This window comes from Hordeum vulgare, chromosome 6H, assembly GCF_904849725.1.
Source record: "Hordeum vulgare subsp. vulgare chromosome 6H, MorexV3_pseudomolecules_assembly, whole genome shotgun sequence".
In the NCBI taxonomy this organism is placed as follows: domain Eukaryota; kingdom Viridiplantae; phylum Streptophyta; class Magnoliopsida; order Poales; family Poaceae; genus Hordeum; species Hordeum vulgare.
The window spans coordinates 382,797,058-382,869,146 of record NC_058523.1 but is presented as its reverse complement, the minus strand read 5'-3'; the positions used below and the strand labels follow the sequence as shown (position 1 = coordinate 382,869,146).

At 43.4% G+C, this 72,089-nt stretch overlaps 2 protein-coding genes across 9 annotated transcripts; one reads left to right on the top strand and one right to left on the bottom strand.

The window, feature by feature from the left end:
• Positions 1 to 27,569: 27,569 nt before the first annotated feature.
• LOC123401168 lies at positions 27,570 to 33,697 on the top strand. Of its 5 annotated transcripts, none has more exons than XM_045094902.1 (10): positions 27,570 to 28,266; positions 29,198 to 29,228; positions 29,410 to 29,800; positions 30,326 to 30,425; positions 31,360 to 31,428; positions 31,639 to 31,732; positions 32,302 to 32,390; positions 32,501 to 32,562; positions 32,646 to 32,742; positions 33,187 to 33,697. In XM_045094902.1, exons 3-10 carry the CDS (start codon positions 29,499 to 29,501, stop codon positions 33,238 to 33,240), a joined length of 867 nt encoding a protein of 288 aa, XP_044950837.1. In that variant the 5' UTR covers positions 27,570 to 28,266; positions 29,198 to 29,228; positions 29,410 to 29,498; the 3' UTR covers positions 33,241 to 33,697. The 5 variants fall into 5 exon arrangements, with proteins under 5 accessions (XP_044950837.1, XP_044950836.1, XP_044950839.1 ...); XM_045094901.1 differs by having other exon boundaries at positions 29,198 to 29,262; XM_045094903.1 differs by lacking the exon at positions 27,570 to 28,266 and adding an exon at positions 28,546 to 28,754 and having other exon boundaries at positions 29,198 to 29,262.
• A 652-nt stretch (positions 33,698 to 34,349) lies between these two features.
• LOC123401170 (photosynthetic NDH subunit of lumenal location 3, chloroplastic-like) lies at positions 34,350 to 39,221 on the bottom strand. Of its 4 annotated transcripts, none has more exons than XM_045094908.1 (3): positions 39,065 to 39,221; positions 36,583 to 36,862; positions 34,350 to 34,676 (listed from the first exon to the last, which is right to left on the bottom strand). In XM_045094908.1, exons 2-3 carry the CDS (start codon positions 36,832 to 36,834, stop codon positions 34,635 to 34,637), a joined length of 294 nt encoding a protein of 97 aa, XP_044950843.1. In that variant the 5' UTR covers positions 36,835 to 36,862; positions 39,065 to 39,221; the 3' UTR covers positions 34,350 to 34,634. The 4 variants fall into 4 exon arrangements, with proteins under 4 accessions (XP_044950843.1, XP_044950840.1, XP_044950841.1 ...); XM_045094905.1 differs by lacking the exon at positions 34,350 to 34,676 and adding an exon at positions 35,311 to 35,764 and having other exon boundaries at positions 36,583 to 36,864; positions 39,065 to 39,205; XM_045094906.1 differs by lacking the exon at positions 34,350 to 34,676 and adding an exon at positions 35,311 to 35,764 and having other exon boundaries at positions 36,583 to 36,861; positions 39,065 to 39,205.
• Positions 39,222 to 72,089: the final 32,868 nt, after the last annotated feature.

Sequence of the window (72,089 nt, the reverse complement as noted above, 5' to 3'; positions counted from 1 at the left end):
AAAAATAAAATGATAGGACTTTGCTTGCCCCTAGTGAACCGGATATAGAAAAACTCGTAGAGAATCACAATGATGTTTCTATTTCTGATGCTGAGACACAATCTGGTAGTGAACATGCACCTAGAGATAAAGAAAATGAAGATGAGAATGATAGAGTGTGTGAAGATGTTCCTCCTAAAAGTAATAAAGAACATGACAATGATATAGAAACAGAACCTGCTGAGGGTCTTGATAACCCACCACTTAAGAATAAGCGCTATGATAAGAGAGACTTCGTCGCTAGAAAACATGGTAAGGAAAAAGAACCATGGGTTCAAAAACCTATGTCATTCCCTCAAAAGTCTTCTAAAAGTAGGAATGATGAAGATTTTGAACGCTTTACCGAAATGATTAGACCTATCATTTTGCACACTCGCTTGACTGATATACTGAAAATGCCTCTGTATGCCAAGTATATGAAGGATATTATCACCAACAAAAGAAAGATACCTGAAACTAAAATTGACACATGCTTGCTAATTATTCTTTTGATGGTGGAGTACCTCATAAGTTGGGAGAGCCAGGTATCCCCACTATGCCTTGCTCCATTAAGAGAAATTATGTTAAAATTACTTTATGCGATCTAGGAGCCGGTGTTAGTGTTATGTCTTTCTTTATTTACAAAAGATTTGAATTGAGTAAGCTTACACCCACAGAGATATCTTTGCAAATGGCTGATAAAGCCAATTCTGTACCTATTGGAATTTGCGAGCATGTTCCCGTTGTGGTTGCAAATGTTACTATCTTTGCAGACTTTGTTATTCTTGTTATGCCCGAGGACGAAAATATGTCGATCATCCTTGGTACACCCTTTTTAAATACTCCACGGGCTGTTATTGATTGCACCAAAAGCAAGGTTACCTTCAATGTCAATGGAAAGCAACATACTGTTCATTTTCCAAAGAAGCAAAATTTGGTGAATAATATTCATATTATTGAGCCTTGTGCCATGATCATCATCGGAGACTTTCAAATCACGATACCTACTGCTAGGAAAAAGAATAACTATAATCTTGTTGTTGGAGATATGCAAATTCCCATTGAGATAACTTAGTGTCATACGACTTTGGTTCATGTTAATCAGAATCGATTATTGATAAGACTTGATCAACCTTATTATTGGATCCTTTTTGAAAGACATGAGATTGATGAATTTAGTTCTCACATCTCTCTGTACCACAATTTTATTTAATGTTCTTTTAGTTGTATAAAAATAAGATGCCATGAATTTCCTGTTTTTTGAGTTTCATGTGCACTAGAAAAATGACCAAAAAATAAAAAGTCTCAGGTCACCACCAAATTTTCTAGAATAAATAAGAAATTTTGGAAAAAAAAGTACACCACAGAGGTGCACCTGCAGGCCAGAAGCCAACAGGCCACGACCCCACACGGGTCACGCCCTCGTAGCTTGTGGGGACCAAAGGGCCCCTACCTTATCTCTTTAGTCACTTCATGTCCAACCTCTAGAAAACAATACCTAGCAGTTTCTTTCCCGTGCTCTTCCCTTAGAAACTGAAATTTTTGATCTATTTGCTCGGGACTCTGTTTTCGAAACTGTTTTGAGGGAATTGCTCCTTGGTATGTGACTCATCCGTCCCTCCAATTAGTTTTTTCTTTAGAAGTTTAAATTTTACTTAAATTGCTTCACTTGGTGTTATAGAAAATGAGCTTGCATGTTGAAATCTTTGGGTTCCAAGTAGCATGAATACTTCATATAGCCTCTAAGTAACCATATGAGTAGTTGCTACCAATCTTGCATAGTTTTATTGACATAATTTTTGTGGCCCAAAAAATTCAGAAATTGTGTGCAGGAAAATGAATTTCCTAAGGAGATGTTCCTCAAGGAAGGTTCTTCAAGCCGGAGTCCTAAAGGAGTTGCAGGAAGAACTCTTGATAGCAACCTCAACATTGCTCGCAACACAAAAGCTAGGCCGTGTGAATGGACATATACGCGCATAATGACTGGAGCTATTTTTATTGAAGAATTCATGCAGATTATTGTGAATGTCGAACTGACCAACTTCCTCGTAGATGAGTGTGACCAATAGTACCTCCTCACTAATTCCTTCGTTCAAAACTTCTATTTCATAAATGCTCGTGATGCTCCCACCGTACGGTTTAATCTATATGCAAAAACTTATGAATTGCCTCTAGACTGATTTTGTGAAATATGTGTGCTTCCCTCTGATGGGGAAGTGCATGACCCTAAGCCTGATGAATTCAAGAATTTCCTCCTCACCTTAATCATGGGGGAAACTGAGGGAGTATCGAATGTTAGAGCCACTAGTCTGCATTTTCCTTCTGTGCATTACTTTTCTCTGTTCATAGGAAAATGCATAACTCCTATGGAGTGGGGTGGCGGTCTCAATGCCTCGACCCTTGCTATTTTGTGTCACGCACTTTATTGTGATAACACTTACAACTTAGGAGCTATTGTTGCGTGTCGTTTGTATCTTAATCGAACTAGAGGCATGGTTCATGGTGGTATTTACGCCACATGCCTAGCTAAGAGTTTTAAAGTGTTTGTACGCCCCACTCATTATTTATTACCCCAGGTTTATCTTGACCACCAATCTGTGATAGAATATCATTTTACCCATGCAACTGATATACCGCAAGGCATTCATTACAACTTAGTATTCATTGAGGTTACTCATGATATTATTGTGTTGCGTGCGTCCTCCTTGTTTAATTTCCATGCAAGGAACGGATACACCATCATGTGAGAAGACATAATTGCATACCGTAATGAGTTAGCTGCTACGGAGGCTGAGGCCCGAGATTGGGACGCTCAGGTGCCGCAGTAGAAATACTTTCCTCGACCCAGCGGCTACTACCAGTGGTGATTACCAAGCTAGGTAAAAGCCTAAGCTTGGGGAGTACGTATTTCTCACCGACATTACATCCATGTTCACACACTTCACACAAATTGTTGGTGTTTTCCCTCTTTCACTGTATATCCATGATTAGATTTATTTTCTTCTTCGTGTGTGTTTGAAAATCTTAGAAAATGCAAAAATATTTCTAGCTTCTTTGCAGTTTTTCTTTCTTGTTCAATTAGTAGTAGCCTTAAAAGAAAACCATAAAAGATTTCCTCTTGCTTGTTGGGAGCTTTCTTGCGTAAATAATTTTTCTCGTTCTTGTATTCCCGTTGTTTACCCTTCTTGCTTAAGAAAAACAAAACTTCAGAATTATTTCAGCTTGTTTCTCTAAACTTCTTTCCCATTTGTTGAGTTATAAATGGAGTAGACCACGATGAAAATGTTGTGTGGCTCGCATATGCTTTATTGTCGATCTAACGAAGCGCCAATATTACCACATCTTCTCCTTTGTTTACAACTACCTGCAGATTCTAGCTTAGTCCACGACACCATTGCACTTTTATTATTATCGCATCATTCAATCATGCAAGTGAAATGCAATAATGATGATATTCAATGGAGTGATCGTGGCAAAGGAAACGGGTATGAAATCTTCTTGTTTTTTGTTTTTATAAATATGTTGGGTCATTCGATCTTGATTCAGTATATCATGAGTGAGCATGTTTGTGATGAAAATTAGAGATCATAGCTTTTCATGTCATGCTTAAATAGCTAGGAGTTAATAATGATTTACCTTGTGTGTCAACATACATTAAAATGTTTATGATGTGATATGGCAGTATGGTACTTCCTCTAAGTAATTTGAGTGGTTTGACTTGGCCCATGTGCAAACATGTAGTTGATTCAAAATGAATGTAGCCTTCATAATGTTTAAATTCAGAGTGTTCATATCCTAATCATGCTAGTGCTCAATGTTGATTATTTTCAATGCATGTTCATGACCGTTGTTGCTCTCTAGCTGGTCACTTCCCAACGTATTTCTACCCTTCACCTGTACTAAGCGGGATTGCTGCTTGTGCATCCAATATACTGAAACCAAGTTATTCCACATGAGTCTACCATACCTACCTATATGTGGTATTACCCTGCCACCCCAAGTAAATTTTCATGTGCCACCTCTAAAACCTTCAAATAAACATCTATTTTATGCACTCGTACCGCCCATGGAGCGACAGGGTAATGGTATCTTCCATGCTAAGTAAGTGACTCTCAAGACGGGCATTTATTCGTAGTTATTGCACAAGGGTAGTTGGTAACAAGGGTGCCCAGCCCTGCTTAATCAAAACTAAATCAAAACAAAACTCCTTGGGCAAGATGATATGTTGGAGGGCACCCATGAATTCGGCTAGCGAGGATTGTGTATGGATGGTGGATAGGAGTAAAACTTTACAATTCCATTTGGGAACCACCTATAATGAGTTTAGCATGGAAGATACTAAGGACCTTTGTTGCAACGTTGATAGTAAAGAACACCATTCAAAAATTATATTTTCAATCATGTTTGTAAAATCTTGAGCTCTCGCACCTTCGTAAATCAATGCTTCCCTCTGCGAAGGGCATATATCTTTTCTTTCATGTTGAGTCATCACCCTCTTACTAAAAGCACGTGACTAGAGAGCACTATTTTCATTTTTATACATTGAACCTAGTAGATATTGGTTATGAGTATGACTAGGATCTTTTCTATTCTGAATTATAATATTTAGTCACTTCTTGAATCTTAGAGGTGCTCTACATTTATGTTTTCTGATCTCACAAAGGGCTAGCAACATAACATGCCACCGTATTATATTGTCATTGTTTTGACAAATTGTTGGCATTTGAGATATATTATTATTGCTCATTAGTTGGTTATGTATTGCCATGATTGGACATGATGCTTAAATTATTATCGTCGACACGTTTGTGTATGATTTATGTTGAAAACTTGAACACTAGCTAAGCATGTGTATAATAACAGAACAAAAGAGTTTGTAAAACTTTTCTTTATCACTTTCAGTTTATCAATTGAGTTGCTTGAGAACAAGCAATGAGTTAAGCTTGGGGGAGTTGATACGTCTCCAATGTATCTACTTTTCCAAACACTTTTGCTCTCATTTTGCCCTCTTATTGGCATGATTTGAATGGCACTAACCAGAATTGACGTTGTTTTTAGCAGAACTACCTTGGTGTTATTTTTGTGCAGAAATAAAAATTCTTGAAATCAAATGAAACTTTTTATGAATTATTTTTGGGATTCATAAGGATTTATGGAGCGAAGACCTGCCAGAGGGGAATTGTCAGGGGGGGCACAAGCTATCAGGCCGCCCACACGTAGTGGCTTGATAGCTTGTGGGGCCCTTGGGGCTCCTCCGACCCAAATTCAAGTCCTATAAATTCACATTCGTTGAGACAAAAATAGAAGAGAAGTTTTCATCATGTTCTACGAGACGGAGAAGCTGCCACCTCCTGTTCTTCCTCTGGAGGGCTGATCTGGAGTCCGTTTGGGGCTCCGAAGAGAGGGGTTCGTCGCCATGGTCATGACCAACCCTTCTCCATCAACACCACCATGATGGTCGCCACTGGGAGTGAGTAATTACTTTGTAGGCTTGCTGGAAAATTGTGGAATTGGATGAAATTGATCATGTAATCGAGTTAAGTTTGATAGGGCTTGGTCCCTAGTATCCACTATGTTGTGAGATTGATGTTACTATGACTCTGCTATGCTTAATGCTTGCCACTAGGGCCCGAGTGCCATGATTTCAGATGTGAACCTATTATGTTTTCATGAATATAAGAGTGATTTGGATCCTATCTTGCAAGTTATAGTTACCAATTACGTGTCTTGATCCTCATACCCCAAGGTGACAATAATTGGGATTCTTTCCGATGATTGCCGTAGTTTTAGGAGTTCATGTATTCACTATCTGTTAATGCATTGTTCTAGTTCTCTATCAAAAGGAGGCCTTAATAATCCTTAGTTTCCAATAGGACCCCACTGTCATGGGATGGTAGGACAAAACATGTCATGCAAACATGTATGATTATATACGAATACATGCCTACATTATATTGATGAATTGGAGCTAGTTTTTTATCGCCCTAGTGTGTAACTTTTATATGATCAATGTCATCTAAATCATTATTCACTGTAGATCCATGTGCCTACGTGTTACATATATTGAATCTTGCTAAGTTACTACTGTTGCTGCTACTATCACACCTATCACTGAATTGCTATTGCTATTACTGTTACTAAAATTGTTGCTATCACTGTTACTGTTACTACTATCACTTGATGTGCTACTAAATATTTGCTGCAGACGAATATCCCAAGTGCGGTTGAATTGACAACTCAACTATTATGGTCAATAAATATTCTTTGGCTCCCCTTGTGCCGAATCAATAAATTAGGGTGAAATACTACCCGTGAAGACTGTCGCGATTCCCTACACTTGTTGGTTATCAGGGCCATATGGTAATTCATACACAAGGCGCTGGGACCCGACTAGGAGGCCTAGGACCTCGCAGAGTTTCTCCAAACCACGGCCTATCACACTGGGCGGCGTCGACGCCTATTCTGCCTCATCTTTGCCGATATGGTGTTGACCCTTTGGACGACTCGCAATAAGATGGCGATAGTGAAAAGGATCGAGATGGACCTAGAGGGGGGGTGAATAGGTACAGTTCCAAATTTTAATAATTACTTAGCAATTTTAGGCAAAAGTGCGGAATATGAGTGTAGGCCTAATAATTGCTACGACAAGGAGTAAGCTATTTAGAGTGAAGTAAGACAAGCGGTAAAAAATAATCAAATACAAGTACGTAATAAGAATTAACACAAGTAGAGAGTTAGGATTAGGAATAACCGAAACTCCAAGAGAGACAAGGATGTATCTCGATGTTCACTTCCTTGGAGGGAAGCTACGTCACCGTTAGAGGGGAGGATGTTACCACGAAGGCACACCAACGCCACGAAGGCTCACCCTATTCTCCCTTTGAGATAACTCCACGAAGGCGTTTCTCAACCACTACTGGTAAGCCTTGAGGTGGCTTCCAAACCTTCACAAACTTTTTGGGGGAAATCACAATGGTTTGATTCCTCTCCGAAGACTCCTACCGCCTAGGAGTCTCCAACCTCCAAGAGTAACAAGATCACGGGTATTGCTCAAAACTTGTCCAAATCACAAATCACTTTGGTGGGAAGGAGGAGAGGGAGACGATCTATCTTTTGATTGGAACAACACTCAAAGGGACTCACAAATGCTCTTGGGATCTAAGATTTGGTGTAAACAAGAGTGAGTGAGAAGAAAGGTGTTCTTGGATGTATTCTAGATGTGTTGAACACCCTCTCACGAGGTGGGAGAGGGGTATATATAGTGGGGAGTGTAAAACAGCCGTTGGGGACACTTTAAGTCACACAGGGTCCGGACGTCCGGTAGTTTCCGGATGTCCGGGCGTCCGCAAGGGGCCGGACATCCGACAGGGGTCGGTCGTCCGAGGGCTGTAGATATGACTGGAAACACTATGAATTGAACAGCGACTGGACGTCCGGAGAAGACCGGAAATCCAAGTTATTCGACTCAACTTCTTCTGGTGGGAGGTTCCGGATTTCCGAAAGGGGACGGACGTCCGGCCCTCGGACGTCCGGAGGGAGCCGGAAATCCGAGTTATAGAGCTCATGTTCTTCTGGTGCAGGGCTCCGAATTTCCGAAGCAGGTCGGACGTCCGGCCCTCGGATGTCCGGAGGGAGCCGGGAATCTGAGTTATATGACTCAAATTCTTCTGGTGGAGGGCTCCGGATTTCCGAAGCCTGCCGGTCGTCCGGCCGTCGGACGTCTGGAGGGAGCCGAAAGTCCGAGGCAATAGACCTATTTTGAGATAGGAGCAGAGTAGAGAATATGTGGTATTGGGTAGGATAGTGAAGATGTGGTATGAGCAAGTTCATCGCAAAACCTGTGATCCCCTCTTAATAGTGCGGGACCCCTGTACTCAATAATAGTAAACGCAAAAGGATAGTCTACATCATCTTTTCTTAATCCCGAGCCTTCTTGAAATATAAATCCCGATCTTCTCAGACCACCTTTGACACATAATTCTCAATCTACTAAAGTACTTGCCATCCTGAGATACACTCAACAAATAGGATTAGTTTCCTATGTATGTGTTGTCATTAACACCAAAAGTCGATTAGGGGCATAGCATGCACTTTCAGTCTCCCCCTTTTTGGTAGTTGATGACAACATATACATAGGTCTCAAAAAGATTTAACATACATTATAGCCTAGGAGATATTTAGTACAAAGCTCCCCCTTAGTATGTGCATGATAAAATATCGGAGCTCCCATTTAATGTAGTGTATCAAACATATAATGAATCATCATGTAAGGATAATAAATCATCATAGAAAGACAATAGATCATCATAGAAGTAGTGGAGCAAAACATAATAGTCTATGATGATATCATAGCAATCCATAGCAATCACAATCATTCATAAGTAGCCATACATGAGTTTATCCATTACATTAAATCTCCAAAGACTAAAAGCTACGATACATTACTCCCCCTTTGGCACCAAGTACCAAAAAGGGAGGCACCAACAGCATCAACCATGCTCGGAGATCATCAGCATCATCCTCATCGTCCGGCAAGCCACTGCCACCTGCCTCGTCAAGGAAATCAGCCCACTCAGGAACAGATGGGAAGCCAAAGTCAGAAGGAGGAGCAGCAGGAGGGGCCTCATCATCACTCACATCAAGAGTGCCCGAGGCTCTCAGACGAGCCTTGAGGGCATTCTTGGAGGAGACTAAGCAAGAAACCACATCATGGGTTTGACCACAATGGAAAGAGAAGGCGTTCATCATAGCAGAATGTGCCTTGCCAAGGAATTTGGCAATGCGACCGAGAGGAGTGGAGCTAGATGAGGGGGTGGCTGACCGGGCAGCAGTGCGGCGAGTGGATGTGGAGGATGGGGCTTTCTTGGGAGCATAGTTATCCGCCATGTGAGCGGGAATGACCCACTTGCGATGTGTGTGAGTGAGAGCAACAGAGAAATCAGCAACATGATTAATAAGAGCCTGGATGAAGGGGGCATGAGGAAAGGCTCGCTTGTATTGAAAGCTAGCAAGCCGAATCTCATGCCATAGAAAGTGAGGCACATTAATTTTGCTCCTGGGGTGCTCGTATAAGTGAGACATGATGTCAATACAGTAGCCACTGCAAGAGCCCTTATCACCCATCTTGGGATAGAGGGTGCAGATAAGACACTGAAAGATGATGAAGTAAGGTGAGCGCCAGATGGATACCTGGTTAAGATCCTTCATGCGTTCATCCGCATCAAGCTCACTTAGTGGTTTGAGAAGATACCCACACGCCTCAATGGACTTAGGCGCATGGTTAGGATCGTCCCTATGTATTTTGAAACCGGAGTTGGGGAAACCAAGTGCGGCAACAAATGTATCATAAGAAGCTGTGAAGCGAACGTCAGAGGTGATCCAGCTAACAGTGTGGTTTGGAGCAAAGAAGCATGTGGCATAGAACTGGTGAATGGCAGCAGCATTAAAATCGCAATGAAAGGCAAACGGGGCGGCAAGCCCCGATGCCTCAATAAGCTCAATGGCACCCGGGTATTTCGCCGGGTGCATGCGAATATGCTCAAGATCTATATAGAGATGAACAGATAAACCCTTAGGAACTATGACTATAGTAAAAATGTCCGTCTGGACGTGTGTGCGGAAACGTGGGTCCGTAGAGTCACGTATGACAGCGTATTGATCAATGTCGCGGTGGAAAGTGAGGTATGACGACTTGGCAAGTGTGGTGAAATTCATGATTGCACGACCTAAGGTAGCACGGGGTTCTAGTGAGATGCGACGAGCTTCACTTGCAGGCTGAGCAGGAGGAGGTGGTGGCATGTAGGACGCCCTGCGAGTCCAGGGCTTTGGCTTGGACCTCCGATCGGCAGGCTCGTCAGCAAGGTCCTCGGCAGCAAGTTCATCCTCGAAGTCGGAGTCATCACCCTCAGACAACGAGGGGAGCTGTGGAGACGGAGAACGCCGGGCAGTCCGTTTGAAGGGACGACGTGGCCCGTCCGAGTCCGACACCGTTCTAGTAGGGGCGCGAGAGGATGAGCCAGCAACGTTCTTCCGAGCGGCGTGCTTGGTCTTGGGCATGGTGCACAACCTACACGGATGGAAATCCCAAATAAGGAACGAACATGGTCAAACCATAGGAACGAACATGTGGACTTGGGAGAGAGGGAACCAAATGCGAGGGGAACGGAGGAGCTACCTGTAGACGGATCCCGCGGAGTAAGAAGAGGAAGAAGAGAAGGATCCGCGGAGGAGATCGGGCAGATCTCGAGAGTGGCGGCGCTGACGAGTGCTCCTGGAGCTGGCGGCGGCGGCAGGCAGGGGAAAAAGGGGGCGCGTGAGGGCTAGGGCAAAGCCCAGCCCCGTGGCAGCTATTTATAGGCCCCGATGCATCGGACGTTCGGAGAGGATTGTGCCGTCGGACGACCAACACTGGTCGGACGACCGGAAGGAGATTTTCTGCCGGATGTCCGAGACACGTCGGACGATCGAGAAAGAGGAGGAGGCAGAGGCTGATTCTGGAATTTTTGATGATGAGATGATGATTTTCATGGTTTCTCACAAAAAGTACGAGCATAGTTTCCTACAAGCATTACATATACTACTTGTGGACATAAATTGATTTATGCGTACTTTGTAAGCTCAAAAACAGAAAATTAAGACTCACTCCCCCTAAATGCATGCCCACATCAAGACACAAACATAATGTGAGTGTGTGTATGTGTGCAAGGTTTCAAGTTATGTTGTCAAGCTCCAAGATACCAAGTTCACGCCTAAGTTGACAGAACCTAGCTATGCTAAGTGGCTTGGTGAAAATGTCGGCTAGTGCATGTCGGTACCCACATGGGTAATATCAACGTCACCCTTTTGCACATGGTCTCCCAAGAAATGATACCTAATATCAATATGTTTTGTGCGAGGGTGATCAATGGGGTTCTCGGAGATCTTTATGGCACTTTCATTATCACAGAGAAGAGGAACGTGTCGATACGTGATACCATAATCCTTTAGTGTTTGCCTCATCCATAGCAGTTGGGTTGCACAGCTTGCGGCTGCAATATATTCGGCCTCGGCCGTGGAGAGAGAAACACAGTTCTGCTTTTTCGAGGACCAACTTACCAAGGAGCGTCCAAGAAACTGACATGCACCGGAAGTGGATTTCCGTCCCACTTTGTCACCGGCCCAATCCGCATCGGAGTACCCAATAAGATCGAACTTTGCATCCTTAGGGTACCATAAGCCTAACTTTGGGGTGTGAACAAGGTATCTAAGAATATGCTTAACCACCATATGATGGCTTTCCCTAGGGGAATCTTGAAATCTAGCACATATGCCTACACTTAACATGATGTCCGGTCTAGATGCGCAAAGATAAAGTAGCGAACCAATCATGGAGCGGTAAGTAGATGGGTCCAAAGGAATACCGTTTGTGTCTTCATTTAGAACTACATCTGTGGCCATGGGTGTCTTCATTGGTTTAGCATTTGTCATATCAAATTTTTCAAGAATGTCCTTGAGGTACTTAGTTTGAGACAAGAAAATCCCTTCTTGAAATTGTTGTATTTGAAAACCAAGAAAGAACTTCAAGTCCGTGTTGAGTGACATCTCAAAGGTCTTGGTCATGGAAGCCGCAAACTTCTTGCATAAATGGATGTTAGGAGAACCAAAGATGATGTCATCTACATAGATTTGGCATAAGATCAAATCACCATTTTCCCTCTTAGTAAAAAGAGTGGGATCGATCACCCCCACCACAAATCTATCATCGAGTAGGAACTTCTTAAGATGATCGTATCAAGCACGGGGTGCTTGTTTGAGGCCATACAGAGCCTTGTGAAGTTTGTATACATGGTATTTGTGGTGAGGGTCAACGAACCCAGGTGGTTGTGATACATATACCTCTTCTTGTAGAGGACCGTTAAGAAAAGCACTTTTCACATCCATTTGATGCAAAGTAAAACCATTGAAAGCAGCATAGGCCAATAAAATGCGAATGGACTCAAGACGAGCAACAGGGGCGAAAGTTTCACCACAGTCCAAACCTTCAACTTGGGAGTACCCCTGTGCTACTAACCTTGCCTTGTTGCGTAGGACAGTCCCATTCTCATCTTCCTTGTTCTTGAAAATCCGTTTAGTTCCAATGACATTATGTTCCTCAGTTGGTCGTTCTACCAATGACCATACTTCGTTGCGTGTAAAACTGTTTAACTCCTCTTGCATAGCAAGGAGCCAGTCATTGTCACACAATGCATCCTGAACCCTGTGTGGCACGATACTAGAGACAAACGAGAAGTGAGCACAAAAGTTTGTTAATTGTTTACGAGTCACTCTACCTTCCGACACGCCGGTGAGGATTTGATCAATATCAACACGACCGGCCACATGTGGCATGATGGAGGTCAGGGTTTCACGAGGTTCGACTTTGTTTCCATCATCAACGTCCTCAACATATGGATCATTTATGTGCGGAGGAAGATATTCCTCTTCGTTGCACCTGTTGAGGTTCATCATCAAACATACCCATACTTTGGTCTAGCTCTTGAAGATCAACTTGTTCTTGAGTGTGATCAGAGTGAGAGACATGTTCTCCCACTTGATCCTCAACAACTGGCATGATGTGTGTGCTAGTATCTTGTGGAGGTACGGGAAGTGAACTGTCTTGAGGATGAGAAATACTCTCATCATCTTCATCATCATCATGGGGTCTTTGTTCCATGGGAAGAAGTGCACCTACACCCAGGTTTAAGATATCTTGTGGGGAGTCTTCTTCACCTGTATCATTTAGATCAACTTGCTCCCCATGGGAGCGGTTAAATTCATCAAACGTCACGTCACAGGTTTCTATAACACATCCCGTGGATTTGTTGTAGACTCTGTAGGCGTGAGAGTTTGACCCATAGCCAACAAAAATCCCTTCAGTTGTTTTGGATTGAAATTTTCCTAACCGTTCCCGTTTGTTGAGGATGAAACACTTGCATCCAAACACACGAAAGTACTTAACATTGGGCTTGTTCCCAGTTAGGAGCTCATATGGAGTCTTCTCCAATATTGATCGAAGGAAGAGCCGGTTTGATGCATGACATGCTGTGTTGACGGCCTCAGTCCAAAAACTATGTGGTGACTTGTATTCGTCTAACATGGACCTTGCCATTTCCACAAGTGTCCGGTTCTTCCTCTCTGCCACACCATTTTGCTGAGGGGTGTAAGGTGCGGAGTACTGATGTTCAATTCCCTCATCACTAAGAAATTCTTCTAGGGTGTAGTTCTTGAACTCAGAGCCATTATCACTTCTTACTGCCTTGATGTCCTTGTCAAACTTCCGTTGGGCTTGTTTGGCAAAATCAATGAAGGTGATCTTCGTCTCGTCCTTGGACTTGAGAAAGAACACCCATGTATATCTTGAGTAATCATCAACAATGACTAGGCCATATTTTTTCCCTCCAAGACATGCCCATGAAGGAGGCCCAAACAGATCCACATGAAGGAGCTCTAACGGCCTCGAAATGGATACAATGTTCTTGGGTGGATGTTTTGATTGATGTTGTTTCCCAGCTATGCATGCACTGCACACACGATCTTTCTTAAAAGATACATTTGTTAGTCCAAGGATGTGATTGCCGTTTAAGAGATTTTGAAGATTTTTCATGCCAACATGGGCGAGCCGGCGATTCCACAGCCATCCCATGTCGGCCTTGGCCATTAGACAAGTTGTATGGAAGGTGCTCTCTTTCGAGAAATCAACCGTGTAAAGGTTTCCATCCAACTCTCCAACAAAGGACACTTCGAGAGTGTCTCTCTTAAAGACTTCCACATCTGTTAGTCCAAATAATGTGTCATAACCGACGGAAGTCAATTGGCGAACTGAAAGTAAATGATATTGAAGAGATTGGACAAGCATGACATTTGCAATAGACATGTCATTAGTGATTGCCACCTTGCCCAACCCAATTACCTGCCCTTTCGACCCTCCACCAAATACAATGCTCATGTATGGTCGAATGGCTTGCATGAAGTCATAGAGCAAGTTACTATCTCCGGTCATATGATTGGTGCATCCACTGTCGATCACCCATTTGGCTCCTCCGAAGAAAACAGCCTGTAACGAATTAAGACTTGGTTTGAGGTACCCATTTCGTCATGGGGCCTTTCGCATTAGTTACAAGAGTCTTAGGGACCCAAATAGCATAGAATCGGAATGCATTACGGGGACCAACGAATTTAGCATAAACCTCTCCTTCCTTTGATTTGCATAGTACATAGGATGGAGGCATGAATTCGGTTGTCTTGTTGTGAGTAGGCGAACCCCTAGTGGCCGACCCACTCACAACCTTACCTTTCTCCTTGTGTTCCTCTCGTACAAATATTTGTTTAAGCGGAGTGGTACACTTGAGAGGAGATGCACTTTTCTTGGCGGTGCTTGGGTTGAACCCAAGCCCTTCCTTGGCAAGGCCTCCATTGTGTCGACTTAAGATCTCATTGAGAGTCTTTTGTCCTTGTGCACATGCCATGAGACCTCTGTCTAGCTGTGCCTTTAGCGAACAGTTTTCCTCAAGGATAGATGTCTGTTCACTACTAGAGTTAGTAGTGCAGGTATCAACATTAATAATAGGTGAGGAGTAGGCCTTAGCTAAAGTGTCAAGATAAGTAACCTTGAGTGCCTCAAAGCTCTTTGTAAGAACAGTGAGTTTCTCTTCCTTGTCTTTGAGAGACAAGGATAGACGCTCACAGTCCTTAGAAAGGGAAGCATGAGAGTTCACTAGTCGGTTTTTATCATTTAGTAACTCTTTGCACACAGATTCAGCCTTTTTCAAGGAGGCAAGATCATTCGCATGTTTATCAAGGTTTTCACCTACTTTTGAGCATAATGCATCATTTTGTGCTTCCTCATACAGGACTTTCTGCTCAAGGATTTCATTTCTTTCCTTCTCCTCAGTGACGAGGGTTTCGAGTTCCTTGATGGTATTGGTGTGCTTACTCACCATTTCCATAAGTATGCGAAACATAGTGAGCTTCTTTCCTTTAAGAGAGCACATAAATTTGTTTATTTTAGCAAACATGGGATGATCTAAGTCATTATCCTCATAGTGATCTTCCGCATCAAGATACTCATCAGATGGGGTAGAAGCTAGACTGAAGGAGTTTAACCGTGGAGTTACCTAAACCTTATCATGGGAGCTTTGGTCTTCCTCATTTCCCATGGCGGTCTTTGCCATCAAACACTTGTGAGCGTTGCCCTTTTAGTCCTTCATATAGTTGTAGTGAACAACATCACCACTTTTGTTGACTAGCCTCAAGGTGTTTTGTGTATCCTGAGCTACTCCGGCAACCCCACCTACATCTTCTGGATCTGATTCTTCTTGTGCAACCATTGCTCTTCCATCTGTCCTCTTGAGCTTGGAGTTCATAGGGTTTGGCAACTTCTTCTTTACAAAGGTCTTTGGAAACCTTGGTTTGTCTTCTCTCTTCTCATAAGGGCAGTCATTGGAGAAGTGGTTGGTTTCCTCACAGTTGTAGCATTTCCTTACCTTCTTCTTTGGGAATCTTCCCTTGAATTTTCCTGCACTGAACTTCTTTACAAAGAGAGCAATGTCCTCATAATATGGGCTTTCATGAGAGTCAACATCATCACCATCTTCGCAGTCATCATCACCCTCTTCTTCTTCACTTTCTTCTTCGTCACATTCATGCTTGGCTTTCAAAGCAAGATTGATCTTTGATGTTGAAGTGCCATGCATGGCAAGGTGCTTTGTTGCATTTGCCTTTGACTCTTCAAATAATTGGAAAGTGGATATGATGTCATCTGGAGTCATTTCTTTGAACCCATGGTGCTGCCTCATGTCCCATACCATTTGATGGTGATATGGAGCAAGAGCATGAAGTAACTTGTCCACGAGAAATCTCTTGGTCAGATTGAAACCATCTTGCGTCTTGTCACAGTCACATGACTCAATGTCTGCGGCGAGAGTCATGAGCCGTTCTAGTAGTTGCTTGGGAGATTCACCCTTTTCCATACAAAAATTCTGTAATTGCCCCTTGGCAATTTCATATTGAGCAAGCCGAAGAGTGGAGGTACCGGTCTTGGTCCTTATAATGCTATCCCACAGTTCCTTGGCACTTGTGATGTGAATGTAAGGTCTCCGTTGCTTGTCATTCATTCCTTTTCTTATGCACATGATCGCGGTGTCATTGAGATGCTTGTCATAAGTTTCTCTGGGAGTGAGGCACCTTGGATTTACAGGATTGTACCCATGCTCGAGGATGTCCAACATCTCATCATTGGCGTACCTAAGATGATCCTGCATACCAACTCTCCACAAAGCAAAATCGGAATTGTCATCAAGCAAGGGAGGTTTTCCTCCAGGATTGTACTTAGGTTTCTCAATTTGAGATCTAGCATAAAGCCATGGAACACTGGTTTGGTTCCTTTCCGAAGGTTGTTGGCCAAATGAAGAACCGTGCACATGTGGCCCTGAAGCCCTCGGGGACGTGGTTGTCCCCGTGGTCAGTGATGCCAGTCTCATTTGGACCATGGCCTCAAGAGAAGCATCATGCTCCTCTTTTTGCTTGGCAAGGGCCCGTTCCAAGTCCTCAGAGGTGAAATACTTGACTTCCTTGGAAGTCACGTCCCTCTGCATTGGAGCTACCGTAGCTGGAACCCCGTCCATCTCGCTCTAGGGCGGTTAAGCCACAAGAATAGAGCACGAGGTTCTGATACCAATTGAAAAGGATCGAGATGGACCTACACGGGGGTGAATAGGTACAGTTCCAAATTTTAATAATTACTTAGCAATTTTAGGCAAAAGTGCGGAATATGAGTGTAGGCCTAATAATTGCTACGACAAGGAGTAAGCTATTTAGAGTGAAGTAAGACAAGGGGTAAACAATAATCAAATACAAGTACGTAATAAGGATTAACAAAAGTAGAGAGTTAGGGTTAGGAATAACCGAAACTCCAAGAAAGACAAGGATGTATCCCGATGTTCACTTCCTTGGAGGGAAGCTACGTCACCGTTAGAGGGGCGGATGTTACCACGAAGGCACACCAACGCCACGAAGTCTCACCCTATTCTCCCTTTGAGATAACTCCAAGAAGGCGTTTCTCAACCACTAGTGGTAAGCCTTGAGGTGGCTTCCAAACCTTCACAAACTTTCCAAGGGAAATCACAATGGTTTGATTCCTCTCCAAAGACTCCTACCGCCTAGGAGTCTCCAACCTCCAAGAGTAACAACATCACGGGGATTGCTCAAAACTTGTCCAAATCACAAATCACTTTGGTGGGAAGGAGGAGAGGGAGACGATCTATCTTTTGATTGGAACAACACTCAAAGGGACTCACAAATGCTCTTGGGATCTAAGATTTGGTGTAAACAAGAGTGAGTGAGAAGAAAGGTGTTCTTGGATGTATTCTAGCTGTGTTGAACACCCTCTCACGAGGTGGGAGAGGGGTATATATAGTGGGGTGTGTAAAACAGTCGTTGGGGACACTTTAAGTCACACAGGGTCCGGACGTCCGGCAGTTTCCGGATGTCCGGGCGTCCGCAAGGGGTCGAACGTCCGACAGGGGTCGGTCGTCCGAGGGTTGTAGATATGACTGGAAACACTGTGAATTGAACAGCGACCGGACGCCCGGAGAAGACCGGAAATCCGAGTTATTCGACTCAACTTCTTCTGGTGGGAGGTTCCGGATTTCCGAAAGGGGACGGACGTCGGCCCTCGGACGTCCGGAGGGAGCCGGAAATCCGAGTTATAGAGCTCATGTTCTTCTGGTGCAGGGCTCCGAATTTCCGAAGCAGGTCGGACGTCCAGCCCTCGGATGTCCGGAGGGAGCCGGGAATCCGAGTTATATGACTCAAATTCTTCTGGTGGAGGGCTCCGGATTTCCGAAGCCTGCCGGTCGTCCGGCCCTCGGACGTCCGGAGGGAGCCGGAAGTCCGAGGCAATAGACCTGTTTTGAGATAGGAGCAGAGTAGAGAATATGTGGTATTGGGTAGGATAGTGAAGATGTGGTATGAGCAAGTTCATCGCGAAACCTGTGACCCCCTCTTAATAGTGCGGGATCCCTATACTCAATAATAGTAAACTCAAAAGGATAGTCTACATCATCTTTTCTTAATCCCGAGCCTTCTTGAAATATAAATCCCGATCTTCTCAGACCACCTTTGACACATAATTCTCAATCTACTAAAGTACTTGTCATCCTGAGATACACTCAACAAATAGGATTAGTTTCCTATGTATGTGTTGTCATTAACACCAAAAGTCGATTAGGGGCATCTTACTCCTTCAAATTTCTTGCTTTTATGCAGCATTGGCACCCCCTCTCTAGGCAGCGAGACCGGAATCGTCTAGATGGGAAGCTGGATGCGCTACATGGTACGACGCGACAACTTGTCGCCCTGTAGTACCGATGCTCTCCCACCGCTTGGTGAATTTTTTCTTATTTCTCTTATTTTCTTGCTAGGATGTGTCGTTGCCCCGGCTGCTATAGCTGACTAATTTTGTATGTGACCGTTGTTTTATCTATAAAGCGGGGCGAGAGCCTATTTCAAATGACATTAACCTGAATTCCAAAGTAACCTGTATTCCATTGCCCCTGGTGCAAAAATAGATATATCATGAATTATTTACATGCACAACTGAAAATTTGCATTACATGTAAAGCAACTAACAAATAGAAAGGACCAAGTACAATGTTAAAGAGTACATAATGTACAGGAAAATTGATACCGTTGGATAGTGCTAGCATCAAGAAAATAAGAGGTACTCCAATAGATAATTTCAGGATGACATCATAATTTTGACTGCATATTTTTTTCTTTAACATGCAAATCTGATAAAAACAAAGATTACCCTGAAACCAATAGAAGATTTACCTAAAGTGAAGCTAAATATGTCCGTACCAATCAATCACCCAACTTGTCTATTGTAAAATAATCCAAACATCCAACTTGTCTATTGTAAAATAATCCGAGCACCTATTCCTTTTTTATCAACCAAGCACCTAACTTGCCAATTAAAAATGAGCATGTGTATACTAAATAACATAATACACAAGGACACTAACCGTGTAATTAATCATGATCCAACGAATCACCATTGGCTGCCCCCACCTTTGCCCCCTAATTTATATTTATCATCTACAGTTTTTTGGGTTAATCATTTGTATTTTTCAATTAGAGTCCTTTATTTCCCTAATTTCTTTCTCTTTTACTCTTTTTTCTCTTCTCCTCAAGCGTTGATCGCACTTGCAGTTAGACCTAGTTTTGACCCAATGGAGACAAGCAAGATGTTTATTTACGTTATCCTTCCACCCAATCGAAGGAACAAACCTTGTGCCCGGCGATGGAGGTTGGCTGGAGGAGGAGGACGAAGGTGTCGCGAGCTGTTGTAGTTGCGGTAGGAGGATACACGGGCCGACGGAGCCGGGGAAGAAAGACGAAGGTGCCGCGGGCTACTGTAGCTGAGGCAGGCGGAGGCACGGGTCCGATGGAGGAGGCACCAGTGGAGGTTGGCCGAAAGAGGACAAGCGAGTCACGGGCTAGTCGGAGGGAACGTCGATGGAGATTGATCGGGGCAGGAGGAGAAGCACCGAGCTTGACTAATGCGGTCGAGGCGCTGAGTCCACCTGGTCGAGCGACACTAAGTCCAGCCGAGTGAACTTAGCACGGACGGAAGCAGTCGTCGCACCTTGTGCGCCAGCTACCCGGGTGGGGCCAACAAAACAAGGCACGTGTGTGAGCTGCCTACCCGTTTGTCGCGACTAGCCGAGACCGACACACGACAAGGACGTCGTTAGGCGGCTCAGACAAACCCATTTGTGTGTGCGGTAATGCGCGGGGCCTCGCTCGTGGGCACGTCCGACATCGTCCACTGAAGAAGGCCCCAGGAGCGTCCCGCAGTCCACCCGGCATGGACCCTCGAGCCGGGTCGCCCAAATCCAAGCCGGTCGGACTGATCGGACGACGATAGGCTCCCGCGACACGGCATGTGACAATGGACGGCTAGGGAGCTCTCTTCGTCGCGAGGCGTCCTGAAGGGTACTCAAACATTCTTCTAGGTATATAATGTAATTATTGAGTACTAAAACGTACCTTACCATTTTTATCCTAATACAATATTTGTTGGACATCTTTAAGCAGAAACATATAGGTATCATAGGCTTAAAAATATACAGGCAACTTGATAGATATTGCTATTTGTCTAATGAATTAGAAATACTTTGAGTATATTTTAAAAATTATTTCATGTTTGTTGTTTATTGTGTAGCATCGTGAAAGATTTTAAAAGATTTATTAATGCCGAATGTGTGTGTAAGAGGTGATTTTTCCTGCCGTTGCCATGCATGGCATGTTTGCTTCTCTTTTTTTTTTTTGAGAAAGCATGTTTTTGCTTAAAAAAGAGACAAGGATACAGTCCGTACGTTTAATCGCTCATGGTTCTCCTTTCGGCCTATCTTTTTCGTTAAGTTATTAAAACTTACTCCCTCCGTTTTTAAATATATGACCTTATAGAAATTTTATTATAAACTACATACGGAATAAAATAAGTAAATCTACACTTTAAATTATGTCTATATACATCCGTATGTAGTTTATAGTGCATTTAGAAATGAAGGGAGTAGGATATGAGTCGTTGAGTCGACTGCCCATGCATATGTTTGTGCCGGTAAACAATTAATTCTTCCGTACCTTGACCGACAAAATGCTGGTAAACGGGTTGCCTGCTTGACATCTTGCATGGGCGACGCGTGGGCTGTGCGCGTCAGCGGGACAGCGATTGAGCCAGCCCGCGGACTGGACCCATTCCTCGCTGGCGCTAGCAATAGCAGTCGTCCGGACCTAAGCTTCGGCGACATTTGAAATCTCCGTTAATAGCACAGTTGATAACTATACGATGTAGACACGTTATTTATAGAATTGTTAAAAAAAAAGACACGTTATTTATAGACAAGTTTATAGCCGATAAGTGTTATAATTAGATCTAAATTAGTACTTCATTCGTTTTTATTTACTTCACATATTATCTAGGCTTGTATAAAATCAAACCTTAAATACTTTCAATAAATTTGTAGGAAAGTACATTGACATATACATCACCAAATTAATATTATTGGATTTATCATTGCATATATTTTCACATCATATAAATTTATTACTATAAATGTTTATATTATTTCTTATAAACTTGGTTAAATTTTAAAAGTTTGAGTTCAGTCAAAGCTAATATGAGGAGTAAATAAAAACCGATGATACTTAAGTTATTGATGCATAGTCCATTTTTTTTGTTAAAAAAGTGTCTAAGAGCACGTGTTATAATTGGTTGTTACTTTGTAGCCCGTTCCACTTCTCTCTCATCTTCTCTCTCTTTTAACGCAATAAAATATACTTCCTTCGTTTGGTAATGTAGTGCATATAGATTTTAAAAAATCAAATGTCACAAACTTTAATCAAGATTAAGGAAAAATATTTACGTCTAAAATGCCACTAGTATATCATTAGATTCCTTATAAAATATAGTTTCATATTTTGTGTATTTAATATTGTAGATATAAATAATTTTATATATAAATTTGGTCAAAATTTATAAAGTTTGATTTTTCAAAAAATATGCAAAAGAGAGTACTATTTTAAGTCATATAGCCTGTTTACATCATTCTATTGTACAAGAAAACTACTTGAAATTTTCATGAGAATCTCACGTGATTCTTCAAACACAATTTACATAAATAGGTGCGTGTGATCTCCCCTTCATGTACCCATTATTGCTTGCTTAGTAGAACTGACCTTTTCAGTATTAGACTATTAGTGCCAGATAGGTACAAGATTTATGTCCTCCTAAAAAAGTTGAGATTTATGTCCTCGTAAAAAAAGTTGAAGATTTGTGATAATTTAAAATTCCAACGTCAAATTTTAAAGCATAACAAATCAAAAGTTTCTATGATAAAATTCTGTTGTCATGAGGATGGTAATTTTTTCAGGAAAACTTCTTACGCTGACGACCGCTTGGTCTTCGGTCGGCCGCGCGCTGCGCGTTCGATCTTAACAGATCCTAGGGCGTTGGACCCAATCGAGTGAAACGCTCCCCCATGTTCCTAGGCTTGTCCCCTTCTCCTTCCTTCTGCTCACATCTTTCTATCTTCTCGCGCTCCGGCTGGAAGCACCTCGTGTGCTCCGCTCCCATGGTTCCATGCCCAACAAGCCAACCGCGTCACCACACGATCGCCTTTTTTTACTCTCACTCCATGGACAAACGGTGGCTGGAAAAATGCTTCAATCAACCATCATGGTGCTGGGAATGGGACGCCGCACGACCGTGTCTGCATTGACGCAGCGAGCACGTTGTCAGCAAGTGAAGATGGGGGAGGGGGCCACAATGGCCACATAAATGTTGCAAACTGTGCAGAGATTTGTTGAAACCAACTTGTCCAGGAGCTACGACGCATATGTGGTGGTGCTGCGGCGGGAGACCGGAGGTGCCGTGAAAATGCTGGAACTGGCATCAAGATTTGATGGAATTGATCTCGAATTACTAGAACCGGCAATCATGTTTGCTGGAACTGTTGCCGCAAGTCCGACATTTGTTGCAGCTAGCTGTGGTATTTGCTAGAACAAGTATGTTGGAACGACTTCTCTTCTTCCTTTCGATGGTGACCATGGTGAAACGGGGGTCACATCGTTTCCTATTTTTTCGTGCAACCAGTCGTGGTGATTGCTGGAACGAATGATCATAATTGCTAGAACAACTTTCTTCTTCCTTTCGACGGTGACCATGAGGAGGGTCGTCACAACATTTATTTTGCTGCGACCACACAACACAAAGTTGCAACCGTTGTTTTGCCGTGTTGTAACGGTGGTATGTAGCAAAGATCTGTGCTACAAGTTTCCATGAAGCAAGAGTGAGGGAAGGAGGTTCTGTGAGCGGCAGCAAATCTCTACGGTGTGTCGGGGGCTTCGAGCTTGGTCGTTTCTAGTGCACGAGGCGGAGGACGGAGCATGCTGCGGGGGTGCTGCAATTTGTGAGGAAAGGGGAATGAGCGAAGGAAGAAGCCCTCATATCGTGCGCTCGCGCGGCAATTTCGGCCGGTTGATTGACGCCTATCACAGGCCTTTGCTTTAGTAAAAGCATGGGAAATCCTGACAAAAATTAAACATGACAAGAATTTGTTATGCTTGCTAAGAGCATCTTCAACGGCAGTGCAAAAAATCCGCGCCCAATATTTTTTTTAGCGTGCCACTGTAGCAGTTTTGCAGCGCGGGGACCGAAGCATCTCCAACAGACGCGCGCTAGTGCGGCGCCCAATCCACGCCGATCCAGCGGTCCCATATGCAGCAGCTCAGAGTTTGGTGCGCGCGCAAGCCGGCGCACCAAATATGCTGCGCGCGATAGCGTTTTTAAGCGCGCGCCCAGAAATTTTTAGCACGCGCAGCGTTTTGCAGCTTCTGCTGGAGCAGCCCGGCGCCCAAAAAACGAATATTTTAGCGCGCGAAGCAGTTTTTAGGCGCCTGTTGGAGATGCTCTAAGAGCATCTCCAACAGGTGCCGGAAAAAACGCGTGCGCGCCGTAAACACGACTTTTAGAGCGCGCGGGACGAAATCACGCGCTCCAACGGACCCCGTAAAAAAGTGCGCGCGCAGGGCGGCCGCGTCAGATTTGACGCAACGCTTTCAGCGCGCTATAAAATGCCGCGCCGCCACGCGGCTGTCCATAGCCACACGCCTCTTCCTGTGCCTCTCCCTCGTTGCTCCCTCTGCCACCATGCCGCCGCGCCGCCGTGCATCCGCGAGCGCCCCTCCGGCACCTACTACGCGGAGATCCGGTCCGGCGACGTCCGCGTCGGCCTCGGCACGTACGAGACCATGCACGAGGCCGCCCGCGCGTACGACGCGGCGGCGTGGCGACTAGAAAGGCCTTGCGCGCAGATGAACTTTCACGACGTCTACACACGCGAGCAGGCGCAGGACCTCGCCCCTCCCCCTCGTCTGATCACGAAGCAAGACCGTGCAGAGCACCGTCAGCAGCAGCGCTGCCTGCTCGTCGTCGAGGAGGACGAGCGAGCCATGACGGAGTGGCGCCGATGCCACCCGGAGGACGTCGCCGCCGAGAACGCCTTCTGGGCGGAGAGGACGGCAAGGCATCGCGAGGAGCGGCAGGACAGGCGTCGACGCAAGTTACTCGCTACATCGCAGTGTGTGGCCGTCAACAACGATTTGCCGTCCATCTTCACTTCTGACGATGAACGTTGGGAGGACGCATGGCTATCTACCTCGGACAGCATCCACAGTGACGACTCGGAGTAATTATATATATATGCTAGTTTTATTATCTATGTGTTGGACTAGTTTATATTATCTATGTGTTGAAGTAGTTTTATTATCTATATGTAATATATTATATTTATTATCTATGTTTTATTATTTATATGTAATATATTATCTATATGTTTTATCTATACGACAACAATGCACTATATATAGCGTGTTGGACAAGTTTTGGGTGTTATTTGCAGCGGCTGCTGAAGCGCCACGCGCTAAGTATGTTAGGACCGCTGGAGCCGACGCTCGTGGACGTCCTAAAAAAAGCTAACCGCGCGCTGTAAATCCGTTTTTTAAGCGCCGAAACGCGTCTGTTGAAGATGCTCTAAGAAAATTGCCATGCTCGAAAATAAATATACGGCGTCTTAACTAGGTGATTACAGAAACAACATGGACAGAGCGTACGTGCCGTGCCGTCATGGCTGGCGGCAAAATTAACATGAGAATAGTTTGTTGCGTACTTACAAGTACTCCTAGTAACGGAATGGTCAAGAGCTGAACGATGGAGCCAATAGAAGGACTTGCACGTTTCTACCAGAATTATACTATGAAGCCTTGTGGTTCATGAGCTTGCTATTTTATGTACTTGAGCACATCCAGGTGTTCGAGGGAGCACCAGTACGTACTGCATCCAATACGTAGGCAACCAAGCATATACACATGGTCAACACGGTTTGGTTTATATATTATATCAAGGGAAGAGAAGCCAATGTCGTTGCCGTTTTCCCGTACATATAAAAAATGCTGTTGCCGTTTACATCAAAATCTTGTGTCCGAAGGCATGGTGAAGTGTTTTCCCGGCTAGTTACTCCAATAATCTAGCCTGTCGATTTCCCTTGGTTTTAACAATGGCGGCCATACTACTTCAGTTGTACTCTATATTGTTTACTCTGCATATTAGTTTTGACCTAAGTCAAATCTTACAAAGTTTGACTAAGTTTATCAAAAACAATCTAAACTTTCATAATAAAAATACTCCTAGTTAATTTGGTGTTGTGGATGTTAAAAAATAAAATACTCCGAGGGAGTATATATGATATAAAAATATATTAAATGAGGATTCTAATAACATTAATTTGGTGTTGTGGATGTTAATTTTGTTTTTGTGTAAACTTGGTCAAAGTTAGGAAGTTTGACCCAAGACAAAGCTAATATACGAAGTAAATGAAAAAAAATGGAGGGAGTAGTTTTAGAGGCCACTTATAATGTATAGTTTTATGTATTAGCATCATATGGTATGTAATATCATGCTAATTTTGTTACTACTTTTGTTTTTTTTACTTACTTTGCATATTAGCTTTGTTTTAAGTCGAACTCTTATCAAGTTTATAAAACTATTAATAGTATCTACAATATCAACTCAATACTAATAGATTCATCACTGAATATATTTTTACAACATATATTTTTCTATTATAAATGTTCATATTATTTTCTATCAATCTAGTCAAACTTTCTACAGCTTGGCTTAGGACAAAACTAATATGTGCAAAAAAATAAAAACATATATAGTATATCAACGTTACTACTCCCTCCGTTTCTAAATATAAGACCTTGTAGAGATTGCACTATAGACTACATACGGATGTATATAGACATATTTTAAAGTGTAGATTCATTCATTTTACTCCGTATCTAGTCTATAGTGAAATCTCTACAAGGTCTTATATTTAAGAACGGAGGGAGTACATAATATCATAAACTATTAGTATGATTTTACTTCATTTATTTATAATACTACAGTCGAAGTTAATGATGAATCATGGAGGGGTACACAATAATGTTGGTTGGGTGTCGGTCAATTGATGAGAAATCATGGCATCTCAAGACACGCTTGCTGAAACGTAATTGGTTAAGAACAAGTCTCCTTATTTAAAGCCGACATTGCTCTAGCTTAAAACTAGCAATGTACTATCTCCGTCCTGATTTACTAGTCCATTCATATTTTATGTCATATTTTAATTATGATTTTAGCTAAAAATATATAAGTTATACCTAGCAAAAATTATATTATTGAACACTACATTCCAATACAAATTAAATAATATAATTTTTATAACATGCATTAACATTTTACTAGTTAAATATATAATTGAATTTAAACCAAAATTACAATAAAGACTAATAAACGTTGAATGGAGGTAGTAGCAGTTAACCGTCTTAGTCAGGAAATATCACAGCATATTAGTAGCACCACTTCACAACGTCGACACGTACGGAACTACACGCCCACGTCTCCATGTAGGACCGGCGATGCACCAACCCACTAGGATGCATGTGGATAAGGATCAAGGAGGGAGAGAAGAAGAAACATTTTTTACCGGCCAGGCCACAAGAGTTGACTAGTCACCAGAGGAAGAAAAAATACTCCAGATATTAGTTCATTGTATTTTGGGTCAAAGTTTAATCATATATTTAAGTATCAATTTTAATATATGTTACAAAAAATTACACTGTTGGATTCATATTTAAATGTAGTTTCTAATACTTTCTTCATTTTTTATACAAAGCCACAAACTCATATTGCACGTACCAATGTAAAAGTTAATGTCTTTTAAGTCAATGTTGTAAGACAATTTGTTTCCTTATTTGCCGTGTAAATTAATGTCTATTTTTCTTTCTCATGCACATCAAGTCAATGATCTTACTCCCACATGCTTGTAAGGGATAATTAATTTCCTTCTTTTTTAATACTACGAGGCAAATATCATTAATATTATATCGGTTAATGTTAGTAGCCTTGTATTTATGTAAATTATAATTTTAATAATGGCCTTGTATATAAAAAAGGAGGGAGTAATATTATGTTTGCTATGCAGGAGTGCAACGTATACTCCAATTTTATATATTAGTTAAAATCATGATTAAAATATAACTTAAAATACAAGAAAGACTAGTAAACGGGACAAAAGTAATGCTTTACGGGTAATACTTTATGGGTTACTACCTTCCTGATATATTTTAGCGTAAAAATGAATGTATTTAGATATATTTTAGTTTTAGATATATTCATTTGTATCTATTTTTGCGACAAGTAATTTCGGATCGAGGAAGTATATTTCAGGTCATATTTTAATTATGATTTTAACTAATAAAATATGATTAATACGTATAAAAAAATACTATCTTTGTAAACTATTCAAATACGAATCCAACATATTTTGCTAGGTAAATACGTGATCAACCTTTAATCGAAACTAAATAAACGAGGAGCGAAGTAGCACTGCCAAATGCATGCGTACGATTGGCACAAGTAAGTAAGGCAGCGACCACTGACCAGCAAAGAAAGGAAAAGCAAAGCAAAGCAAAGCAGACGCCAGATTCTTTCTTTCCTCGCGAGGAAAAGCGAAGAGAGAAAAAAAAAAAGCAGAGAGAGAGAGAGGCCCAAAGGGAGGAGGGGAAGACAGAAGAAGAAGCCTCAATAATTGTTTGGGCATCGGGAATCCCAGCTCCGCATCATCATTTGTCCATCTCCTAGCGCTGAATTCCAAGAGATCTCGCCCTTCTCTCTCTCCCTCGTCCTTCCTCCTCCTCTCTCCGTTTTGGTGGTGCAAGTTGTTGGTCGCAGTGGAGTTGGCACAGGGCGTTGCCTTTTTGGGCGCACAACAAAGGCATAGGCTGATAGGCAGAAGGAGGAGGAGGCTTGTGCTTCTCTCGCCTTTGCGGGGCCGCCGCTTTTGGGCCTCCTCCTTCCCATTGGAGCGTACAAAGCTGGGCGGCACCATTTAAAGGAAGAACACCAGGAGGAGGAGGAGATCAAGCCAAACCCCAAAGAAAGGAACAAGAGTGAGAGCGCACCAACACCCCCAAACACCATCCATCGCTAGTGCTGCTACACTGCGCTCCGTCCCAGCGAGAGGGGGATCGCGCCGCTGTTGCTTCTGCCCTGCAGCCCTGCCCTTTCTCAGCCTGCCTATCGGCGGCTCCTTCCCGACCGCGAGGACCGACGGACGGACGGAGGTGCGTTTCTTGACTCCCTTGCCCGCCTGCTCACCTCACGCTCCGTTGGTTCGGTATACAGGATCGGATCGCGGGTGGTTTCTTTCTTTCTTGATCTGGCTACGTCGCGCGTCAGTGGAAAACTTTGACGGCCAGGAAGGAGGAGGGATCCTGACTTGTGATGGGAGGAGGTTCGGCCGGCGTGCCCTTCGATGTGGAAAGCGAGTCCTCGGTTGGGTTGGGTTGGGTGGGTGGGTGCTCCGCACGTTTCTGCGTGGCCGCCGCCTTTCTTGCAATCATCGTTGCTTGATTTGCTTTCTTCCTTTTCAAACAAGTCTTTCTCTCTCTATTGCTGCTGCTTCTCTTCTCCATTGCCAGAGCAGATTGGCGTTCGCGACTCTATCCTCCATTCCTTCCTTCCTTCAGTAGTGCCACCTGGCTGGAAGCCGGCTTCTTTTTTTCCTGGACTCTGTTTCTCTGGTATTTCGGGAATTCAACTCCTCAATTAGGTACCAAACATGAGTAAGGCCTGCCAGATCATGTAGCTGTATAATCGTCTATGCTGCGCTAGTAGATTATTATCTCCACCATGAGGTGCTGTTTCGTCACTGGTTTTAGATATCTGTCCTCACGTTTTGTATCAAAAAATTGAACTTTGGTCATGTATTCCTTATCATCGTCACATCAAAGTTTTCTACATGCTGCTAAATATATTAAGAGAATAATAATTGAGTTGAGCTTTAATTCAAAATAGATGACTGATTCCACTCAAAAAAAGTATAGATGGTCCTTTTTTTTTTGTGCGGTTAGCAGCTGCAGTTTTGTTTTTCTTGTTGTACTAACCACCAAACACAAAGTTTTTTATTGCATTAGTTTAACTTTCATGTAGTTTTGTGTATTATTATGTTTAGAAGCAATATTAACAAGAATGATCCCTTCATGTTTTCTGCAGAAAGTGTAATCTGCAAGCTTCTCAAATCTGGGTACTGTTTGTAAAAGAGGAGTGGCCTTTTTTCAGTAAAGCTTTGGACATTATCTTGTACTAGTTTGGATGGCATCCATGGTTACTCTGATGTGTTCGTGGAGCCCTGGATGCCAAGTTCACCATTGATTCGCCAATGTGGAGATGTAACTTGTGCTACACCATTTGTCCCCTCATTGCAGAAGAAAGTTGGGTAGCAAAATCAAGCGTTCTTCCGTAGCTTGGTTAAGTGTTCGTGAGGCTCAAGCCGGAGCATCAAATTTTGTCTGGCATGCAGATGTCAACAGATCCTAACCACTACGGCGTATTTCCGCATTCATTCTTTGGCCAACATGTTGTTTCATTTCAAACAAGTGCAATTACCAATGGGCCGGGAGCCATGCCGGTCTGCCTGGACACTTCTAGTGGGATAAATGGTAATCTGGCAATGTTGAACACTACACCTTCGACGATTGTATCCACTGCTTCACCCAACATGATTCCTGATTCTAGCCAGAGCCTAAAGTATGGAGGTCCAATGGCTGTGGAGTGGTCATACCGAGAGTTACAGATGCTTAATGACGGCCTCCATAAGTATGTTTTCTGCCACTATGTATAATTACTGACTATTATCACAAGTGAGAAAGAGAGCATTTATCACATGTATATATGCCGAGTTAATTCATATTCCCTCCGTCCCAAAATAACTGTCTCAACTTTGTATAAGCTCTAGTACAAATTTGTACTAAGCTTAAGACACTTATTTTGAGACGGAGGGAGTATGATTTAACATAAGATAGAATACACCTGGCAATTGATACCAAGTACGAAATAATTATTCTACCTATATTGGATCAGAATAACAAGTGTTTATTATGTTAGTGCATCAAGATAAATATTTGTTTATTTCATGATTAAGATGGATAATTCATTTCTGCTGGAGAATAATGGCACGGGTGTTTTCAGAAGCATATCACTTTCTTTTATCTTTCAGACAAAGGAGTGCACTTTCTTTATGATCTTGTTGCAATAAGTTGTGTTTTTGCACTTCATTTTTTCTAGTAAATAGTGACTTTGCCAATTATGTACAATTGTGTTGACTGGTGATGAAATTGTCAGGTATGCAAGTGAACCGGGAATCATGAAGTATATCAAGATAGCAGCTATGTTGCCAGAGAAGACAGTAAGAGATGTGGCCATGAGATGCCAGTGGATGGCGGTTAGTTACCCGATTCGTCTAATCTATTTTGAGCATCTAGATCACACTTTTTCCTTCAGATCCACCTAATGTCGGCAGATCCTTATTTAAAACTTTCAAATGCAAAAAGTATGCAAGATGTTTATCCATTCTCTACATTATATTTTCGAGGTAAAGGAATATGTGCTCCTGTAACAACTTATGGATGGGGACTAACAGTGGCTTATACTTTAATGGCTGTCAGAATGATGTCACTATAATTCCACTCACCCAGTGCCGCATATATGAAAGTAGATCATGGATAGATACACTCATTTGTCGACATCGGTATACATACTATAGTGGTCTATTATGGACGATAAAGTTAGTGTGCTCTGAGCTGGTCCTCCCAAGTATCCTTTTGTGCTGTTGTCCCGCAGATTTACATTTGTATTTATCTAGTAGTGTGTACTAGAAAATATTAGTAGGGATGCAAAGGCTCTGCTTTTGACACTGTTAGCAATGGTTGTGTCTCTACTAATATCGTCAAAAGGATATCCAATGAAAAGTTGATCACCTCGTGTTTCCTGGCAAAAGCATGTATATCTATTAGAAGTGTAATATACTTGGTCAGTTAGTACAACCGATACAGTTTCTCCTAAGCTCAGTTGATCAATGACCAGTATTGAGCCATGGCAAGCTGAGAACAGTTTGCACGAAAAAAATGATCGCTGGCTTATCTTTTTTTAAAATTATATAAACAAATTGTAGATCACTCAAGAAATCGTTTAAATAGTGTTGAAAAGAGGTAGCAGAAGCAGAACATTGGGGTTGAGCTTTGTCTTCAATAATTATGTGCCTATAAAACAAGTATATTTTTCAGAGTGAACATGTAATCATGTATAGCAAATGATATTTCCCTTTTCCACTCTTCATAATATCGGGTCTGTCCTTATTAATAACGTGCTGCTTACAGGAAAAGCAAAGTACAAGACGACGGAGGACTGAAGAACACAATGTTGGAAGGAAGACTAAAGACAGAAAGGTATTAATGCTTTGCCTTTTCATATGATATTTGCCTCCTCGCCACCTTCAGAATAGTCTTTCTAGGAAGCAACTTCTATTCTGACTCAGAAGCATGCACTAAATTTGGAATTGTTTGTGACAATCATGGTTCTGTTTGTCAAATATATTTCCCTTGCAAAAATGAAGTTGAGAAGTGTTTTTTGTCTCTTTTTGCCTGATGCTCGTCAAGGGTGTATCTCAGGACAAAATGGTGGAGTCGTCATCGTGGGCTAACAATCGTTCTGTTCCAACAGACACCAGAGGTTCTTCTTCTGTTACGGCAGGTAATAACAGTCGATAATTGGTTTCTATCTGGAGGTTGGTAGGTCACTTGTGTAGATAATCTGTGATTGATTATATCATCATTTTATCCTTGTGATTATCATGTTTCATTATCCATGGGTCATAAACAGTTTGAAGCATTCCAATTAACTTAGAGACTTGGGAGAAATAACCCATCCATATTTTGCAAAGAACGAATGATCCAAGACATTTTGAATGGTTTCTGGTATTCCTATCATCCTATGCTTTGTGAGTCAGGTGTTTCCTAGCTTATAATAATGGGTAACAATAATATCCTTTTACTAAAGCTCTGATGCAATTCCTAGCTTGGACTCCTTCGATGGTTACTCTGTTGCTGAACTTTTGCTGGAACTACTTAATGCCATTAACACACAGACTCGAGCACTTTTCTCCCTGCGTATATGAAAACTGTACATATGTTTAAATGAACTAGAACTTTACCAGTTCTCAATACAAGCATATGCAGTTTTGCACAAGTCCTATTTCTTAATGACCACGTTTCTACGTTTTGCTCTGCAGCCTCTGACATTTTTTTTTTGCGGGAATGCAGCCTCTGACATCGACCGTGCAATGCTTAATGTATTGGAAGAAAATGCTCGACTTCTCAATCAAATAGAAGCAAATATTTTGACATCACAGGTTGGCATTGTGTATGTATGGTTGGAGTATATTGTGATCTCCCTTTGACTTCTTGTGCACGGGAGCTTTGGTTGTGCACGAGTTAAATTCATTTTAATAATTCCTTTCAGGCTCAGAACAACATTGATCTTTTCCATCGCACAAGAAGTAACATCAATAATCTTCTACAAAGGTACAAGTCAATATAAAAGTTACAGATTTAGAGCTATGTCATTGGTAGCCATGCTCTTCTAATATGATCCCCTCAATGGACAGCATGAGCCAAATGCCTGGAATCATGAGCAAGATGCCTAGGTTGCCTGTTTCAGTGGATGATAAGCTTGCCGGTTATCTGCTCCCTGGTGTTAATTTGGTAAATGTTCTTCTGCTTTGACCTGCATGGTGGGAACGATAGTATTCTAGTGCTGTTCAGATTGTTAAGTTTGAATAATCAAGTATCTCAGCTTCCGGTGTAGGATCATGGATCTAAATACCTATGTCAAAAATCTAGTGTATTGTTAGATTAAAATACTTATCCGAAGTTGCCAATTGACACTGGCCTCAAATACACTAGAAAAAGATCGAAGTGCTTGCTACTGAGAATAATTTGCTTGGCTGCTGATAGTAGGGCTGTTACCAGTCCCTTAGTCCAAACTAATTCATGTAGAGTACAAAGTTAATTAAAGTGTCCTTTGATGAAGAACATGATAAATAAAGGATTAACCTTATTTTTTACATTTTTACTATTCTCTTGACTAGCACCAGATTGTATACTGGAATGACCACTCTTGATGTCCTTATCATGTGCATTTTGAAGGCCCAAGTTCTTAGCAGCAGCTATCTGAAAGAAGAGCCAAGAGGAACTTGGTGAGCCAATGCAAAGGTGGCTCCTCGTTTTTCAGCAATAGATGAAAGGTTTGGCGAGCTCTTTGCCTCGTGTCTGCGTCGAGAAGCAAGAGAGGCAAGAAACGTCCTTCTTTTCGTACCTAATATCCGGAGAGCCGCACTGTGGTGTGTGCCTTCAAACACGGCGTCAAGTGTGCTCTCTCTGCAAGTCTATATATGATATTAGTCATTGAAAATAGGGAGGGTTTTCGCGATTGCAGTTTTCCTCATCTTGTTGCACATATTTATTTTTACGGTTTTCTCCCCTGGTGTCCAGCTCTTGCTCCAGTCCAAGTGATCATCTTAACAAGTAGTGCAGCATAGAAACTTGATACAAATAATTAGGCATCTTTGTCACTTGCAAGGCAACCCTTCTGTGTGTAATGCAAAGCTCTCACTTCATTGTAATCTCTTTCCACTGAATGAGCCGGATATGATCAACACAGCATAAATCTCATCAGATACTCAAAAACTAGAGTAGATAAAGCAGGTCATCAATGTCGCTAGATTTCTGAAATACTTGTACGGGCTCATTGAGTGACCATTCTCCATGTCATGACTAGAAGAGGGCTCAAAACTCTTGGGTTTTTTCATTGTTGGAGTTCGACACGGTTGCTATTTTATCACTGAACTTCACTGAAAGTGAATTTAGTCGCATGCCATTTCAGTTCAAAAACTTAGAAGACATGTATACAGCCGAACTGCTGTGGTGCAGATCTGGAGACTGGGGTTTTGCCTCTCCTTTCTTTGTTCCTTATTTTGCTGTTTGTCTAAGCTGATTTAAGGCATTGTATACTGGCTTCCGAAAAATGAACATGATATCTGATACTCCCTCCTTTCTGGTTTAGAGGGCTTATCCCAAAAATCGGAAATTTCCAATTTGTAAGACTCGTTGTCTTCGGAACATGCAAATATAGCTATATCCACATTAAATTTTATCAAAATTTTGTTCCCAGTGTAAAACAAACCAATGCATGAAGGAGTGAGAGGGCCATGCATGTAGCATCGATATACTGCCTAGCACCTTGGTTGTGATTTGCAAGATGAGCCCAATAAACCACATACAATATGACACAAAACACGACCAGTACAAGATAAAAAAACCATATTGATCGTTTTCTTCTTTTGATTATACACCTTTAGAAAATACACTAAACCAAGTGTATTGACCTTTGAAAAATACACTGAACCAAGCGTATTGATCTTTGAAAAATACACCAAACCAAGCGTATTGGAAAGGGAAGCCTGCGAACGCCCTCGTCATGCAATGCTTTAAGGACCGCAATAGGCACTCGCCACTGGTAACGAGATTTAGAACTTGCTGAAAGAACATCGGTTGTGGCACCACTTCATGCACTGCAAGCTTATAATCCATCATCATCAATCCAGAGGGTTGAAGAAACGGGCCTTGTCATAGAACAACTGAAAGAAGAAGAAACGGGCCTTGTCATACAACAACTGAAAGAAGAGATCAAAGTCGCGTTGAAAGAACATCGGTTGGGGCATCACTCCATGCAGTGCAGGTTTACAGTCCATCATTATCAATCAAGAGGGTTGAAGAAACGGGCCTTGTCATACAACAAATTGAAAGAAGAGATCAAAGTCGCCAGACGAAGAGCCAGTCAGCCGCTCACATTGAGTAACACACCTACTGCCAAAGTGCCAAGAGCCAAAGAGGGCCAACAAAACTAGCAGCACCTACCCTCCAGGCCCTTCGCCGATGCGGAACACACTCCACCAAGGTACGGAGAGGCCAAAAAGATCTTATTTCAATCTGTCATCTCCATCACCATCCCGCCGGGAGACAAAAGGCCTACTAAAACCAAGAACAAAAAAAGTGCAGGTCTCCACTCCTCTTCTAGCCTCCTACAATGCCGTCGACAAAACAGAGGACCAGGAGGCGGGAGGGGGGGGGGGGGGGGGTCAGCGGCTGCGTGTTGGAACCCTAAGTGCTAGTGCGTAGCGAGGTATCTAATAGCTTTTCAACTAGAGAAAACCTGCTATGATCAAATGATTATCCCTGGTACTGGCTAAATTCCATGAAATTTGGTAACGATTACCGCCAGGCAAACGCAGACTTATAACTTAAATGAGAAATAAAACAGAAATTTTTTGCTGGAGATAACCACACGCTAGGTATTATTTCTCTCGCTCTGCTTCAAATGCAGAGATATTCGGACCATGTATGTACACAGGTGCTCTAGCCAGTGCTCATCTGGAAACTGCCCATGTGAGTTTCAGGCACATACGTTCCTTACATAAAGACTCGTCTCTCTGCAAGAGTTTTCTGGCACGACTCCATCCTTTCCTTGCTATCCAGAAGATGCAAATGCTGTGTCTGTTTGGTCCAGCCCCACAGCATCGCATTGCAGTACAGGGCCACATGGCATGAGCCCGACATGCTACTGTGGCGGTGCAAGGGCCGCGAGCAACTCACGGAGAGCCTGAGCGGTGTCGTTGTAGCACATCTTCATCGCAGGGACACTTTGGCTCGTCACCGCATCGCCTAGCTGCCATTTGTGCAGGAGCAGTTTTATGTCAAAGCATCAAACACGCCCACAAGGTAAACAAACAAACTGAACAGACCACTTCTGTGTCGTTCTACAACTTAATTCTCACACAAGGACTCAACTACGGAAGTTTGAGATTTTTTATGTTTTGACCATGACCAGTTTGCCGCATTGCTAGTCGAGTGATCAGAACTATTTATTGTGTGATCTAAGTCAGAGAACCATACAAACTTGGGAAAGGGGCAGAAGCATTGATCTGCAACTCAGAGACGTCTTGAAGATCTAATTGGTACCTCGTAATATGGGAAATCGAGGCTGAGAAGGTTCTCTAACTCTCAAGAGTCAAGAGTACTATTCCCATGTACTTTTACTCACAGTTAGAACTTACTAACAGTGGAACGAGTGGTCCGTAAATATGACATGAACATGCCAAAACAAGGGTGGTTTGAAGTAGTTTAGCTTCGCATGGACACTGGTTATCAGAGTTCAGAAAAAGCATCCACATTGAAAGATTATTACTGAATTTGCTACATGACATATAAGAAGGAAGTCCTTGAACAACTAGGACCACTATACAATGGTTGCCAAAAGAGAAGGACCACTACCATGTGTGTGGTGAGAAACAGATTGTATTTCTTTCTAAGATTGACTCATAGGTGTGTCTAATATAATAAATTTTAAGTGCACACCTGGCAGGTGCCTCAATAAGAATTTTGTAAAATAATTGACGTGCACTGTATTTTTGTACAAGTAAATCATCTTGGTTTGCTTGCAAGAAAATCTACCAAAATTTAAGGGGGAAGACAACAAGCAATCACCTCATCCGTGCAGTAGAAGAATTTGTTGGCGAGAAGGGTGAGCGCCTTCCGGCGCTCATCGTTCTCACTTCGGGAGATCACACGGCTCAGATCAATGTACAAGAAGGTGGCCTTCAGCCGGAGGTCCCTCCAGACCAAGTCCCATGAGTCGTCGTCCAGATCAGTCACCAGATCCTCCTCCATTGACAGAAGTTGGCCGGCGCAGCTCTTGATCCGGCAAACACACCCCTTTAGCTCCATCCCTTCATCCATTGCTGCTTCTGCGTAGTCCCCTTTGCCCTACTTGCATATAACAAAATATCAAAGCCAATGATGTGGATGTATTTATGGAAAGGCAAAAGGAAACTGATTCTTGGAGCATGTCTAGAAGCAACAGATGTCAGCATGTGCATCACAGGAAAGAGGCCGTGTAATGCAGCAAGGGGCAAAGTGGTCAGTGCATAACACCACAAGATTGGCTAAGGATGAGACCTTTCTCAACGTTGCTGGGCATATTAAACAAGACAAGAGAAAGGACGAAAAGGGAAGCCAAATTCGGCTACCTTGTCTCTCTTCAGATATCATCAAGGAATGTGGCAGCACAAGAAGCTACCACGAATTGCCCCAAGGAAGACATGCATACTTTATGAGAGAGATAATCACAACCGTTACCCCTTTTTTCGATGAGAAACCGTCACCCTTTGCAAGTTGCAATCGTAAGAATTCAGAGGGAAGGTCGGAAACTTGGGAACTGAGATAGGGAAACATTGTAAACTTGGGCTTCTGTTATTTATTTCAGAAAATTACAAAGAATGGAATACAAAAGTATAATGACAAAATAGATATGCAAACAAATATGGTACAAGTTTGGTATTTCCGAAATGACGTATTTAGCACACATAAATTCCCTAATAAATGACCATTCATTCAACCCTCTATTTTATACTCCCTCCATCCCAAATTAAGTGACTCAACTTTGTACTAACTTTAAAGTTAGTACAAAGTTGAGTCACTTATTTTGGAACAGAGGAAGTACTTTTTTACTATCATCCACACGCCGCTTCACAACAACGTCGGACTGTTACTTTCAGAGTTTCTCAAATAAATAAAAAACATGTTGCATTCAATACTATTTTTCATTATTTTGGAACATACTTTAAGACTTTAAGTGCCAGAAAGTTTAGATTAGTTGGCCCCACAGCCACAGGGTTTTGGTTCTAGCTCGGCCACTGTCTGTATGACTATGACCTCATGAAAATGACAGTCTCACCTGCTTATCAAACGTGGAACGTGGTGGAAAGCACAAATCTTTACTCTAAACTCTAAAGTAGTTTGTGCAAACTGACAGTAACATTCTCAGTGGGAGCTGCTGTGTAATATGTTTGAAATGCTAAGCAAGAAGTCAAAAGGAGAAGAGTACGGTAATGTCAATGAGAGGGGCCACAGAAAGGTGAAGTGCATGAATTAGCTAGTACTACTGGTACTTACTAGAAACAGGGAATGGAATATAGAAACACGAAGGACGCGGTGCAGCGACAGAGAAAGATCAAACTGTTTTTTTTTTGCGAAGAAGAGAAAGATCAAACTGTTGTAGTTAAAAGATCATTACGACGATCAGATATTCAGATTAAGCGCGTCTACTAACTAAGCATTTGACAATTCATTCATTCAGACTTCTTTTGAACCTCGTATACTATCCCCCATCCAAAGTTTCTCAACAAAACAGATTGGATTGTAGTAACTGGAATAAAAGAAAAGGGTGGACCGACGGAAATTGGAAATCGCTACGACTTTTCTCGCGGAGAGAACTTTGCTGAGCAACAGGGATCGTCCGTGGTAGAGAAGAAAGAATCTCAACAGAACGAAAAGGAGCGGCATGGATGAACTCAACCCAGTCGAGCAAGCGAGTCTGATCGAACAGGATCGCCCGATCGGATTTAGCATGTTCCAGATCACGGCGAGGGAAAAGCAAACGAAGCGGCATTAATGGCGAACCAACCAACATAGATTCCTTTCCGCCCAACAGTGGCTACCCCGCTCCACTTACCAGGAATCAAATCAGGCCCTTCTCAGTTCCCCTCTCCACTCCCTCCCCGATAAATGCCAAGGGACGGGCTGGGTTAAACGGGGGGGAACCTATAGCCATGAAAAACAAAAGGATCTTCAAAAGATGGGGAAAGGGGGGGAATTCTTGCATGATGAAGGGGAAATAAAGCGAGGAAGCTGGGTGTTCTCAACAGAGGACGCCTCAAGAAAGTTTTTTTAAAAAAATTGCCCCCTTATTTGTCCCTTAAATTTAAGGCTCTAACGATAATCAAGGTTAAATAAATGGGGGGAATTTGGAGCAGCGACTCCTGCTTCCGCCGCTGTTTCCGTCCAACTCTGTGTGCCCCTCCCCTCCCTCCATCGTGAACCAATCGATTAAACTAAATCCCAGCTAATGCCAATTAGGTGCGGGAGTAAGTAATGAGGTGCGGAGAAACAAGGAGCGTGCGTGGCGTACCTCGACCTCGACGGCGTCGGTAGAAGAGGAGGGAGGGAGGGAGGGGGGCTCCTCTCCTGCCGCGCGGTCTCCTAGGCACCAATACTGAGAGAGAGAGAGAGAGACCACGATCTAGTAGTACGACGGGAAGGACGACGAGCTTTATGTTGGGCGTCAGTTTTATTATACATATACTCCTATGTGCTACCCTGCGTACTCTATCCGGCGGACACGGCCAAAGTCGCTAGCTAGGACCGATTATCTGTGAGAGGTGGCGATGCGAAGCCTCCCCAGTCCCCATGCAATTGTCACTGTCCGGTTTGGATGCCGATGGGGGGCTCGGACACGTTTGTAACCGTTGCAAGGTATAGAATCCATTTTCAGGTTATTTTTTTCTTTTTAAAACGGAAGTAAAAGTTAGAGCAACTTCAATGAAGCGACCCAAACGGACGGCGATTTCGTCCGTTTTTTTTGTCCGTTTGGATCAGCCGCCCACCCCGCGTCCGTCCTGTTTTAGATATGGGTCGGCGTCGACCCATATGTGTCGGCATGGCCGGCTGGCCGTCATATTTTGCATGAATTTGCATAGTTTGAATCAAATAACATAATTTGGATCGAATAAAATAGCATAGTTATTACAAGCCGAATGAAAATCACATAGTTCTCACATAGTTTTGCAAACGAATAAAAGAAGATAAATCTATTGGTCGCCAACATCAGCCCACATATGCTCAACCAAATCATTTTGCAGTTGCACGTGAGTTTCTCAATCACGGATGTCTTGATGAAAATTAGGTGAACTGTTCAAACGTTGCCGCTCCTTCATGCTCACGCACAACATTCTCACCCTGAAACTGAAACCCTTGATCGTACAGACGTTCCGGGCGCTCGTCTTCTACGAACATATTATGCACGATCACATAAGCAGTCATCACCTCCCATAGTTTCTGCGTGCTCCAGGTATTAGCAGGATACCGAACGATGCCCAATCGAGATTGCAAAACACCAAAGGCACGCTCGACAACCTTCCTAGCACTCTCTTGCTCTTGGGCAAATCTTTTCCTCTTCTCTCCGACAGGCTATGGTATTGTCTTGACAATAATCCACTAAGGATAGATACCATCATCCAGGTAGTATCCTTTGTCGTAGTTGTGGCCCTTGACAGTAAAGTTCACTGGTGGGTTGTTGCCTTCGACAAGCCTAGCAAACACCGGCGAGCGCTGAAGCACGTTGATATCATTGTGTGATCCGGCCATGCCAAAGAAAGAGTGTCAGGTCCAGAGATCTTCAGACGCCACGGCCTCTATTATGACAGTGCAAGCCCTGACATGGCCCTGATACTGCCCTTGCCAAGCAGAAGGGCAGTTCTTCCACTCCCAGTGCATGCAGTCTATGCTACCAAGCATCCCTAACCCATGCTGGCATTCATGGCCAACAAACGGGTTGTATCTTTAGTAGTCGGCTCTCTCAAGTACTCAGGGCCAAACACAGCAATAACAACCTTGCAAAACTTATACAGGGACTCTAGGCAAGTAGACTCGCTCATACGGACGTACTCGGCAATGAGATCATCTGTATGCAAGCATTCGGATGGCGGCAGTGCATTTTTGATAAGAGGAAAAAACCTATCTTGCCAACGGCATCCTCTTTACACTCGAAATAGTCATCATAGCCGACCACCCCCTCTCTAATACGGTTGAAAAGATGCCTACTCATACGGAAAGGACGGCGGAATTTTTTATGTTTGAACAATGGGTTTGTTGTATCAAAGTAGTCCTTTCAAAGAAGGAAATGCCCACTCTCTCGGTTGCGATTCAACGCCGGAAGGTAGCCCGGAATGGAGCCACGGAACAACTGCCGCTGGCTGTTGAGGTGGTGATGGACCAACACGACAGCCAATATCTCCTCCTCGCCATCGGACGACGAATCGTCTGAGTCGCAAAGGAAATTGTGAAAAAAGAACTCGTCGGCGGAGTCCATTTTGTACCTTGGCAAACTGTCGGACAGCTTGCGGGCGTCGACGAAGGAGACGGCCGGCGAAGGGAGTCGCGGCGCGCACGGACCAGCTAGCTGCCCTGCCGGCGTCCGACGTGTTGGAAATATGCCCTAGAGGCAATGATAAAATAGTTATTATTATATTTCCTGTTTCAAGATAATCGTTTATTATCCATGTTATAATTGTATTGAATGAAAACATAGATACATGTGTGGATATATAGACAAAACTATGTCCCTAGTAAGCCTCTAGTTGACTAGCCAGTTGATCAAGGATGGTTAAGGTTTTCTGACCATATGCAAGTGTTGTCACTTGATGACTAGATCACATCATTGGAAGAATGATGTGATGGACAAGACCCAAACTATAAACGTAGCATGTGATCGTGTCATTTTGTTGCTATTGTTTTCTGCGTGTCAAGTATTCATTACTATGACCATAAGATCATGTAACTCACTAACACCGAAGGAATACCTTATGTGTATCAAACGTCGCAACGTTAGTGGGTGACTATAAAGGTGCTCTACAGGTATCTCCGAAGGTGTCCGTTGAGTTAGCATGGATCAAGACTGGGATTTGTCACTCCGTGTGACGGAGAGGTATCTTGGTGTGACAGCCCGATGCCGACGTTCCAGAAGATTCCCCTTTATTTCCGTTTCCGTCGTGTGATTAGTTTTATTTGTTGCATCATCATGTAGTTTGCATCATGGCATCTTGCATCATTTGTTGCGTGTGGTGTTTTGAGTGTGTGTGCTTCAAGTGCTCTCCGAGTCTTGGTGCAATAGGAACTCCCCTTCTCTCCTCTCTTGTTTTATTTCGTGGTTGTTTTAAAGTTTCAGTTTTAACCCCCTTTTACAAGTTCATCTTCTCTTAATATCCTTTGTTAAATGTGGGGGCAACCCTTGGGTTTCCTTTATTTTTTTTTCCTTTTGTTTATTTTCAAAAAAACAGAATCTCATTTTCTTTTCTCCTTTAAAAGAGCTTTTATTTTATTCTTTAAAAAAGGGTTTTATTTTATTCTTCAAAAGGTTTCAATTTTATTCGTTAAAAGATGCCCAAGCTATTTTTATAGTTGGGGTATATTTTTAAAGGAGTCAAAAGGCATTTTTTATTATTGTTTTGTTAAAACCTTTCTTTTGTGGTTGTTTTTGTTTTAAAAAAAACAAAAGAGTTAGAGGGATAGGGAGCTGCCAAGGCCCAAGGCCATCGGCCCAACCCTAGCGAGCCAGGAGCCCTCTCCCCTCGCTCCCTCTATTTCCCCTAGCGCCGTCATCCCCCTCCCCAGACTCGACCTCCCTCTGTCCCGATCCCCTCGGCCTCGCCCCTCTCCTGCCCGCGTCGGCTTGCTGCGCCTCCCTGCCGTCCGTGCCGCCGTCGTTCTCCTTCCCCCGCGCGCCAACTCCAGCCCCGCCGCCAGCAGCTCCCCTGCTCGCCGCCTGGTCCACCCCGCGCGCCGCCTCTTCCCCCGCGCGCCAGCCCCATGGCGCCCCGCCGGTGCCCGACCTCGCCATGGCCGCCAGGTCCCCTGCGCTGTGTCCCTCGTCGCGCTATGCCCCGCCATGCAGCTCGCCAGCCGTCGCCCTGGCCCCGCCCGTGCTCGCCCGCCAGGCCCTCGCCGCCGTTCCCCTCGAGGAGCTCCTCCACCGCGTGCCGACCTCGCCTCCACCGCGTGCCGACCTCGCCTCCCCGCGTTGCTGACCTCGCCTCCCCGCGCTGCCGACCTCGTTCGTCCCCGCCGCCGGCACCCATGGCCTCGCCCTCGCGAGCTCGCCGTGCCGTCGTACCCCTGCCAAGACGCCTGCTGCCGTGTGTTGTGTCGTGTGTTGTTGCCGTGTGCTGTGCCGCCACTGTAGCTGTTGCTTGCTGCTGTGCCTTCTGCATAAGCTGCTGCTTGCCCGATTTGCTGCTGCTTCCTGTAGCTTGCTACTAGCTGAATCAACTTGCTGTTGCTACGCGTGTTGCTGTTGCCGCGTCTTGCTGTCGGATGAAGCTAGTTGCTTAGCTGCTAGCCGCTGCATGATGTTGTTGTTAGTGCTTGTTGTAGTTGCTGCTGTAGTATGCTAGCTAGGCTGCATGCCGCTGCTGCCGATTGCTGATGCTAGTTGCTGAAGCTAGCTGATGCTTGCGAATCGTGTTGCTGCTAGGCTGTTGCTGCAACTTGCCTATTGTTGCCTGTTGCGCTGCCGATTTACTGCTGCCACCTGTAGGTTGCTAGCTGCTGCTGTTAGCCGCTGCCGTCGCCGTTGCTATTGCCTGCCTTGCTGTGCTAGCTTGCCTGCCGCTTGCTGCTAGTTTTAGTTGCTGGCTAGATGCCGCTGCTGCCTGCGCCGATGTGTTGGTTGCTGTTGCTGCTAGCGTAGCCTGAAGCAGATGCTAGATGATGTGGGTGTTTTTGTTTGCCACGATAATGTTTTCTTAGCTGCTGCGTGCTGATGCTTGATGCCGTCGTCGCTGTGGTCCGCTAGTTGCTGCATGTCGTAGCTTGCTGCTTGTTGCTGCTGCCGCAAAGCTGCTAGATGTTGCTGTTGTGTCACCTGCCATCGCCGCATAGACCATCCCCGCCGCCTTGGAATCGACAAGTTCACGAGTACCATGACGTCCCCGGACATCTGCGAACCATGTTCGACTACCGTCGCCGAAGACCCGTCTACCGACGCTAAGAGTACGACTACCGTCGACGAGACCCGAGTACCACGACTTCCAGTACTTCCACGACGACCACGACGATTTTTGTTCTCCTTCACCGAACCCAACCCCTCCGATTCGCACGCTTCGAAGGTATACCGTTGGAACGTGTCGTGTACCGAATGCAAATGTTGTATGAGATGTATCGTATGTTTGCGCCTTATGTTTGCCCGTTGCCCGCTGTCTTCCTTTTCGATGTGTCCCCGACACATGGGAACCCGATAAACGGGATCACCCCATCGTTATTTAGCGTTCCCGCACACGCTTCCAGTTTGTTGGCACCGATATCTCGACGAGTTATCAGGATAGGAACGTTGCCGTGGCATCGTTTCCGTCTTGCCGCCATGGCTCCCTCTCGGTCGCCGTGGCGACATATGCTTATTTCTCTTCTTGCCCGTGTTGTTGTAACTCGCATGCATGATGCATTCATGGCATAATTATCTTGTGTTGCATGTTTCTTGTGACGTAGCTCCGATCTATGCTCCGCGTGTTAACCGACTAGGATGACTTGTAGAATCACCCGCTTCACCCCTTGCCATGTTAAACAACATTTAATATTGTCGTGTAAATTAAAAGGGAGTGAACTAAATAATTAAACGTGGAGTTTCGTCGATATGCAACTCATTGCATATCGAGCTTCACTTAATGTGTAGTGTTTGCGTGAGGTGAATTGCCATGCCATCCCTTGCATCATTGGTCTGTTCATGCGTCATAGTAGGTTGTGCATCATGTTGTGCATCGTGTGGTGAATATATGTGTTGATGTTTGTTTCCGGTTTGCTCCGTCTCGATAGAGTTCCGCAAGCGTGTCGGAATGTGAGGACCCGTTCGACTATGTTGGTTCACCGACTTCACGGAGTCATTCTTCTTCCAAGCGGGATCTCAGGCAAGATGACCATTTCCCCAGATATCATTACTATCATTGCCATGCTAGTTTTACCGTTTCTGTCGTTTATGTCTCTTTGCCTACCACATGTTGAATATCAACCTCTCAACAATGCCATGAAACCTTCAACTGTTCAACCTAGCAAACCACTGATTGGCTATGTTACTGCTTGCTTAACCATGTTGTTAGCGTTGCTAGTTGTAGGTGTAGTTGCTTCCATGTGATAACATGGGTTCCTTGTCTTATCACCCTATTAAATGCTATTTAATTTAATGGACCTATATACTTGGTAAAAGGTGGAAGGCTCGGCCTTTTCTAGCCTGGTGTTTTGTTCCACCTTTGCTCCCTTAGTTTCGGCTACCGGTGTTATGTTCCATAATTGAGCACTCCTAACACGATCGGGGTTGTTATGGGGACCCCCTTGATAATTCGTTTTAGATTAAAGTTGGTCTGGCAAGGCCCAACATTGGTACTATTTGCCCAACATAATAACTTTGATAATACTGAAAGCATAGGGCGTCATGAACCCGAGGAGTAATTTCACATAATACAGGGGGCCAGTGCTGATGGTGCTGGTCCAACACTAGAGCCGTTTGCGGGGCCAACCCGAGGCAACTCGGGAGATTTCTATCAGGCCACCGTACGCTGTGCTTATCCATCGTGTCTTGAGAACGAGATACGCGGCTCCTATCGGGATCGTCGACACGTCGGGTGGCCTTGCTGGATTAGTTTTACCTTTGACGAGATATCTTGTGCATCAGGATTCTGGTGATGCTTTGGGTAATCTCAGAGTTGAGGTTTTCCACTAAGGAATCCGACGAGATTGCGAGTGTCGTGATTGAGGATTTATATGCGGCTTGTGGTAATTTGTGATGGACTAGTTGGAGCACCCCTGCAGGGTTAAATCTTTCGGAAAGCCGTGCCCGCGGTTATGTGGCAACGTGGAAACTTTGTTTAACACTGGTTCTAGATAACTTGAAGTTAACTTAATTAAAATATGCCAACTGTGTGCGTAATCATGACTGTCTCTTTCGTGAGTTCCTTCTCCGATCGAGGACATGGTGGGGTTATGTCTGACGTAGGTAGGTGTTCAGGATCATTCATTTGATCATCAGTAGTTCACGACCGTTATGCGTAGATCTTCCCCCTCTTATTTCTTGTACTCGTAAGTTTAGCCACCAGATATATATGCTTAGCCGATGCTGCATCCTCACCACTTAACCTTACCTCACCCATTAAGCTTTGCTAGTCTTGATACCTTTGGAAATGAGATTGCTGAGTCCCCTGTGACTCACAGACTACTACAACACCAGTTGCAGGTACATGTAAAGGTTATTGACGCGAGCGTGTTGATTGTTCATTTGGAGTTGCTTCTTCTTCTTCTTCTTCTTCTTCTTCTTCTTCATCGATCTAGGATGGGTCCAGGCCAACAGCCTCGGATAGCAAGGATGGACGTCGTTCTTATTTTCTCGTTTGTTTTCATCCGTAGTCGGACCCTACTCTTATTCATGATGTTGATGTATTGTACTGCTGTGACTCTGATGTAGCTTGTGGCGCGTGTAAGCCAATTCTATATATATATCTCTTCTTTTCAGTACATGTACTTGTAACGATATCCATTCTTGCGACACGACGAGATGCGCTTCTATCCCTGATGAGGCCCTCGTGCCAAATTGAGGATAGGGTCGCATCTTGGGCGTGACACTCGGAGCCCACTCAGTAATACAACATCACATATAAGCCTTGCAAGCAATGTGTGTAAAGTGTTAGTCACGGGATCTTGTATTACATAGCGAGTAAAGAGACTTGCCGGTAACGATATTGAAATAGGTATATGGATACCGACGATCAAATCTCGGGCAAGTAACATACCGAAGGACAAACAGAATGGTATACGGGATTATATGAATCCTTGGCACAGAGGTTCAACCGATAAGATCTTCGTAGAATATGTAGGATCCAATATGGACATCCAGGTCCCACTGTTGGATATTGACCGGGGAGTGTCTCAGGTCATGTCTGCATATTTCTCGAACCCGCAGGGTCTGCACACTTAAGGTTCGGTGACGTTTCGGTATAGTTGAGTTATAGGTGTTGGTGACCGAAGGTTGTTCGGAGTCCCGGATGAGATCACGGACGTCAGGAGGGTTTCCGGAATGGTCCGGAAACGAATATTGATATATAGGAATGTTTCATTTGGCCTCCGGAAAGATTTCGGGCATTACCGGTAGTGTACCGGGAGTGACGAATGGGTTCTGGGTTTTTACCGGGAGGGGGCCACCCGCCCGATAGAGAACCTAATAGCCCATGGGTGGCGCACCAGCCCTTGGTGGGCTGGTGAGGCCAGCCCAAGTGGGCTATTTCGGCTAAAGGGAAAAATCAAGGAGAAAAAAAAGAGGGAGGTGGGAAGGAAGGAAGGGACTCCTCCTTCCCCCAAACCGAATTGGAGGTGGAGCCCCTCCTCTCCCACTTTGGCCGACGTCCTAGGGGCTCCCTTGAGCCCAAGGCTAGCCCCTACCCTCCTCCTATATATACTAGAGGTTTTAGGGTGTTTGAGACACAACTTTGTCACGTGCAACCCTAAACCTCTACTTCGTAGTTCTTCCTCTAGATCGGTTTTCTGCGGAGCTCGGGCGGAGCCCTGCAGGAATAGATCATCACCATCACCAGCACGCCGTCACGCTGCCAGAGGACTCATATACTTCTCCGTCTCTCTTGCTGGATCAAGAAGGCGGAGATCGTCATCGAGCTATACGTGTGCTGAACGCGAAGGTGCCGCCCGTTCGGCGCTAGATCGGAACGGATCGTGGGACGACGGTGATTTGAATCACGAAGCTGTTCCACTACATCTACCGCGTTTCTTAACGCTTCCCGCTTAGTGATCTACAAGGGTATGTGGATCCGATCTCCCTCTCGTAGATGAACATCACCATGATAGGTCTTCGTGTGCGTAGGAAATTTTTTGTTTTCCATGCAACGTTCCCCAATACGATGAGCATGCCGGTGAGGATCTGGCCGGGCGGCTAGGCGGCTTCTTGGTCAGGGGCGGGCTGTGTGGTGGGGGGCGCGAGGGTGGGAAGCAGTTGGCTCCCCGACGGCAAGACGGCGGCGGCGGGCGACGTGGGAGTGGGCGAAGTTGCTGGGCGGATGTGAAGGCGTCAGTAGTTGGCAGAGTCGTCAGCAAAAATGGGCGGCGGCGTCGATGACGAAGGAGGCGGGGGAGGGTTGGATGGGGGAGGCTAATGTGCCACCGACCAGCGGGCAGGAGAAGGCGAGCGTGCGCGCGTGCGTCGCGTGTCCGCGCCGACGCAAATCCGACTCAAAAATGGGCCGAGAATGGATCGTCCGCGGACGAAAACCGGACGCGCGTCCGTTTGGATTGACGCGTTGGGCCGCCTTTTGTGTCAGCGCCGACCCAAACGGACGGAGGCGGACGAAATGGATCGCCCCATTGAAGTTGCTCTTATACCTCATCTTAGGCTTCGTTTGGATTAGCGGTTTCGCTTGTTTTCTGGCCGGTTAAGATACATACCTCCTTGCATCGTTTTTCATTTCAGACAAAAATAAAATGGTGGCATGTAACTTACACTTGTAAAACAAATACAGGCGTATAAACTTACACCAAATTCAAGCGGGCCATTAGTGGTTAATAAGAAGACGACAAACCAGCGAGAAACATCTAGACTATTCTCGCGGATGAGTGACCTCAAATGTTTAGCGTTCGTCTCGTCCAAAGCGTGACTTTATTCTTAAATCTTACTCGTTATGGCATTTGGCATGGAGACATTCTTGGACACTCTCACACCTCTCTCAATTTGAATTTTCTATGAAGCAAGCATTAGGAGGGAGATCATCTCTTTCATTGGATTTTCGTTGATGTATTCAAAGGAGTGCCACTAATTTGAAATCGAAATTGTCTAATTATCATTGTGCAGCTTAAGACCACAAGCCACACCCGAGTTCATTTCAAATATGTCTCGTGCATCGACACTTGAAAAAAGAATTGCTCGTACATTTTCAATTCTCTTTTGCACAAGTGACACAGTCCCCCCTCCTCGCATTGCAAACGATTGGCCTTTTACCTTTAGTCGGGCCATGCAAAGATTTGTGTTTCGAAGCAATCGAGTTAGTCTACACAGTTGACTTCATCACTGAGAAGTTCAAGGTATCAAGTTGTTTGTGGCACGCCAAAGGTGCCAAGTTCACTCGAGGTGGTGACGTTCCAAAAAACTGCTATGCTTGGCGATAATGTAGACTTCATGTAGATTGAACCATAACTCAAACAAAAAACAATGATTTGAATGAAATTAACGTGGACTAACATTGTTTTCACCAAAACTACGTTGGTGTTATTTTTGTGCAGAAATAAAAGTTTTCGGAATTGGATGAAACTTTTTGTGAATTATTTATGTGATTTATGATGAATTATGGAGCAAAGATGTGCTCGAGGGAGGTTGCGAGGGGGCCACAAGCCAACATGCAACGACCCCCCAGGTCATGCCCTGATGGCTTGTGGGCCCACGTGGCTCCTCCGACACTAATTTCAGTCCAATAAAATCACATCTTCGGAGAAAAAATAAGGGAGAAATTTTCATCGCGTTTTACGAGACAGGGCTGTAGCCACCTCCTGTTGTTCCTTCGGAGGGCTGATTTGGAGTCCGTTTGGGGCTCCGGGCGGGGGGGGGGGGGGGGGTTCATCGTCGTCGTCATCACCAACCCTTCTCCATCAACACTGTCATGATTCTCACCACCGGGAGTGAGTAATTCATATGTAGGCTTGCTGGACAGTGGTGGGACTGGATGAGATTGACCATGTAATCGAGTTAAGTTTGATAGGGCTTGATCCCTAGTATTCACTATGTTTTGAGATTGATGTTGCTATGACTTTGCTATGCTTAATGCTTGTCACTAGGGCCCGAGTGACATGATTTCAGATCTAAACATATTATGTTTTCACGAATATAAGATTGATCTGGATCCTATCTTGAAAGTTGTATGCACCTATTACGTGTCTTGATCCACATACCCCAAGGAGACAATAATTGAGATTCTTTCCGATGATTGTCATAGTTTGAGGAGTTAATGTATTCACCATGTGTTAATGTTTTGTTTTGGTCCTCTATTAAAAGGAGACCTTAATATTCCTTAGTTTCCAATAGGACCCCGCTGCCACGTGAGGGTAGGACAAAAGGTGTTATGCAAGTTCTTATCGCAAGCACGCCTGACTATATACGGAATACATGCTTACATTATATTGATGAATTGGAGCTAGTTCTGTGTCGCCCTAGTGTGTAACTGTTACATGATCAATGTCATCTAAATCATTATCCATCACCGATCCACATGCCTATGCTTTACATATACTGAATCTTGCTAAGTTACTATTGTTGCTGCTATTGTCACACCTGCTATGCAATTGCTACTATTACTACTGTTACCAAAATTATTGCTATCACTTTGACTGTTACTACTATCATTTGTTGTGCTACTAATGCTTGCTACAAAGAGATATCCCACATGCGGTTGAATTGACAACTCAACTGTCAAGGCTAATAAATATTCTTTGGCTCCCCTTATGTCGAATCAATAAATTAGGGTCAAATACTATCCGTGAAGAGTGTCGCGATTCCCTATACTTTTGGGTTATCAAGACCTTTTTGTAGCGCCGTTACCGGGGAGCATATCTTTATCTGTTTTCTTGACTTGAGGATATCCAATTGCCACTATGAAGAATCTGAAATATAATCGAGCTAAGATCGTCCCCTCTCGGACGAGAGGAGGTAAGGAGCTGCCATCTAGCTCTGCTTTTGATTCACCTACTGTTTAGAATCAGCTTTTAACACCACCACGTGTTGACCGTCTTGATATGTCACATGAACTTGATGATGCTACTTCTGAAATTAACCATAATACTATTGCTGCACATGTTGAAATTGAAACTGTGCCACTCGGTGAATTACTTGATGCTCATATTGCTAGAGCTAGCAAACTTGAAAATGCTGAAACTAATGAAGACTTCGAATCACCTTCTACACCTCGTCCTCCTAATAGATATGAATTGCCTTATGTACATGAAGGTTATGTTATGGATGGTGAGGTAGCTAGGTATTTTCTTGCTTGTGAAAATAGATATGATGTGAAGAGATTACTATGCAAACAAAAAAAAATCTATGATGGAGAAAATGAAACATGATCCTAAATTTGCTACTTATCCTATATTTGTCATTGATAAGGACTATGAATTCGTTGTAGACCTTGAAGTGATTCCTATAGTAGAGTCTGATCCTTTCCATGTTTATGAAAATGAAACTATGGTTGAACACCTTATGAAACCAAATGATATTGTTGCCTTGTTTGCCAATGATGAAAAGATACACTACTATTATATCCTAAGCTTTTTTCCTTTCTCGCTGAAAGGCAAGGCCAAGGAATGGTTCCTTTCTCTTGCTCCTGGTTGTATGCGTAGTCCCCAGGATATATTGTATTACTTTTCTGAAAAGTATTTTCCTGCTTAGAAGAAACAAGTTATTTTACAGGAAATATTTAACTTTGTGCAAATTAAAGAGGAGAACATCCCTCAAGTTTGGGGGAGGCTTCTCCTGTTACTTAGAGTTGTGCCTCATTGTCCTCTTAAGAAGAATGAAATTATTGATATCTTTTATAATGGACTAACAGATGCTTCTAGGGATTTCCTAGATAGTTGTGTTGGTTGTGCTTTCACGGAAAGAACCGTTGTACAAGCTGAAGAGTTATTAAATAATATATTGCAAAATGCCGATGACTGGACACTCCGTGAACGACCGTCGGAACCTATTCAAAAGAAGAGAGATATTCTATTCCTCAACCCGAAGATATGCAAGAAGCACACAAATTAAGAGCACGGAGAAGCACATGTGGGCCACAAGCCAATAGGGCACGCCCCGAGGCCGCGCCATGATGGCTTGTGGGCCCCATAGACCCCCTTCCTTATCCCTTTAGCTCAGTTCATCCTCTACCTCCAGAAAAAATTCCCTCGCTCTATCTCTCTCCCGTGTTCTTCCTCTAGAAACGAAAATTTTCGATCTCTTTTCTCGGAACTCCATTTCTGAAACTGTTTTGAGGAAATTGTTCCTTGGTATGTGACTCCTCCATCCCTCCAATTAGTTTTTGCTATAGTATTTTATATTTTGCATAAATTGCTTCACTTGGTGCTACAGAAAAAGAGCTTGCGTGTTAAATTCTTTGAGTCCCAAGTAGTATGTGTTGGGGAACGTTGCAAGGGAAACAAAAAAAAAATCCTACGTACAAACACGATCTATCCATGGTGATGACCATCTATGAGAGGAGAGATTGAATCTACGTACCCTTGTAGATCGCTAAGCGGAAGCGTTCAAGAACATGCCTCTATGGTTACTACTCAAGTAGAACAAGTACTTAAAGCTCAAAATGACTTGCTCAATGAGTTGAATGACAATTCCGTCAGAGTCGTTACTAGAGGCGGTAGAATGACCCAGGAACCTTTGTATCCTGAGGGTTATCCGAAGAGAATTGAACAAGATTCTCAAGGAGTTAGCACTGATGCACCTAGTCATCCTAGAAAGAAGAAGAAAAATGATAGGAACCTGCACGCTAGCAACCTTGTTGCTGCTACACCTGAGAGTCCAAACGATGCCTCTGTCTCTGATGCTGAAATCCAATCTGGTGATGAACATGAGCCTAATGATAATATCAATAGTGATGTTCATGTTTATGCTCAACCTAGCAACGATAAGGATGTGGAGATTGAACCTGATCTTGATAACCCACAGCCTAAGACTAAAAGATACGATAAGAGTGACTTCACTGCTAGGAGGCACGGTAAAGAAAGGGAACCATGGGTTCAGAAACCCATGCCCTTTCCTCCCAAACCATCCAAGAAAAAGGATGATGAGGATTTTGAGCGATTCGTTGAGATGATCAGACCTGTCTTTCTACAAATGCGTTTGACGGATATGCTCATGATTTATCCGTATGCTAAGTACATGAAAGATATTGTGACTAATAAGAGGATGATACCTGATCTCGAGATCTCCGCCATGCTTGCCAATTACACTTTCAAGGGTGGAACTCCTAAGAAACTAGGTGATCCCGGTGTGCCCACTATACCTTGCTCCATTAAAGGCAACTACATTAAAAGTGCGTTATGCGACCTTGGAGCCGGTGTTAGTGTTATGCCTCTCTGTCTTTATCGTAGGCTTGAACTGGATAAGTTGACACCCATTGAAATCTCTCTGCAAATGGCCGACAAATCAACTGCTTTCCCTATTGGCATTTGCGAGGATGTGCCTGTTGTGGTTGCTAACACCACTATCTTAACAGACTTTGTTATCTTGGATATTCCCGAGGACGATGACATGGCTGTCATCCTCGGAAGACCCTTTTTAAACACTGCAGGGGTTGTTATAGATTGCAACAAAGGCAATGTCACTTTCCATGTCAACGGTAATGAGCATACGGTGCACTTACCGAAGAAACAATATCAAGTACATTGCATCAATGCTATCGAAAAACTTCATCGATTCTTATTGGGAGCTTTGAATGCCCTATTCCTCGTGTCAAGATGAAGTATGATTTGCTTGTTGGGGAGATACACATCCCCATTGAGGTAACTTAGTGACTATTCGAAAATTCTCCATTCTCTTTTGCGATTCGAAAAGGTTTGTCGAGGAGACTTGATCAACCTCATTAACGGATTTTCTTTCAATGACCATGAGATGGATGAATCGAGGAGTCACAAACCTCTGTTCCAAGCTTTCACTTTAGGTTGCTTAGAAGAAAAATGATAGATTTAGTTTAGTTTTCCCTGTTTTCTGTTTTCGCGTCCGGTAGAAAAGTACCCCGAAAATAAAAGTTCTTCGAACATCCTGAAAATCAAGTATGATTTTTTCTGGATTTTTTGAAAAATTCTGAGACAAAGAGCTTGTCTGGGGGCTGTACCAGTGGGCCACAAGTCCTTGGGGCGCGGGCACCCCCTGGCCACACCACACAGGCTTCTGGGGCCCACATGCACCCCCTCCACTCATTCTTGCTCTCATCTGGTTTTCCTACCTCTAGAAAAAATCGTTTCGCAGCTCAAACCCGTGTTCTTGCTCCTCTTGCTGGGATTTTCGATCTCTTTGCTCAAATCACCGTTCTCCGAACTGTTTTGGGAAAATTACTCCTTGGTAAGTGACTCCTCCATTGGTCCAATTAGTTTTTGCTCCAGTGCCTTATACTTCGCGTATTTTTGCTGCCTTGGTGACCATGTTCTTGAGCTTTGCATGCTGTTTTTAGCTGGTCCCAAGTAGTTTTGATGCGTAATATGGCCTCTAGGTACTTGTGGGAGTAGTTGCTACGAGTATTGTTGAGCCTTGTTCACTTTTCCTTAAGAGTCACTAAAAATTTCAGAAATTTTCAGAGATAGAAAAAGGGAAAGGATGAGGAGGTTTTTAAGAGGCTCATCAAGCCGTGACCCCAAGGATGATGGGAGTGAGAAGAAGCCCAAGTATCTGGTCCCTCGAGTCGCAGAAGCTCGAGTGTGCGAGTGGCCAAGCGACGTGTTCTTACGCGCCGCTGGAATCTATGAGGACTTTTATCACTTGGTGGAGAACGCAGGCCTTACCACCTTCGTTGAAGATAAGTGTCCGCAATACCTCCTCCTCACTAATATCTTCGTACAAAGCTTTAACTTCTATCCGAGGAAGAATCCTCCTATGGTTGAGTTCAAACTTTATGATATCCCCCAGCGCATGTCACTCCAGGATTTTTGCAATGTTTGCAAATTACCTTACGTTGGGGATATTCATGAACCTCGTCCACAGGACTTGGAAGCTTTCATCATACAATTGTTGTAGGAGAGGAGAGAGGAGTGTCTTGCGCCAGAGCTGCTAGCATTCATTTTCCCGTGCTTCTGTACTTCTCATTATTTGTGGAAAATGTTTGATTGGCCGTCAGAAAGCTGGGTCCCTTAGTTCCCCAGATCTTGCGGTCTTGCGCGAAGCCCTTTATAACGATAAAACTTATAGCTTGGGCGCTATAGTAGCTCAACGGTTGAACCTGAACCGTTCTAAAGGTGTTGTCTATAGAGGTATCTATGCTACCCATATTGCGAGACACTTTGAGATACCTATTAGACTGGACGAGGAAGAAGAGATTCTTCTTCCCGAGAGATATCTAGATTATGATAGCATGGTTCGCCATGACTTTCTTGATAGAGATATAAATAGAAGGATGATTTATAACCTCGTATTTAGTCAGGGTACTCGTGAGACTATTCTTTGGCTGCTCCTTCATTGTACAATCTTTATGCATGCAGGTACATTATTATGCCCTCGGACATCTACGCATATTGGGGCTTAGCGCAACCACAGGTGCTCGTGCCCGAGCCATCAGTCGAGTACCAGACGCCAGTTTATCAGTGGGAGCCAGAGGAGCTCACACAGCAGTGGCATCCTCAGTCCACTCCGGAGTACCCCGGAGCTGGTTCGTCAAAGTTTTTCTTTTGTCTCTTTCAGTTTGTCAACTGAATTGCTTGAGGACAAGCAAGGCTTTAAGCTTGGGGGAGTTGATACGTCTTGATACGTCTCAAACGTATCTATAATTTTTGATGGTTTCACGCTGTTATCTTGCCTTCTTTGTATGTTTTATGTACCTTTTTATATCTTTTTGGGACTAACTTATTAATTCAGTGCCAAGTGCTAGTTCCTGTTTTTTCCGTGTTTTTGACTCTTTTCAGATCTGATTTTGGAACGGAGTCCAAACGGAAGAAAAACCCTGAAATGATTTTTTCCCGAACGGAAGAATTCCACGGGGCTTTTGGTCCAAGCCAGGTGGGCTCCAGGGAGCCCACAAGCCCCCACTCTGCCACCAGGGGGAGGCGGCGGTGGGCAGGCTTGTGGCCTCCCTGGCCGCCCCCTGATCTAGGTCTTTGGCCTATAAATTCCCAAATATTCCGCGAAAAATCAGGGGAGCCTCGAAGATACTTTTCCGCCGCCGCGAGCTTCCGTTTCCGCGAGATCTCATCTGGAGACCCTTCCTGGCGCCCTGCCGGAGGGGACTTTGGAGTTGGAGGGCTTCTTCATCATCATCATGGCCCTTCCAATGACTCGTGAGTAGTTCACTTCAGACCTACGGGTCCGTAGTTAGTAGCTAGATGGCTTCTTCTCTCTCTTGGATCTTCAATACAAAGTTCTCCATGATCTTCATGGAGATCTATCCGATGTAATCTTCTTTGGCGGTGTGTTTGTTGAGATCCGATGAATTGTGGACTTGTGATCAGATTATCTATGATATATATTTGAGTCTTTGCTGATTTCTTATATGCATGATTTGATATCCTTGTAAGTCTCTCCGAGTCTTGGGTTTTGTTTGGCCAACTAGATCTACGATTCTTGCAATGGGAGAAGTGCTTGGTTTTGGGTTCTGCCATGTGGTGACCTTTCCCAGTGACAGTAGGGGCAGCAAGGCACACATCAAGCAGTTGCCATCAAGGGTAAAAAGATGGGGTTTTTACCATTGGTTTGAGATTATCCTTCTACATCATGTCATCTTGCTTAAGGCGTTACTCTGTTCTTATGGACTTAATACACTAGATGCATGCTCGATAGCGGTCGACGTGTGGAGTAATAGTAGTAGATGCAGAAAGTATCGGTCTACTTGTTTCGAACTTGATGCCTATAGAAATAATCATTGCATAAATATCATCACGACTCTGCACAGTTCTATCAATTGCTCGACAGTAATTTGTTCACCCACCGTCTACTTGCTTTCATGGGAGAAGCCACTAGTGAACACTACGGCCCCCGGGTCTATTCACATCCATCGTTTACAACTCCTCTTTTACTTTGCTTTGTTACTTTGTTGCTTTCAGTTCTCACTTGGAAAACAATCTATAAGGGATTGACAACCCCTTCATAGCATTGGGTGCAAGCTTTTGTGTTTGTGCAGGATCTTGAGATACTCCTCCGCCGGATTGATACCTTGGTTCTCAAACTGAGGGAAATACTTACCTCCGCTGTGCTACATCATCCTCTCCGCTTCGAGGGAACACCAACACAGAAGGATTCCCGGTGTCGTCAACGTGCCCATTTCTGGCGCCACTGGAAGGTCTTTTGTGCAGTAGCATATCAGACATCAGAAGCATTTCTGGCGCTGTTGCCGGGGATACACAACAAACATCACGTCTCCGTCGTATCTACCATTTCGAACTCTTTTGCCCTTGTTTTGGACTCTAATTTGCATGATCTGAATGGAACTAACCCGGACTAACGTGTTTTCAGCAGAATTTCCATGGTGTTGTTTTTTTTGCAGAAATAAAAGTTCTCGGAATATCCTGAAAATTTACGGAGGTTTTTTCTGGAATAAAAGAAAAATACCTGTGCAAAGATCCACCGGAGGGGGCGTGCCAGTGGGCCACAAGCCCCTGGGCCGTGGCCACCCCCCTAGGTCGCGCCGTGAGGGCTTGTGGGGCCCACGTGGCACCACCGCCCCCAAACTCAGCTCTATATCTTCCGTCTCGCCCAAAAAAAAACAGAGAGAAGGTTTCATCGCGTTTTACGATATGGAGGCGCCGCCATCTCCTGTTCTTCATCTGGAGGGCAGATGTGGAGTCCGTTCGGGGCTCCAGAGAGGGGAAATCGTCGCCATCATCATCATCAACCTTCCTCCATCGACAATTCCATGATGCCCTTCATCGTTCGTGAGTAATCTCATCGTAGGCTTGCTGGACGGTGATGAGTTGGATGAGATCTATCATGTAATCGAGTTAGTTTTGACGGGGATTGATCCCTAGTATCCACTATGTTCTAGATTGATGTTGCTACTACTTGGCTATGCTTAATGCTTGTCACTAGGGCCCGAGTGCCATGAGTTCAGATTTGAACCTATTATGTTGTCGCCAATATATGTGTGTTTTAGATCCTATCTTGCAAGTTGTAGTCACCTACTATATGTTATGACCCGACAACCCCGGAGTGACAATAGCCGGAACCACTCCCGGAGATGACCATAGTATGAGGAGTTCATGTATTCACTGCGTGTTAATGCGTTGGTCCGGTTCTTTATTAAAAGGAGAACCTTAATATCCCGTAGTTTCCATTAGGACCCCGCTGCCACGGGAGGGATGGACAATAGATGTCATGCAAGTTCTTTTCCCTAAGCACGTATGACTACATACGGAATACATGCCTACATTAGATTGACGAACGAGAGCTAGTTACATATCTCTGTGTGTTATAGTTGTTACATGATGAATCACATCGTCATACTCATCCATCACCGATCCACTGCCTACGAGTCTTTTACTACTGGTCCTTGCTACGTTACTTTGTCCAGGCTTGTCCCTTGCTACAAAAGGGATTGGGCCACTTTGCTGCTACTGTTGCTACTACTGTTACTCTGCTGCTGCTGCTGCTGCTACTACTGTTCCTTGCTACTTCACTGTTACTTGTTGCAAGACTCTTTTCCGACACCGTTGCCGGGAAAGAATAGTTCCCCGTGCACGTGCAACCTACCGACGCCATTGATACAACAGTTAGGAATAGTGTGCCGTCAACAGATCTGTTTCTGACACCGTTGCTATCATACTACTTTGCTACCGATACTTTGCTTGCAGACACTAATCTTTCATGTGTGGTTAAATCTGACAAACTCAGCTGCTAATACTTGAGAATATTCTTTCGCTTCCCCTTGTGTGCGAATCAACAAATTTGGGTCGAACACTCTACCCTCGAAAACTGTTGCGATCCCCTACACTTGTGGGTTATCAGTCTGCACTTTGCAAATATTTATGTCCTCCCTTTTGATGTAATCGCGGATGGAATTGAAGCATCACTTTATGTGTATGGTCCTCTTGTGAAACCTCGGTTCCTTGGCTAGAGCAATGGCACAAGTGTTGTCACACAACAGAGTCATTTTATCGAGTGCACTATGCAAAATTCCAAGATTTGTCATGAACTCCTTCATCGAGACACCTTATTTAACCGCCTCTGAGGCAGCTATATACTCCGCTTCGCATGTAGAATCAGCTACCATGCTTTGCTTGAAAGTACACCAGCTTACCGCACCTCCATTGAGAATATATAAATATCTGGTTTGCGACTTAGAGTCATCCGGGTCAGTGTCAAAGCTTGCATCGACATAACCCTTTACGACGAGCTCTTGATCACCTCCATACACAAGAAACATCTCCTTAGTCCTTTTCACGTACCTCAGAATATTCTTGGCCGTCATCCAGTGTTCCATTCCTGGATCACTTTGAAACCTTCCCACCATACTTATGGCAAGGCTGACATCGGGTCTTGTGCACACCATTGCATACATGATAGAGCCTACGGCTGAATCATAGGGGACGACACTCATCTTTTCTCTATCTTCTACAGTCACTGGGCATTGAGTCTTACACAACTTCACACCTTGCAACACATGCAAGAACCCTTTCTTGGACTGATCCATTTTGAACTTCTTCAAAACTTTGTCAAGGTATGTGCTTTGTGAAACTCCTATTAAGTGTCTCGATCTATCTCTATAGATCTTGATGCCTAATATGTAAGCAACTTCTCCTAGGTCCTTCATTCAAAAACTCTTGTTCAAGTAATCCTTTACGCTTCCCAAAAATTCTATATTGTTTCCAATCATCAATATTTCATCCAAATATAATATTAGAAATGCTATAGAGCTCCCACTCACTTTCTTGTAAATACAAGCTTCTCCGTAAACTTGTATAAACCCAAACGCCTTGATCGCCTCATCAAAACGCTAATTCCAACCGTGAGATGCTTGCACTAGTCATCGCTGGAGCTTGTACACTTTGTTAGCATTCTCTGAATCGACAAAACCATCATATACAAATCTTCCTTAAGTAAACCGTTAAGGAACGCTGTTTTGACATCCATCTGCCAAATTTCATAATCGAAAAATGCAGCTATTGCTAACATGATTCTGACGGACTTAAGCATCGCTACGGGTGAGAAAGTCTCATCGTAGTCAACTCCTTGAACTTGTGAAAAACCCTTTGCCACAAGTCGAGCTTTATAGACGGTGATATTACCATCGGCATCCATCTTCTTCTTAAAGATCCATTTATTTTGAATGGCCTTTCGCCCTTCAGGTAATTCTTCCAAAGTCCACACTTTGTTTTCATACATGGAGCCTATCCCAGATTTCATGGCCTCTAACGATTGGTTGGAATCTAGGCCCACCATCCCTTCTCCATAGCTCGTAGGTTCATCGTTGTCCAACGACATGACTGTCAAGACAGGGTTACCATACCACTCAGGAGCGGTGCGTGCCCTTGCCGACCTACGAGGTTCGATAGCAACTTGATCCGAAGCTACATGATCATCATCATTGGCTTCCTCTTCAATTGGTGTATGCTCCATAGAAACATCTTTCTGCGCTGCGCTACTCTCCGGTTGAAGTAAAGGTTCTACAACCTCATCAAGTTCTATCTTCCTCCCACTCAATTCTTTCGAGAGAAACTCTTTCTCAAGAAATGTTCCGTTTTTAGGGACAAACACTTTGCCTTCAGATCTGAGATAGAAGGTATACCCAACTGTCTCTTTTAGGTATCCTATGAAGACGTATTTCTCCACTTTGGGTTCCATCTTTTCAGGCTGAAGTTTTTTGACATAAGCATCACATCCCCAAACTTTAAGAAACGAGAACTTTGGTTTCTTATGAAACCACAGTTCATATGGTGTCGTCTCAATGGACTTTGATGGTGCCCTATTCAAAGTGAATGCAACTGTCTCTAATGCATAACCTCGAAATGATAACGACAAATCAGCAAGAGACATCATAGAATGCACCATATCCAATAAAGTATGATTATGACGTTCGAACACACCATTGCATTGTGGTGTTCCACGTGGAGTCAACTATGAAACAATTACACATTGTCTTAAGTGACTGCCAAACTCATAACTCAGGTATTCTCCTCCTCGATCAGATCGTAGGAATTTGATCTTCTTGTTATGATGTTTCTCCACTTCACTTTGAAATTGTTTGAACTTTTCAAACATTTTAGATTTGTGTTTCATTAAGTAAATATAACCATATCTACTCAAATCATCGATGAAGGTGAGAAAATAATGATATCCACTGCGTGCCTCGATGCTCATCGGACCACACACATCATTATGATTTCCAATAAGTCACTTGCTCACTCCACTGTTCTGGAGAACGGAGTTTTGGTCATCTTGCCCATGAGTCATGGTTCACATGTGTCAAGTGATTCAAAATCAAGTGACTCCAAAAGTCCATCAGCATGGAGTTTCTTCATCCTCTATACACTAATATGACCTAAGCGGCAGTGCCACAAGAAATTGGTACTATCATTATCAACTCTACATCTTTTGGCATCAATGTTATGAACATGTGTGTCATTACTATCGAGATTCAATAAGAATAAACCCTTCACATTGGGTGCATGACCATAAAAGATATTACTCATATAAATAGAAAAACCATTATTCTCCGATTTAAATGTGTAACCGTCTCGCAATAAACAAGATCCAGATATAAATTTCATGCTTAACGAAAGCACTAAATAACAATTATTCAGGTTCATCACTAATTCCGATGGTAACTGAAGTGAGAGCATGCCGATGGCGATCGCATAAACCTTGGAGCCATTTCCCACACGGATCGTCACTTCATCCTTCCCCAACCTCCATCTATTCCACAGTTTCTGTTTTGAGTTGCAAATGCGAGCAACCAAACCGATATCAAATACCCAAGCACTACAATGAGAGTTGGTGAGGTTGACATAAATAACATGTATATCATGTATACATTGTTTGGCGTTGTCCGCCTTCTTGTCTACGAGATACTTGGAGCAGTTCTGTTTCCACTGACCAGTCCCCTTCAATGATAGCACTCAATTTCTGGCTTGGGCCCAGCCTTGGGTTTCTTCACGGGAGGGGCAACAACTTTGCCACTCTTCTTGAAGTTACCCTTCTTGCCCTTACCATTTTTCTTGAAACTGGTGGTTTTATTGACCATCAACACTTGATGTTCCTTCTGGATTTCTGACTCAGCAACTTTCAGCATCACAAACAGCTCGGTGACTGATTTATTCATCCCTTGCATGTTGTAGTTCAACACAAAGCTTTTGTAGCTAGGTGTCAGTGATTGCATAACTCTGTTAGTGATCGCCTCTAGCGGGAGAACAATTCCCAACTCACACAGACGGCTGACATACCCAGACATTTTGAGTACATGCTCACTGACAGACCCGTTCTCCTCCATGTTGCAAGCATAGAACTTATCCGAGGTCTCGTACCTCTCGATTTGGGCATTCTTCACAAATATAAACTTCAATTCGTGGAACATATCATATGCTCCGTGACGTTCAAAATGTCTTTGAAGTCTCGGTTCTAAGCCATACAAGATCACACACTGAACTACTGAGTAGTCATCCAAACGCGACTGCCAGATGTTCATATCATCTTGGGTCGCCGATTGGGGTGGCATGGTACCTAGAGGTGCATCAAGGACATAAGCCTTTTAGGAAACCATGATGACAAGCCTCAGATTACGGGGCCAGTCAACGAAGTTGCTCCCATCATCTTTCAGCTTAGCTTTCTATAGGAGCCCATTAAAATTCACGGGTGCTACTGAGCAAGCCATTGATCTACAACATAAAGTTGCAAAGATTACTTAGACTATTGTTCAAGATAATAAGTTTAGTTAATCATATTACTAAAAACTCCCACTCAAATTGACATCCCTCTAGTCATTCGAGTGACACATGATCCAAATACACTAGCCCAAGTCCGATCATCACGTGAGATGAGCTGGTTTCAATTGCGAACATCTTCATGTTCATCATATCAACTATATGACTCATATTCCACCTTTTGGTTTCTTGTGTTCTGAGGCCATGTTTGTACATGCTAGGCTCGTCAAGTTTAACCCGAGTGTTCCATGTGTCCAAAACTGTCTTGCACCCGTTGTATGTTAACATAGAGTCTATCACACCCGATCATCACGTGGTGTCCCGAAACGACAAACTTTCGCAATGGTGCACACTCAGGGAGAACACAATTTTATCTTGAAATTTAGTGAGGGATCACCTTATAATCCTACCATCGTCCTAAGCAAAAAAAGGTGCATAAAAAGGATTAACATCACATGCAAATCATAAGTGACATGATATGGCCATGATCTTGTGCTTTTGATCTCCATCTCCAAAGCACCGCCATGATCTCCATCGTCACCGGCGCCACACCATGATCTCCATCATCATGATATCCATCGTTGTGCTACCATCGAGGTTGTCGCGCCTTCTATGCTTGTACTACTTTTACTACTAATTTAGTGATAAAGTAAAGCATCATTAAGCACTCAAAAAATAAAGACAACCCTATGGCTCCTGCCGGTTGCCGTAGCATCGACATGCAAGTCAATATTAGCTATTACAACATGATCATCTCATACATCAAATATATCACATCATGTCATTTTCCATATCATATCACATGCATATCCTACAAAAACAAGTTAGACATCCTCTAATTTGTTGTTGCAAATTTTACGTGGCTACTATGGGCATCTAGCAAGAATATTTCTTACCTACGCAATACCACAACGGTGATATGCTAGTTGCTATTTAACCTTCCGCGAAGACCGCCTTATGTCGAATCAGATTCAATTAAAGTAGGAGAGATAGACACCCGTGAGCCATCTTTATGCAACAAGTTAGATGTGAGTCGATGGAACTGGTCTCTCGTACATGGACGAGTATAGTTGGTCCGGTCCGCTTCATCCAACAATACCACTGAATCAAGAAAAGCCTAAGGAGGGAAGCAATCTGAATATCAACGCCCACAAACTCCTTTGTGTTATACTCAAGATGTCATCTACGCATAGACCTAGCTCTGATACCACTGATGGGAACGTTGCATGGGAAAAAAATCCTACGTGGAAACACGATCTATCCATGGTGATGACCATCTACGAGAGGAGAGATTGAATCTACATACCCTTGTAGATCGCTAAGAGGAATTGTTCAAGAACGTGGTTGATGTAGTGGTATGTGTTCGGCTCTTCGCGATCCAATCACAAACCATCCCACGATCTCCCGATCAAGTGCCGAACGGACGACACCTCCGCGTTCAACACATGTATAGCTTGGTGATGCCTTCACCTCCTCGATCCAACGAGCGATGGTGAAGTAGCAGCCCGAGTCCTCAGACAACATGATGGCATGGTAAGATGTTGGTGGTGACAGCTTAGTAGGGCTTGACCGTGGGGTTTTGGAGGAGTGAAACTACGAGGGAGAGGAGGAGCAGCGCCGCGGCAAGATTGTCGTGCGAGTGCCCTCTCTCTACCTCCTTATATATAGGGGTGAGGGGGGGGGCGCCCTAGGGTTTCCCCTTAGGGGGCGGAGGCCAACGGAGAGGAGGGGTGGCGGCTAGGGTTGGGTGGTCCCTCCCACTTGGGGTGCCTTGCCTCCCAAGTTGGGCTGGCGGTGCCCCAAGGAGAAGCCCACCCCCTTCGGCCGAAGTGGATTGGGGAGAGGGGTTGTGACCAGCCCCCTGGTAGGCTGCGGTGCCCCTCTCATTGGCCCATGAGTCCCCTGAACAATTGGCGGGGCCTGCCGAAACCTCTTTGGTACTCCGTGATTCCCTCGGTACACCTTGGAACACTTTCGGACTCCGATGACCTTCATCCTCTATATCAATCTTCACCTACGAACTATTCCAGAGTTCCTAGTCACGTCTGAGATCTCATCCGGAACTCCGAACAACCTTCAGTCACCAACACTATGACTCAATTATGCTTATATCGTCACCGAACCTCAAGTGTGTAGACTCTGTGGGTTCGAGAACGATGCAGACATGACCGAGACACTCTCCGGTCAATAACTAATAGCAGGACCTGGATGCCCATATTGGTTCCTACTTATTCTACGAAGATCTTTCATTGGTTGAACCTTAATGTCATGGATTCAATCAATCCTGTATGCTATTCCTTTTGTCCATCGGTATGTTACTTGCCAGAGATTTGGTCGTCGGTATCTCCATACCTAGCTCAATCTTGCTACCTGCAAGTCTCTTTACGCATTCTGTAATACAAGATCCCGTAACCAACTCTTTAGTCACATGGCCTGCAAGCTCATTGTGATGTTGTATTACCGAGTGGGCCCATAGAAACCTCTCCATCATACGGACCGACAAATACCAGTCTCAATTCATGCCAACCCAACAGACACAATCGGAGATACATGTAGAGCACCTTTATAGTCACCCAGTTATGTTGTGATGTTTGATACACACAAGGCATTCCTCCGGTATCTGGGAGTTGCATCATCTCATGGTCATAGGAACAGATACTTGACATGCAGAAAACAGTAGCAGTAAACTGACATGATCATATGCTATGTTTATAGTTTGGGTCTTGTCCATCACATCATTCTCCTAATGATGTGATCCCATTATCAAATGACAACTCATGTCTATGGTCAAGAAACCTTGACCATCTTTGATCAACGACCTAGTCCATTAGAGGCTTACTAGGGACAATGGGTTGTCTATGTATCGACACATGTATTTTCGTTTCCAATCATTACAATTCTAGCATGGATAATAAATTATTATCTTAAACAAGGAAATATAATAATAACTATTTCAATATTGCCTCTAGCGCGTATTTCCAACAGTATGAAGGCTTGATATAGCCTCTAAGTATCCATTTGAGTAGTTGCTATCAATCTCATAAGGTTTTACTCTCATAAAGTTGTGGCTCAAAAATTTACGAAATTTGTGCTTAGGGTGACGAGTTTCTTTAGGAGGAGCGCCTCCAGAAGGTGTACTTCAGGTGAATCATCGTTGTAGGGCTCGATACGACAAGCTTACATTGAGTCTCGGGCCAATCAGATAGTCATGGCTAACGCCAAATTGTGTCGGTGTCCAAGCGATGAGTTCATGAGGGGTGCATGTATCAAGGAGGAATTTGATCATTTCATTTACAATACCGGCCTTACCGACTTCCTTGCTGATACGTCTCCAACGTATCTATAATTTTTGATTGTTCCATGCTATTATATTATCAACTTGGGATGTATTATATGCATTTATTTGCCTTTTTATATCATTTTTTGGGACTAACCTATTAACTCAGTGCCTAGTGCTAGTTTTTTTCCGTGTTTTTGACCTTTTTCAGAAAAGAATATTAAACGGAGTCCAAACGGAATAAAACCCATGGGGTGATTTTTTCCATAACAGAAGATACCCAAAAGACTTGAGAACCAAGGCGGGGAGTCTCGTGGGAGGTCATGAGCCCCCTAGGCGTGCCCCAGGGGGGCGCCTAGCAGGCTCGTGGGCCCCCTTGCCTCCTTTTCCCTACCTCTTTCGCCTATAAATTTCCAAAAATCCCGAAACCAACAGAGAGAGCCACGAAAATACTTTCCCACCGCCGCAAGCTTCTGTCTCCGCGAGATCCCATCTGGGGACCGTTCTGGTGCCCTGCCAGAGGGGGATTCGGACACAGAGGGCTTCTTCATCAACACCATTGCCTCTCCAATGATGCGTGAGTAGTTCACCACAGACCTTCGGGTCCATAGCTAGTAGCTAGATGGCTTCTTCTCTCTCTTGGATCTTCAATACAAAGTTCTCCATGATCTTCATGGAGATCTATCCGATGTAACTTTCTTTTGCGGTGTGTTTGTCGAGATCTGATGAATTGTGGATTTATGATCAGATTATCTATGAATATTATTTGAGTCTCCTCTGATTTCTTATATGCATGATTTCGTATCCTTGTAATTCTCTTCGAGTTATGGGTTTCGTTTGGCCAACTTGATCTATAATTCTTGCAATGGGAGAAGTGCTTGGTTTTGGGTTCATACCATGTGGTGTCCTCACCTAGTGACAGAAGGGGTAGCGAGGCACGCATCATGTTGTTGCCATCAAGGGTAAAAAGATGGGGTTTATATCATATTGCATGAATTTATCCCTCTACATCATGTCATCTTGCTTAAGGCGTTACTCTGTTTGTTATGAACTTAATACACTAGATGCATGCTAGATAGCGGTCGATGTGTGGAGTAATAGTAGTAGATGCAAAAAGTATCGGCCTACTTGTCTCGGACGTGATGCCTATATGTATGATCATTGCCTTAGATATCGTCATGACTTTGCACGATTCTATCAATTGCTCGACAGTAATTCGTTCACCCACCGTAATACTTGGTATCATGAGAGAAGCCTCTAGTGAACACTATGGCCCCCGGGTCTATTTTACACATTATATATTCAGATCTACATACAAAAATACCAGAAATACCTTGCTGCACTTTTATTTATATTTACCTTTTATCACTATCAGATCTCACCTTGCAAGTAATCGTAAAGGGATTGACAACCCCTTTATCGCGTTGGGTGCAAGTTTGTTTGTTTTTGCGCAGGTTCATTGGTGCTTCATCTTGATACTCCTACTGGATTGATAACTTGGTTCTCAAACTCAGGGAAATACTTATCTCTACGTTGCTGCATCACCCTTTCCTCTTCAAGGGAAAAACCAACACAAGCTCAAGAAGTAGCAGGAAGAATTTCTGGCGCCGTTGCCGGGGAGTATCAAGTGAAGCATATCTACCAAGTACCTATCGCAAACTCATCTCTTGCATTTACATTATTTTCCATTAGCCTCTCGTTTTCCTCTCCCCCACTTCTAAAACAAAATTTACAAAATATTTGCCTTTTTCGTTCGCCCTTTCTTTTGCTTTCTTTCTGTTTGCTTGTGTGGGTTTGTCTACTTATCCTTATGGCTAGTCCTATCTCTATGATCATTACTCCCGAGATCGAAGTTCTTAATTTTAAACAAAATGAGGGAGAAAATTTAAAAGATTCTTGGTATAGAATTTGCAATGCTCAGAATAGATCTAGTCGTAAGCAATCTACTACCGTTCTACTTCACAATTTTTATGTGTGTGTTTCCCCTTGGAATAGGTATGTTCTTGACACCATCGTAGGCGGAAATTTCTTGGCTAGCCATACCGTTGATTCTTATGGTGCTTTAATAAATTTGGTAGGCTCACCCCCACTCATGGTTAATGGAACTACTTTAACTTTGGAACATGTGATGCGTAGGCTGGATATTATTGAAAATAAAGTTGCTACGATAGAACTCATTGAAAATTTGGATAAAAATATCCACAATCAAATCACTCAATATGGATCCAAGGTGGGAATGACTTTGAAGAATTTAAAGGAGAAGGAAGCCATAGTTAACAAAAAACTAGATCATGACTCTGCTAGAATTGGCAAACTAGAGGATGTTATAACCAACTTGGGTTCTGCTTTTGCTACTGTTCAGAACACTCCAAATTTTTCCCATAATAAGGCCACTAAGCTTGTTTACGTTCCTAAAAACAATGGTGAACCATCTAGCAAGAGAGATGAAGATCTTAAAATGTTGAGTGTTCACCCTACCTATTTTGATATCTTAAGAAAACCTATCATCACTAATGATTATCTTTGTTGCCTATATAGGAGTATAATTATTGATAAAATTAAATAACTCCCTAATAATGATGATGGTATGAGTGGTTTGAGCACTAAAGATGACGATACTTGATTCTATTGCCTTACGCCTAGCTAAGGGCGTTAAAACGATAGCGCTTGTTGGGAGGCTACCCAATGAATAAAATTATTTTTGCTTTTCACTTTCTGTTTTATTGAGTCCACACCATGATTATTCTGTTATGATTGTGTTTTTTATGTTTTAATTAGTGTTTGTGCCAAGTAGAACCTTTATGATTAGTTTTGGTGATAGTTGTTTAATCATGCTGAAAAAGACATAAACTTTGTGCTCACGAATATTTTTAGTTCCTATCCAGAAATAGCTTTTGAGTTGATTATTTTTGCTGCTAATTGATATGCCAATTTCCCTAATTTTCATATTTGTTTCATAATTTTTGCGGTAGCAGAGGTATACGAAATATACAGATTGCTACAGACTGTTGTGTTTTCGACAGATTCTATTTTTGTTGTGTTGATTGCTTATTTTGATGAAACTATGGTTAGTATCGGGGGGTACGAGCCATGGAGAAGTGAGAATAAAGTAATATAACATCAATCTAAATGGAAATTAAGTTTACTACAGTACCTAAAAAGTTGGTAGTTTGTTTTCCTATGCTAATGATATCACGAGTTTCTGTTTAAGGTTTGTGTTGTGAAGTTTTCAAGTTTTGGGTGATGTTCTTATGGAAAATGGAATAAAGAGTGGAAAGAGCCTAAGCTTGGGAATGCCCAAGTCATCCCAATCCAAATTCAAGGACACCAAAAATCCTAAGCTTGGGGATGCCCCGGGAAGGCATCCCCTCTTTCGTCTTCAATCCATCGGTAACATTACTTGGAGCTATATTTTTATTTACCACATGATATGTGTTTTTCTTGGAGCGTCGTGTATTATAGGAGTATTTGTTTTTTATCACAATCATCCTTGCTGCACACCTTTTTGAGAGGGACATGCACTCATCATGAATTTGTTAGAATACTCAATGAGCTTCACTTATATCTTTTGAGCTAGGCAATTTAGCTCCCATGAGCTTCACTTATATCTTTTGAGCTAGATAATTTTGCTCCCATGAGCTTCACTTATAACTTTTGAGCTAGATAATTTTTCTCTAGTGCTTCACTTAAATCTTTTTAGAGCACGGCGGTGTCATATTTTGTAGAAATAAAAACTCTCGATCTTCACTTATATCATTTTGAGAGTGCTCTCTCTAAGTAACTTGGTAATTGGCGTGTGCTATGAAATTAGTCCTAAATATGATATAATAAAACTTTCATATTCAAGTGCATTGATTAGTAAGAGAAGTTTGATTCCTCACAATTAGTTTTGAGATATGGATATGGTAATATTAGAGTTATGTTAGTAGGGTGTTGTGAATCTAGAAATACTTGTGTTGAGGTTAGTGATTCTCGTAGCATGCACGTATGGTGAACCGCTATGTTAGGAAGTCGGAGCATAATTGATTTATTGATTGTCATCCTTTGTGTGGCGGTCGGGACCGCGCGATGGTTAACACCTACCAACCCTTCCCCTAGGAGTATGCGTTTAGCACTTTGTTTCGATTACTAATAAAACTTTCGTAATAAGTATATGAGTTCTTCATGAGTAATGTGAGTCCATGGTATAGATGCACTCTCACCTTCCACCATTGCTAGCCTCTCTAGTGCCGCGCAACTTCTGCCGGTGCACAAACCCACCATATACCTTCCTCAAAACAGCCACCATACCTACCTATTATGGTATTTTCATAGCCATTCCGAGATATATTGCCATGCAACTTCCACCGTTCCGTCTCATGACATGTGCCGTCATTTTCATTTTGCCATTGCATGATCGTAAGATAGCTAGCTAGATGTTTCAACGTCATACGCTAAGCTAGGTCGTTGCACATCCCGGTACTCTGCCGGAGGCATTTCATATAGAGTCATTATTGTTCTAAGTATTGCGTTGTAAGTAAATATAAGTGTGATGGTCATCATTATTAGAGCATTGTCCCATGTGAGGAAAAAAGAGGTCAAAGATGCCCACCAAAAAAAAGAGAAAAAAAATGAAATGAAAAAAAGAGAGGCCAAAGAGCCCAAACAAAAAAAATGATGAGAGAAAAAGAGAGAAGGGACAATGCTACTATCTTTTTCCACACTTGTGCTTCAAAGTAGCACCGTGTTCTTCATGATAGAGAGTCTCTTGTTTTGTCACTTTCATATACTAGTGGGAATTTTCATTATATAACTTGGCTTGTATATTCCAATGATGGGCTTCCTCAAAATTTCCCTAGGTCTTCGTGAGCAAGCAAGTTGGGTGCACACCCACTAGTTTTCTTTTTGAGCTTTCATACACTTTTAGCTCTAGTGCATCCGTTGCATGGCAATCCCTACTCGTTGACATTGATATCTATTGATGGGCATCTCCATAGCCCATTGATACGCCGAGTCGATGTGACCATCTCCTCCTTTTTGCCTCACAACCTCCACCACACTCTATTCCACCTATAGTGCTAGATCCATGGCTCACGCTCATGTATTGCATGAGAGTTGAAAAGGTTTGAGAAAGTAAGAGTGAGAAAACAATTACTTGGCCAATACTGGGATTGTGCATGATTTAAATTCGTTGTGTGGGGATGATGGAGCATAGCCAGATTATATGATTTTGTAGGCATAACTTTCTTTGGCGTTGTTATTTCAAAAGTTCGTGATTACTTTGCTAGTATGCTTGAAGTATTATTGTTTTCATGTCAATATTAAACTATTGTTTTGAATCTTATGGATCTGAACATTCATGCCACAATAAAGAAGTTACAGAGAACAAATATGTTAGGTAGCATTCCACATAAAAAATTCGGTCTTTATCACTTCCCTACTCGAGGACGAGCAGGAGTTAAGCTTGGGGATGCTTGATACGTCTCCAACGTATCTATAATTTTTGATTGTTCCATGCTATTATATTATCAACTTGGGATGTCTTATATGCATTTATATGCCTTTTTATATCATTTTTTGGGACTAACCTATTAACTCAGCGCCTAGTGCCAGTTTCTGTTTTTTCCGTGTTTTTGACCTTTTTCAGAAAAGAATATTAAACGGACTCCAAACGGAATAAAACCTGCGGGGTGATTTTTTCCATAACAGAAGATACCCAGAAGACTTGAGAACCAAGGCAGGGAGTCTCGTGGGAGGTCACGAGCCCCCTAGGCGTGCCCCAGGGGGGCGCGCCTAGTAGGCTCGTGGGCCCCCCTTGCCTCCTTCGACCTACCTCTTTCACCTATAAATTCCCAAAAATCTCGAAACCAACACAGAGACCAACGGAAATACTTTCGCACCGCCGCAAGCTTCAGTCTCCGCGAGATCCCATCTGGGACCATTCTGGTGCCCTACCGGAGGGGGATTCAGACACGGAGGGCTTCTTCATCAACACCATTGCCTCTCCGATGATGCTTGAGTAGTTCAGCACAGACCTTCAGGTCCATAGCTAGTAGCTAGATGGCTTCTTCTCTCTCTTGGATCTTCAATACAAAGTTCTCCATGATCTTCATGGAGATCTATCCGATGTAACTTTGTTTTGCGGTGTGTTTGTCGAGATCCAATGAATTGTGGATTTATGGTCAGATTATCTATAAATATGATTTGAGTCTCCTCTGATTTCTTATATGCATTATTTCGTATCCTTGTAATTCTCTTTGAGTTATGGGTTTCGTTTGGCCAACTTGATTTGTAATTCTTGCAATGGGAGAAGTGCTTGGTTTTGGGTTCAAACCGTGCGGTGTCCTCACCTAGTGACAAAAGGGGTAGCGAGGCACGCATCGTGTTGTTGCCATCAAGGGTAAAAATATGGGGTTTATATCATATTGCATGAATTTATCCCTCTACATCATGTCATCTTGCTTAAGGCATTACTCTGTTTGTTATGAACTTAATACACTAGATGCATGCTAGATAGCGGTCGATGTGTGGAGTAATAGTAGTAGATGCA

What these genes read in the sequence shown, in the direction of transcription:
- LOC123401170 (XM_045094905.1), bottom strand. Translation starts at nt 36,834, where the DNA reads ATGGATGAAGGGATGGAGCTAAAGGGGTGTGTTTGCCGGATCAAGAGC. An exon ending in TCTTCTACTGCACGGATGAG is followed by an intron (nt 35,765 to 36,582) that starts GTGATTGCTTGT and finishes CACAAATGGCAG; the next exon opens with CTAGGCGATGCGGTGACGAG.
- LOC123401168 (XM_045094902.1), top strand. Translation starts at nt 29,499, where the DNA reads ATGCAGATGTCAACAGATCCTAACCACTACGGCGTATTTCCGCATTCA. An exon ending in TTCTTCTTCTGTTACGGCAG is followed by an intron (nt 31,733 to 32,301) that starts GTAATAACAGTC and finishes GCGGGAATGCAG; the next exon opens with CCTCTGACATCGACCGTGCA. An exon ending in TGCTCCCTGGTGTTAATTTG is followed by an intron (nt 32,743 to 33,186) that starts GTAAATGTTCTT and finishes TGCATTTTGAAG; the next exon opens with GCCCAAGTTCTTAGCAGCAG.